Genomic DNA, 72,089 nt, shown 5'->3' with positions numbered 1-72,089 from the left:
TCTTCATTAACAGATAAGAACACAGCTTAATCACCGAGCTCCCGCAACAATCTCAAGATAACTGCTGAGTGCTGAACCCTCACAGCTGGAAGCACGATGCACATAGCAATTCTCGAAAGTGGAGCATATCTTGAATTCTACATAAGTCACAACGGGTTTCTATTTCCCTGGGGACAAAAGGTCCATCTGGCCCCATACAGCCAATTTTTATCATCTTTGCTTATTCTATTTCTGGTGGCAAACCAAAGCCACAGGGAGCATTTTCTTCAGGCTACCTGGCCTCTAAAAGATTGATTTTTGCGGAGAACTGGTTCCCGGTGCTAGGCCTCTCCTTTGTTTGGCTCACGGTTCTTTTATCCAACTAGTGGGGGCATATGGCACACCCCCTCTGAAGTCAGCCAGCAAAATACACTCCCTGCCACACTACCCTAGCCCCAGAGTATCCTGGCTTCTTGAAGGACAGGGGTGGATCAGAGAAGTCCAAGACCAGTCCACAGAAGTCCTCTGGTAACCACCCAGGGCCCCCCAGTAGGTCCATTCCACCAACTGTTCTTCAGGGGGGTTGAGAGGCCAGTCCCATATAGTTTAGGTCCTCCAAAAGCTTGTTGAGCCATACAGAAACAACAAGTGGCCAATTCAAATTGAATGTGTAATCAAATAAGCATGTATTTGTACCCGGTTTCATAGCAAAACCCTGTGCAGTGTTATAGGGTTATTTCCATTTGAATTGGTAAATTGTGACTTCTTTTATATGGTCTCTGAGCACATCTGATGAATTCAATACAAAGTATACACACATATACGTGTTGATTTTCTTTGTCTTCTGTTCTTTATAGTTCTTATGTTCAACTGTATCACATATTAGCCTTGGACATACCCAACACGTTTTTCGTCTCACTGTAGGGAGAAATATCCAGTGACTTACTCAGGGCTAAAAGAAGTATAAAAGACAAAAACACTCTAGCTTAATGCGTGGTACTATAATCTAGGTGTTATCACACCACAGAGACATCAGTAGCGAATATGCCAAGTATTTAGTCAACGCTAAAATGAATTTGTGCAGTGGAAACCCATGTGCATAGTTATACTTTCACAATGCTTAAATTCAAACATAACTTCCAATTTGCTTGGAATCATAAACGTGACAATGTGTGATAATAAAGTCTGCATCATTAGCCTTTAATAGAAGTAAGCGCTACGTGTCAATTAATCATGTTACAAGTATGGCATACTGAGATTATGTATAAGAGTATTATATACAAAGGGTCACCTCAAGAGATGTACCAAAAGTGTTATCAACACGGTGCCATCTTAATTGTATTCTTAGCATGAGGGGTATGCCAGGTACCAAGATGGCAGCTCATCCATGAAGCTCCAGAGCCGCCGCACAATAAACGTAGCCATGCTCCGGTTCTATGGCACTTTACCATTCACAAGGTAGTCCTGCGGTCACTAGAGAAGCCAGGGAACACTCCAGGTCCCACCGCCGTGAAGATCTCAGCACTTATGTTGGTGCGCTGCCTCTTGCCGGTGGCGGCGGGACGTGGGCCTCGCAGGCCCTGTGATGACAGGGGTCTCGGGTGAGCCTGAGGGCGGTGGGAGATGGAGGTGTGGTGGCTGGGGAGGAGACTCTCCCATCACCTCACCTGACTTCACATGGACGGTCTGTGGTTTGTGATTCTTTCTCCTTCCCCCACGAGCCTTACCTGTACTTCTCTGCACTGCACTGGGGGGCTGCACTGAAATCAGCCTGATTAAGACATAGCTCACGCATGGTGCTGAGTCCCTAACCTAGGAGACCACTGGACACAGCGAATGTTGAACAGTCCCTCCTGATGCCTTATCAGCGATTAGATCACGGTAATTGGACAGGACCCATGTGAGGGACCAAGGCGGTCCGGGGGTGCCGCAGTAACTGCACCACAAATGAGTCCCTGTCCTGAATAGGAGTCAACGGTTTGGCCTGTTTTTGTGTGGTCTGCATCTGGTTTGTCCCTGCGCCTGGCGATGTAGAGAGCGGTACAAAAGGGGGTGGTGATGGATGGAGCATCTGAACAAATCAAACACTCACACCCAGTCAACAGATCTGGGTTTAATCCATCACCGTTCTTTAGCCCAATCTGCCTCCCCAGTTCAGACAAAAATGTAGAGAGGCGCTCCCTTGCTGAGAGGTTCAAGCTTCACTACTGGTATGTACAGTATACATATGGTTCAAATGATTACTCCGTATTTGCGATAATGCAATAATATTGAATCATGGTCTTAACCAGGGGTAGAGGGGCTAGTAGTCAAACTTTCGTCATAGCCGCCTCTGGTACCGTGACCTACTTTGTTCCCTGTAGACCGCATACTGAAGCACGTATACTGTGCATGCGTATTAATTTTGTCCTTATTATAGGATCCGTTAGGAGTGCTACACACTAAGCTGGACCCCATGGAGTCCTGATGAAGAGCTATTAGAGGAACAGCTCGAAACCTGTTGACACAAACGCATTACTGGGATAACCATACTCAATTAAGGTCAGGTCTTTTCCCTTGAACAACCCCTGATTTGAATCATACCATCTAGGGTCAGAAATAAAAGAGTGACCCACTATTTAGGTATTTTAAAGTTTTCAGTTCCACTCCACATCATTGCACTACACATAGTCTATAAAAAGTGCTCCTACGTAGTCCGCAAGTCGAAGTAAGCCTCAATCCATAGCGGATTGAGAGGAGACCCAACCCTGGAGGGTGACGGGTCTCTAGAAAAAAAGTATTTTTTCTAGACAAGTGATCGCAATAAACTCCTATTGGATCCTATATTCCCCTGAGAGCAGGTTTTCTTCTAGAGATTTGATTTTTGTCCACCTAATATAGACATACCTGATTTTTTTCTAACATTTCTGCACACATTTCCAGTTTCCAAATCGACTCTATAGTGATGGGAGTCACTTTAACCTAGTATTCCAACCCACCTTGGACACCACGGGACCAGACCATATTGCCAAACTACATTCCACAAAAGCACTCCAGGCTATGCTACAGGCCCACTTACTGACTGACGCTTGGCACCATCGGCACTCCACTGACAGAGGTTTCTCTTTTTATTCAGTGCCACATGGTACATGATCCCGTATAGACCACTGCTACTTATCCCCAGATCTTCTCCTCCATACACTCTCTGTGGACTACTTGCTCGAATCTTGTCGGATCACTCACCTGTGCTCTTGTCCCTCACCCCTCACAGCCCCCAACAGTTCCGACCATGGCATTTCCCGGCAGAAACTCTAAAGAAGCTTATTCTATAGAAGCTATAATTGAATATTTCCAGTCGAATGTGAGCTATGTGCCCTGCTTCACCACTGTGTGGGAAGCTTTTATAGTTTGTATGTGGGGGATATGCATGGCCAAAGAGGTTGGTGAGCTTAGCTCCATTCGCTGTGACATTGCTGTGACTGGGAAAGCACTCCAGGAGCTCTATGTGCAGTGCCTGGTGGGCACCCAACCCACCTCTCTCCATCAAAGGGCAACCCTCCTTGCTGAATTTCAGGAACTTGCCACCCGCAAAGTCAATTACTTGGGCAAGTACACATGCGCTAGAATTTATGAGGAGGGAAAGCATCCTGGTTGGACACAGGCTGGGCTCCTCCGCCCTTGCCATCACTCTTTCTTTACTAGATGGACTACATGACAACACTACTCTCACCCAGAACTCTGACATCTCTTTTACCTTCCTCTCCTATTATTCTTGATTACACACCAACCGTTCCCAGCTGGCTGATTCGGCCCTCGCTGCCTATCTGGCTGTGTTGGCATTGGTATGGATAGAGGAGGGCCACCACCATTTTCCAGCTGCACCTATAACTGCATATGAGGTGACACTAGCTATAGACTATCTCGATTGATCCCATGCCCCGGGCATGGATGGTCTTACTGGCACATTTTACAAAACATGCTAAACATAGTTTGTTCCCCATCTTCTTGAAGTATATGCAGAAACCCTGGATTCCAGGGCACTGCCTCCCACAATGTGCAAGGCCATCATCTCCCTGCTTCTCAAAGTGGGCAAACCACCCGACAGGTGCACATCCTTTCGGCCCTTATCTCTACCTAATCAGGACTTTAAAGTCCTAGCTAAAATAATTGCAACCCGCATTTCTCTTTTTGTAGACCTACAGCCTGATTCATCATAGTGCCGTTTTGCGAGTTTGAAATAGCGAATCATAAGGAATCGCTATTTCAGACTCGCAAAACGGCATTCATGTAGGAATCGCAAAAACAAAAGCGATTCCTACATATTCCTTATTTGCGATTAGCAAATTGCTAATCGCAAATAAGGAATAACTCACCATTCATTCCTATGGGCCAAAAGGCCCATAGGAATGAATGGGGAGTATTCCTTATTTGCGATTAGCAATTTGCTAATTGCAAATAAGATTGCGATTTAAAGGGTGCCAGGGGTGTCTAAAGGACACCCTTTAGCACCCCTTAACAGTAAATACGAACAGGTGTTGCGCACACACATGTCCAAAGGACATGTGCGTGTGAAACATGCAACTTAGAAAAATGCTTTTAAAAGCATTTTTCTAAGTTTTGGCTATTTACCACGAGGTTTGACCTCGCGGTAAATAGAGGGCCGAAATTGCGAATTCGCAATTTTAAAATGGATGATGAATTGCATTTAAGGAATCTCAAATTGAGATTCCTTAAATGTAATTCATCACAAAATAGCGAAATCGCTATTACCGATTTTTGCATTTGGGATGATGAATCCCAAATGCAAAAATAGAGCTTGCAAAGGGCCAGATTCTCAGAATCTGGCCCTTTGCCAGCCCATTTTGCCTTCATGAATCAGGCTGCAGATTATATCCCCTCTTCAAACTGGTTTCGTTCCGAACTGGTCAACATCTATCAATCTCTTTTTTTTTTTTTTTGTCCTCATCTTCGCCCTTGGTGACCAAGTAACAGTGTATGGAGAGGGACATACTGTCACAGATTAAACTGGTAGGGTCACTGACCGATATTAATGCGTCACCCCTCAGTATAGTCTCCATACTCCAAAATCACACCACTAAGACAGCCAGAGGGGTAGTTTGCTGCAGTCAAATACCCATCATTGATGCCAATATCGTCCTTTTGGGTATACCAAAACTGAAGGTTACCAAGCAGCTTAATCATTGGACCATGGGGGAAAAAAAAAACCATGGCCGCATTAATCAATTATAACCAGATCAACAAAAACCAAAAGTTTCTCCTATCTGGATTACCCGATCTTGTTAAGTCCACTTTGGAAGTTTGCAGCACTGAGGTACGCCAGTCGAGCAGGGTGGGAGATTGCGGGTCTTTCCATTTTCTGCAAATTTCTCTTCTGGCCAGCAAGATACCATAGAAAAGTAAATTCTTAGCTGAACCCCGAAACTGCGGAGCTAGTCCAAATATTACAAGAGCCGGGCTTAGCGTGACTTCTGAGCCCAATGCAGCCGTAAGTACTAAACATACCGCATTCCAAAAGGGCAGCAGCAGGGGGCACTCAAAGAACATGTGCAGGTCAGAAGCCGCAATCAACCCGCACTTAGGACATGCCACTGGTGCATTATTTGAGAATTTTAAAAGTCTCTGTGGCGAATAGTAGGCCCTATGTAGGGTAAAAAGATGGTTCCCACGCAACCAGGAAGGTTTCACAATGTCCCATAAGATCTTAAAAGACTCAAACCACAAATTCTCCATATTGCACTCAGTAATGGAGGATGCCCATAATGACTCTGGGAGCTGGGACTCACCCTCGACCTCCTCCAAAAGTAAGTTGTACCAAATTGAAACCTCCTTTCTGGTTGATGGCCTGTCCAATAAGAGGGATACTATATTACTGTCACCCCCTATCAGGAATCTGCCCTTAGCAGAGATCTGTGAGTGAGCCCAGCTTGTAATTTGAAGGTATTTAAACCTAGAAAGTTCCGTCCCTATTTTAGATAGCAAGGCGTCCCACGGAAGTAGGTAGTCTTCCACAAATAAGTCCCTGCAAACCTCCATGTCGACGTCTCTCAATGGAATTGCAAGACTGTCGAGGAGCCAGCCCGGGGTACCAGGAGAATTCCACAGTGGTGACCTACATGTGAAATAATCAATTTTTATAGAGCGCCTAAGTTTCGCCCATGTTTTAGCAAACATCCCTCAGCACCTTCAGTTTCACTTTTTTAAAGAATTTGGGGTCACCAAATTTGAACAGAAAACCCTGCTCGGCTACCCTTTCACCTCTAAGTAGTGCTGCAAACATACAACCACATCCAGAATTTGTGGGTGACTTTAACAGCATCCTTGCATGAGAGAATTGAAAGGCCCACGCATATAACTGTAGATCTGGACCACCAACCCCCCTTTCTCTCTGCAACGCCTACATTTTTTCCAAGATATTCTGGGAGTATAATCATTCCAAATAAAAGAACTTATATCGCTCTGAAGTTTGGCTAACCGGGAGGGCTAAAAAAAAAGGGGAATAATATTAAACAAAAAAGATATTTTTGGGAGTACAGACATTTTTATTAGGTTTGCTCTTCCCAAAAGAGATAGGGGAAGCGAAGACCAAGATCGCATCAATCTACGGCATTCTTTGGCCACATTCGAAAAATTTGCCGGTACACTTTTATTTATGTCCTTATAGATATTAAGGCCTAGATAACGGAGAGTAAAACTCAACTGAGCCCCTGCCACCGGCTCAGGGTCATTCCAGACCATAATACCTGTCTTTGTGGCATTGATTTCATAGCCGGACACTTTGCCAAAGTAATGGGCTAGAGCAATCACCCCTGGAAAAGCCGAGTGGAGTTTAGAGGAAAAAACGAGGACATCATCCGCGTACAGGGCTACCCTCTTCTCCCATCCCTCATAAATAAAGGGCTTGATGTTGCGATCATCCCGCAGCCGTTGAGCAAAAGGCTCAATATATAGATCAAATAAGAGGGGGGAGAGAGGGCAGCCCTGGCGTGTACCCCGTGAGATGTTAAATGGTTTTGTCAATCCCCCGTTTACAAGCAGGGAGGCAGATGGATTCTGATATAAAAGCCTCAGAGCACGCCAAAATATTTCCCCGATGTTAAATTTCTGCAAGTCCTCCGAAAGGTATCAATCTCCTTACAGTGTTTGCGATACTTAACCAAATTGAGCCAACCCTCAACGCAGTAGTAATATTACTAGGCATAGAGAAGGTGTTTGATTCTCTAGAAGGGCCTTTTCCTTATGTCACTCTGGGTAAGTTGGCCTTCTCCAATGGATTCTGTGATCTCGTAGTCTCTAGTACACAAACCCTGTGGTTAGGCTTCGGGTGAATGGCAAACTTACAGACCAATTTGTAATATTGTAGGGCACCAGGCAGGGATGTCTGCTTTCACCCCTACTATTTATTATTACTATGGATCCCCTTGTGCATCATCTTCAGGAGCAACATCTGCAGCGGTGACTTTGTTTGCATTGTGGCCCCCTACTGGCCTCGCTTAATGCAGATGATGTTTTGCTCTTTGTTCGAGAGCCCAGCAACAACCTTCCCCCACTCCTCCGGGAGGTAGTGTGGTTTGGCGTTTTTTCCAGACAGGTTATTAACTGGTCCAATTCTGAGATATTCCCATTGACCAATTCTAACCTTTCCTTACAGATAGACATTCCCATGCGCTGGTGTGATGATCCCCCTCACTATCTCAGCGTCTTTTTGCATCGTGCTGACTCCAAAGTCATACATCTAAATTATGGCCCGCTATTGACCGGTTATCATCCCAAATAGACCGATGGATCAATCTTTCACTATCAATAGCTGGCTGACCTGCTATTATTAAAATGGTTGTATTGCCTCACTTCTTATATCTTTTTCTCAATATTCCTATCCGCTCACGGCTAAATTCTTTACCGTACTGCAGAGCATGCTCACCAAGATTAATTTAGGCTGCCGTACAGGCACGTATTAGCTGGCAGACATTGATAACGCCTTTTCAGCGTGGAGGATTTGAGGTCCCGGACTTTTACTGGTATTTCATAATCACACAGGCACAAAAAGCTTACTTCTAGTATCATCCTGATGCTAGGCTGCAGAACCTAAAACCTGAATTTTCGCAGGTTCGCCCTGGGTCTCTTTCGACAGTATTTCAGTGTGGGCTCCCGGGGACGTCCTAGGAAATACCAACGCTGCATACCACGTCCTGGGCTGGAGACAAATTGAGTGGATACGTGCATGCTGAATACCTTTATTCTACGTACTTACCACTATGCAGCAACCCATAGATTAACCGAAGTATGGAAACCTTGACTAAGCAGACACTATCTTAGCGTGGACTACACACTATAGGGGATTTTTTTGGGATACTGAATAGCGATCTGTATTGAATCTTACAGAGAGGCACACTGTGTCCCCAATCAATAGGTTCCTTTTCCATAGAACAGAGGTTTTCATGCAAGCTGGGCTGGGCTCCTTGACTACAGTACCAAGGGATTTCCCCCCACTCTCTTTTGTCATTACATTGGCTAACAGCTCCCATCTAGTTTCCCATCTGTTCCAATTAGCTCAGACACTCTCACCCCCTGTGGGAGGAAGGGCTCGTGCGGCATGGGAGAGGGATTTAGGGTGCCGCTCGTAGACGCGTGCAAGTGGAGAAAGGACTTGGACCTCTTTTGTGCCTTGGGACCTCTTTTGTGCCTTGGGAAGCAGAGACAGCAGCGGGGACACCGTCAACAGCACCGGCAGCCAGCGGGACTGCGAGTCCCAGGTTCCTAAGCGGCAGAGTAACCGCCGCACCTGGAGACTCTTCCCGGCTGGGCACGCCCACCCGCCCTGACCTGCTCAAAACCAATCACACAAACGCGCATCGCGGGATGCGAATCGCAGGACACGCATCGCGGGACGTGCGCGGGCGGCCGCCAGGCTAAGCCCGGGCAAAGGCCGGGCCGTTTTAGGCCGTTAGAGGCCGGCAGAGACCGGACCGGGCCACCCCTCTGACGCCCTGCCCTTTCACCACTCTTCTCTCTTTGCCCTGGTTTGTGTGCCGTAGGCGCCTTACATACATGGCTACCAGAGAATCTAGAAGTAAGGCTGCCCAACAGATCTCAGGCACTATGGAAAAATTCCTCACGAAGACCAATGCTGTGGTCACCAAAGGACTTACCATGTTAGAAAGCCAACCAGAAGAGGGTATAGATAACTTGTTCCTGGCTTCACCAGGTTCGTCAATCAATGATAGCACACCACTACTGCTTGATGCCACCCACCTATCACTTATGGACAGTATTGATCAGACTATCGAATCAGTCCTACAACAACTGAGGACACCATCAACCTCTCATAGGGATAGAGACCCATTACGCCTCTCTGGAGTTGTAGAACACTCCCCGGAAGCTGATTGTGTAGAGATAGAAACGCAGGAGGGCGGATCAGACGTAGTTTCATCTGAACACAAGAGCAGCAGGGGGGACCATCCGTCCAAAAGGAAGAGGTCAAGGAAGCCAAAAGACGCCAAAAGGGCTAAAGTTGATTCAATACTGCCCGCTCAAAATGACAACATAGACATTGTGGCCTCTCCTGGGCTTCCACTCACGAGGAATAGAACAGAACCTTCAAGTTCCCCACTAGTTCCATCCTTACCGGTGTGTACCGGGCCATTTATTTTTGGTGGGGTCCCTTTCATTACTACAGATTCGCTCACTAGCTCATTTATGGATATTCTAAAAAATCTTTTGAATCCTCTGTCTGTAAAATTAGACTCTATAGAGGCCAGATTGACCGCCATAGAAAAACTCTGTACGGCCAATAGCGCTGATTCTGGGTCGGGCACAAATTCTCAAAGGGCCCCAAGGGATAGTGTTAGAACCAGTCATCTGTCCCTAGTAACAACTACTCAGCCCCCAAACCCCCTCCCCGCAGTTCAGCCGAGGGAAGCTTCTAGGAATTCCACTGCTCCCGTCCCCCAACCTGGTCCTTCAGTGCCCCAAATAGGGAGGCCTCCGGTACCTGCACCTAGAAGGTCAAAACTACTAGCTCCGTCACAACAACTTAGACAGGAGAGACCACCCGGTGGGCAACCTGGCTGTCCTATTAGCCCCAACACCAGGCGTAGAACAGTCAATCTGCCCCCTGAGGCAGTAGTTTATACCGCGATTCTGGTGGGAGTACCGGAGCTTACCGGCGGCGTAACGGAATCGCAGCATTCCTTACGCAACAAGGTACTAAATTGGCTAAATATCCATAGGCCTCTCCCACCCAATCTAAAAGGAGATGTCCTTATGGTCAGAAGGGTCCAATGGATTGGGTCTACTCCCAAAAAATGTGTGGGGATTTGCATAATTGTTAGTTTTAAAAGTCCGCAGGTTTCCCCATATATTTGTAATTGGCTCGGTAGTGCTGGTAATACATCTATTGAAGTAATGGCCCTTTCATACTTTTATCCAAATGCACACAATTCTGCCATGAGGAGGGATGAGGGTTGGACTAGAGTTGGCTTTGCAGTGGATGGCTCACGATATAGGCCTAGGCACAATGCACTCCCTAATTATGGTAACTTCTTTCACCCAAACAGAAACTCTTGCCTTGATCAAGTTGACTGACCACAAAAGGGCCCTATCCAACAGCCCCTCCAAAAAACTCGTACTGGGGAGGTAGGCAGGGGGGTGATGAGACCAGCCCCCAACACTAACACCTGGCTGCAGGACTCCCCGAATAAAAATACGCCATCACTTGGAAGCCACAAGGGACAAGCAGTCAACTCTTTAAAGAGACCGACGGGTACAAATCTGTCCCCGGCAGTTGTGTGTCTCCCGCCCTTGACATTGGTACCTCTAAATGCTCCGGATATCCCCGACCCTCCCATAGCCTTTCAATCCACTACATCTGATGGGGTAGGAACATCACGCACCCCACCTTTGAGGGTCCTCTCTTGGAATGTGGCGGAGATTGTAAATAAGGTGAACACAACTGACTGGGATCTCCTGTTAAATGGCAGTGATGTCTGCCTTTTCCAGGAGACATGGGCGAGGGAACCCCTGAGTAGAACGGGAATGTGAAATTTTCGAAATTCCGGCTAAGTGGAGTGGTATAGGAAGGCCCTCGGGCGGCCTGGCGGTATGGGTAGCAACCCACATTGGGTGTCAGGCGGTAAGTATGGCTACGCTTTCGCAGGACATCCAGTGTGTGCTGCTCAGATGTCCTGGCTCAATAACCTGGGCAATCATCAATGTATATTCACGGCCCGTTGCCGCGGCAAAGGAGTCATCCACCTTAGACGACCTATCATCCTTTTTGGGGCAACTGCCAGGCGATTACAAGATAGTGTTAGGTGGGGACTTTAACTGCCACTTCGAACCCCTAGCAGATTTAAAGGAGGGCGCCCTCACTACTGAGGACGATTTCTGGGGAGTTGCACTATCCTCATCTCCACACCCCAAAACCTGGTCCCCTCTGGCAGTACAGATCATGTCCCTTACCCTGAATTTTGCATTGAGGGCTTGCAACGGGCGTACCCTGTCCGATACCCCCTCAGTGTGTACTTTTAACTAGAAAGGGCATGAGTCTAGGTTAGATTACATTCTCATAGACATCAGCATGTGGCCCAAAGTTCAGGATTTTAAGGTGTTACCCAGAATAGATAGCGACCACAATGCGCTCCTGCTGGAGGTACAACATCCTGCACCTGTAGATGGGCCTTTCACTTCCACCTCTGGCGATGACCCTGGGAACTTGGTCCTCACTACAAATAGGCGTCGCGTTAAATGGGGGAAGTTGCTCAATGCGGAAGGTGCCATGAATAAGTTATATGAAATAGCAGTCCCCAAGTTTAAAGAAGTGGAAGATCTTATAGACCAACCGAGACCCATAGATTACAACAAGAAACTAGCGCAAATCCACGTGGAACTTGTGAGTGGTCTTGCAGATGTTTTCTATCCTGAGGTACCGTCGCGTAGGAAAAAGACTCATATCCCGACTTGGTATAATTCTTCCTGTAGGAAGATTAAGTCTGAGTTAATTGCCACTATAAAAGATGGGTTTAATAGGGGCAAGGTTGCAGAATTCAGAAGGGAGTATAAAGTGGCGATGAAAAAAGCTAGGGCAGAGTGGGATTGGAATCGCTGGCATGATCTGTCTGATGCCCTAGATGCCAAAGATTCAAGGAAATTTTGGGCTCTGGTGAACAATGGGTCAGGGGAACTTAAATCAGCAGTGGAGCCCAATATTGCCGCCTCTGTCTGGGAGGCCCATTTTGGGACACTCTATCAAGATTCTATCTTAGTCTCTGATGGTGTGGTGTCCGAGGACCCTGTTTTCTCGGAAGTGGGCCTAGAACTTACCCTTGGTGAGGTGATGACTGCAATGGAGAGACTAGCGTTGGGGAAGGCCCCTGGTTTAGATAAATTACCGGGGGATCTCTTCAGGCACCACCCTGAGATCTGGGGCCCGTACCTCCTTATCCTTTTCAACGCCATCTTAGGAGGTATGGCGATCCCCTGTACTTGGCTGGGGACAGAGATTGTCCCTATATATAAAAAGGGCTCTCCTCTGCTCCCAGCCAACTACAGGCCGATCAGCCTTATAGATGTCCCCCAAAAGCTATTCGCTCATCTCATCCTGAACCACCTGTTGGATTGGATGGAGGCCAATGATATTCTGAGTCCCCTCCAGGCTGGCTTCAGGAAAAATACGTCCACCATGGACCAGATTTTCCGCCTCGTCCTGCTCTACTGGAAGACGGTAAGGATAGAGGGGGGGAAGGCTTTACATGGTGTTCGTAGACCTGAAGTCAGCCTTTGACCTAGTCCCACGTAAGAAACTATGGGAGGTCCTGGAAAAGCTTGGGGTACCTACTCAGATATTAAATATTATAATCAGGCTCCACGACAACACATATGCACAGGTCAGGTGTGGGAGGGACGGAAGACTGTCATCCAGGTTCCCTGTTCGTAGAGGGGTGAGGCAGGGTTGTGTCCTGGCACCGACCCTGTTTTGCCTCTTTGTTAACAATGTTATATCTCACCTAGAAAGGGTTAAGGACAATGATGCCCCATGCCTGGCAGGAAGGAGGGTTCCGGCAATTATGTTTGCCGATGATACCCTCCTCCTATCCAAATCCCCAATGGGAATTCAGAGGATTCTGGACGCATTTGGTCTTTTCTGTAGCCAACACGGTCTTGAGATCAATACAGAAAAGACCAAATTCATGATATTTAATCCTCCAAAAAAAGCCAGACCCAATCCCACCCTGGGCACTGCCAGCATTGAGAGGGTAACTACCTTTTTGTATCTGGGAGTAACGTTGCAGAAAAACTTATCCTGGGTCCCCCAGATAATGAGATCACGCCTTAAACTGTCCCAACTATCGGGTGCAATATTGAAGATAGTAAACACCTCAACCTATAAGCCCATTAGCCCAGCACTTGAACTGTACCAAACGTAAGCCAAGGCAGCTGCGACATATGGGAGCGAATTATGTGGGCACAAAGCTGGCCAAGAATTAGCAAGAGTGGAGAACAACTTTGTCAGACTTCTCTTGGCTCTCCCGCGAGGCACACCGCTCTTGCCGCTGAGATTAGACTTGGGCCTTCCCTCTATTACTGAGGAGTTAGAGTCAAAGCCGGTGAGGTTCTGGCATAGGATATGGTCCACTAATGAACTCCAGCATTACAGGCAGGACCTTATTCATGTCATGAACCTGAATCAAAATGACAAAATTCCCTGGCTTGCTTTTATAAAAAAAGGAACTGCACCTCATGAACTTATCAGAACTCTGGGAGGATCCCGAACAGAGCTGCCGAAGGGTTCCACGAAAAAAACTGGTCCAAATGTACAAAGAAAAAAGACTCTCTATCCTGCTGAATGAGCCAAACAGCGGCACCCTCACAAATCGGTTTCTGGAATTTAAAAACTCTTATGTCTTTGAAAGTTTCTTGGACCTTATTTTTCCCATCCTTGCAAGGAAATTATATGTACAATGGAGGCTAGGTACTCTGCCCACCAGAACATTCACCCACAAGTGGCACAATGGTGGTGATACGATGTGCCCAAGCTGTAATACTTACAAGGAAGATGAGCTCCACATTATGTTTGTCTGCCCTGCCTACAGCAAACCCAGAAAGTACTGGCTAGGGCCCCTTTGCAGAAATTTGGGGTTCAGTGACTGTACCCATGCATTTAGAATAATGAAAACCAGCACTCTGGTCCATATTGTATTTGCAGTAGCTAAATATCTAATGGCAATTTGGCAGACTAGGAAAAAAAAAACTCTTTAATGTGTGGTCATTGACATGGCTTGTTTTTAACCTCCTTTTTCCTTGTATAGGGGGGAAATCAATTGTAAGACTGTAGGAAATGTGTTTTTATTTCTCTTAAACCGATGTTTTATTAATTGCTGTACTGTATCTTTTATTGTCTATATGACCGAAAAAAAGAATTAAAGAAAGATTTAGGTCAACATTTAGCTGATTTCTAATAACTACAGACACAAAACTTCTCAACTTTAAATATCTACTTAGGGCTTACTTCACACAACACTCCTTGTCATGATGGACCTTTCTAGATCCCACAACTTCCACGGATGTGCAACTGAAAACACAGATTTTATACATGTAGCATGGAACTGCCCGCAGGTCCAGGCGTATTGGGAAAAGTTTTCATGTATCTTACATAAATGACTGAAACCAACTTAGCCCATTCCCCATTGCTGGCACTATTGGGATACATCCAACATCTGGATGCTGGAATACAATGGTTCACTGCTATTGCCCTACTTCTCACAAAGAGGCAGGTGTCTAGGAACTTGGGCACCGCCATGGCCCCAGCAATTAAGCCCTGGATGAGAGACTTAATTTACTGTGATGCGACCAGTGCTACCTATGCAAAAGTGCTGACCCTCTCCTCCAGGCCTAACAATATATGGCAACCCTTTTGCTCCTCCCTATTGCTCCATCCCGAGGTGACAGACTGAGGATGTCCTGCCCCGGTTGCCCTAGGGACCTCTTGAGCAACGATGGGGAGGGATTATGGAGATTGCGACATGATGGCATGTAGGCCTTTCTCTTCTCCTATAGATACACACCACTGTATGGTTGTATGGTTGATTCTGTTGCCCTGAGTTGTTTTTCTTCATTGGTATTTTGTTATATGCTGCTTTTTTGATCTTTCGTAATTACTGTCCAGTATGTTTCCAACTATGTATTTGTATGGCAGCTAAGTCATTGAAAAAATGCTGTAAAAACAATTTACATTTGTTTGGGGAATTGTATTTTGAGCATACAGTGAAACGTAATGTGTAATTACGATACCTAAATCTTCATTAAACAATACATAATAAAACGGATAATAACAGTGTGTCAATAAAGTTATATTGATAGGAATTTGTTTGCCATCCAGACCAGAATGGAACATTATATAGAAAACACCTACCTCCCTATCGGTTGTAATTCCATCCCAAAGGTGGTAGTATTCGCAACGTGGGTCAGATATTATCTATTTTGGATCCCCAATAATTCTTGAGAAACCTAATTCAAAAACGTATACTTCTTTTAGCTATGAGAAAGTTGCAGGATATTTCTCCCTACAGTGCAATGAAAACTGTGTTGGCTACGTCCAAGGCTAAGAAGTAATACAGTTGAACATAAGAACAAACAAGCAGTTGCAATGCAATAGGTCTTGCATGTGTTTTAGAGTTAGAGCTATTGACTTTGTAATGTAATGTAATGTGCACTTTTATAGCGCTACTACCACTCCAAGGAGTATCTTGGCGCTTAACGCCACCCCAAGTGGAATAGGTTGAAGGGAATGGAGGCGAACTTAGCCACGATATACTTTACACCAGTGCTCTACAAGCGGCGTCAGTAAGGGAAAACATCCAAGTTTTAAGTGCCTTTCTAAAGTGGCTCTCATTGGACATCAATCGGAGCTGCGGCGGGAGTTTATTCCAGGCCTTAGCACCCAGGAAAAAAAGAGATTTACCACCTTTGGTCGCCAGCTTAAATCTAGGTGTTACCAACAAGTTCTGATTTGCAGACCTCAGGCAGCGCATGGGCTGATAACGTTTGAAGCCACTGGACAAGTATCTAGGCCCTTGCTGTTGGAGAGCTCTGAATGTAATCAGAAGAATCTTAAACAGGATCCGTTTACAGATCGGTAATCAATGGAGCGCCTTAAGCCCTGCCGAGGCAGATGACTTGCGAGGCCAGCGTAACACCAAATGGGCAGTTGCATGCTGGACCATCTGCAGCCTGTGGAGAACGGACTTATTTGCTCCCGCATACAGGCCGTTGCAGTAGTCCAGTCTGGATGTTATCAGAGCAACTGCCACCGTTTTTCTTGCTGACAAAGGGAAGTAGATCAAAAAACTTCCTCAGGATCTAATAATATAGAAACAAGTGCTAGCCACGGCCACCGCTTGTTGTTTGAAAGACAGCTGGTCATCAAATTTAATGCCCAAATTTCGAGCAGAAGAGATAGTATTTGGAGGAGCTTCAGCATCGTCAGGCCACCAGTCTTTCGGGGAAAATAGATTTTGAGAGCCGAACGGCCGAATTTCCGTCTTACCGGAATTACATTTGAGGTGATTGTTATTTATCCACTCAAATGTGGCTGTTAGGCAATTTTTCAGGTTTTCCTCGGCCCCAGGCAGTTCCCTATCCAGGACCAGAATAAGCTGTGTGTCATCAGCATACGATATTGTGCTAATCTGATAGGAAGCTATTAGCTCAATCAGGGGCACCATGTACAGATTAAAGAGTACAGGGATCAAACTAGAGCCCTGGGGGACCCCTGAGCTGATGACTTTAGCTTCAGATTGAAACTGGCCCAGTACAGTGACTTGGCGCCTATTGTTGAGAAAATTTCTGAACCACGCCAATGCCACTCCTCCTATTCCTGCGTTAACTAAACGGTCCACTAAGATGGTGTGTGAGACCGTATCGAAGGCCGCCGATAGATCAAGTAAAATCAAGACGGCCTTCTTTCCCTGATCCACAGCCATTCGTAGGGACTCTGCCGTAAACAGCAGGGCTGATTCGGTGGAATGTTTCGAGCGGAACCCTGATTGGTTAGGGTGCAGGATGTCATTCTGCCGTGGCCAAAGATGAATTGATGAAGCTGTTAATAGTGGGATTAACCATCTCCACTAAAGCCTGCAAAACCGAAGGTGGGCATGGGTCGAAAGGGGATCCAGATTTACTTGCTAAAATGGCTTTGTCAGTATCCTCTAAAGAAATAGGGGCAAATGAATCCAAGCAGGAGGAGCTAGTTAATGTCCTACCCACCTCCGTCTTTTCCAAATTCCTAGAGATGGAAGACACAGGAGGAAAAACCTTCACAATATCCAAGATCTTATTTTCAAAATATTTAGCGATGGCATTACAAAGAAATTGGGACGGGGGAATTTCCTGCGAAAGGGCTAAAGGGCTAATGAAATGGTTTACTATCTTGAAAATTTCCTTTTGGCCATTTCCAGGGATAGATATCACTTGCAGGTAGTGGGCTTTTTTAGCTAGCCTAATTGCTACATGATATCGTCTTCTGGCAAATTTATAGGCATCACGGGCGACAGCCTCGTAGTTTCTATGCCACCTTCGCTCCAATGCTCTCACTTAACCTAACTCCATTTTTAGAGCTAGCGAAAACCATGGGGCACTCTTTTTACTTTTTGAGCCGCCTGCATTTTTCCTGCGTGTTGGAACTAAAAGAGTCCCAACTGTAGTTACCCAGTCGCAGAATTGCTGATTGTCCGTGGAAGTATGACCCGTTAGGGTGGGCTTGCTTTCTTTTAACTTCTCTACCAAATCTAACCTTGTGGGTAAATTCCTCCACTCTGGTTTGCTTACGGCATCTGTTTTATTCCTACTGTTTACAGGAGCCTTATGTTTCAAAGAGAGGTCAAATGGAATTAGATTATGATTGGACCATATTTGAGGGCAAGGAGATTTAACTATTAGTCTATCTGAGTTAGAACAGATGCAGTCTAAGACATGCCCTGCTGTATGTGTGGGTTCCAAGGTAAGAAGGGTAAGGCCCAGGACATTAATAATGTCCAGAAAGCAACTTACTCCCGGCTCTTTAGGAGAGTCTAAGTGGAGATCCAAGTCCCCTAAGACTGTAAAATGGGCAAACCTAAGCGCCAGGTCACTCAATACCTCTTGTAATGGAAATATTTTTTACTCATGTGAGAGGGCGTGAGTGCGAAATTGAGAGAAAGCAAGTAAGAGATGGAGTTATTTGCGTTGTGTATATAAGTGAGCAGTTGAGTCTAGAGAGAGAGAGGGAATGAGTTAGAGAGTGAACGAGAGTTAGAGAAAGGTAGAGTTAGAGAGAGAGTGTTTAGAGGTCCTTGTTAAAGTTGGAGAGATAATTGTGTGGTAGAGAGAAGAGAGAGAAATGCATGCTGTGATTCTAGGCAAATCATTTAATCTCCCTGTGCCTACCAAAAAATGAATATGACCTTCAGATTACAAGACCCACAGCTAAAATCCACGTTCACTTCACCTCTTTCCTCCGTAATTCACATTCCACCTTATGACAATAACACACAAATACCGTTAAAACAATACTTTGTATCTGCAAGATTAAATTGCTACAGGATGTAGTGGTACATCTACAAAACTGAAATGCCTTTTCCACCTTCATAAGACAACAACCTCGAAACCCACGCTCTCTGAGGGAACAACATATAAAAGAAAACAGACCTCCTGACGACGCCACACAGCCTGCCACCAGAATATCGATCCAGAGCAGATCCCTTGCAACAGTCAGCATGATAAGAGAGAAGGTGGGTCCGAAGGAAATGAAAGTGTAACCAAAGAGCATGGAGGCCCCATCTTGCTGGACACTTACGGAAGCCCGACCGGGCCAGCTGCCTCCAATGAACCACTCTGATACAAATACCACTGACACTGGGCGTAGATAGATGCCATGGAAAAAAGGCACAAAAGCACAACGAACCAGCATCTAATGCAACCACCTTCTTATTATGACTCCAACGTTAACATTAAAAGGTGGTCGCACAGTGGGACACTTCCAAATGCCTGTGTATAGATCTCACTGCAGCTAGCGACCTACTGCATGGTGCTACTGGGAGGTGATGCTGGGGTCACATGCCAGTACCTAGTTAAGCCACCCAGGCCATACAGGCGTCCAGCATAAACCTCGTCAGACGGAGCTATCCCTCCTCCGGTTGTGTAGGCATTCACAGTGCTGGGCAAGATCTGCGTTTAGCACTGGCAGTCCCCAAGCTTTGGCGGTACTTGTTACGGGGTGTCCTCCTTTAAACAGCTGTCACCCGCAGCCGATGCCCTCCGAGCTTCCTCTGGCATTCCTATCGGTGCAGGAGCATAGTCTATGCCCCACATGACAGGACCAGGTCAGGGAACCTCTTGGCCCTAGCAGCGAAGAGAGAGGTTAAAGACCTAAAGGAGTGACTTTGTCCCATACTCGAATCATCTAAATAAATAAACAAACGTGCGCGCCTTGTTCGGCAGCAGGGGGAGGGGAGAGACGAGGGGGCCTGCATGATTCACTTGCGGGAGCGTGCGGCTGGCACCGTGATAATTGATAACATATGGCGCTGTGCACTCCCACAAGTGAATCGCCACATGTGCACGTGTTTCCATTGAAGGCAATGGAACGTGTGCACGTTTTTGGCTGAAAAGCCAAAGCGACGGCTAAAGGTCTTTTGGCCTATGCAGCGCATGCGCGCTACCTAGGCGAAACCTAAAAAGAATAAAAGACAAAGAAAATCCTCAATTATATACACCTTGTATTGAATTCATTGGCGTGTGCTGGGGGACCATATGTCATGTTATGTTAGGGGCTATTCTACAGCGCACAACTAACCCGGGGGCATCTCAGCGCTTGCTTAGCAAAAAGAGAGGAAGGGAAGTGGAGCAGGTAATGCAGAGAGGTTAAAACAAAAAGGCTTTTAGGAGTTTCTTAAAGACCAAGTAGGAGGTGCATTTACATAAGGCCTATACAAGCTGGTTCCATCACTTGGGGGCAACATATGAAAAGGCTCTGCCTCCGATGCGGGTGAGACGGATATGGGGGATCTTCAGTAAGGCTAATGAGTTGGACCTAAGATTACGGCCTGAGACCTGTTTAAAAGCTTCTTTTGTAACTAACATGGACCTTTTCCATTCACCGCATTAAATGTGAGGCAACAGATTTTGAAGAAGGACTTTTTTTTCACTGGAAGCCAGTGCAGCTCTCTGAGCAGAGGAAGTGAAGGAGAGCCGGGAGGACGATTTAATATCATCCTTGCCCCTATATTTTGAATCACTTGTAGCTTGGCTAACAGTGTCTCACCTGCTTCCGCCAAAAGAGCATTTCGGTAGTCGAGGTGACTCATGACCATTGCCTGAACCACGGTTCTGTGGTGTGCCAACGGCAAGTTAGGTAGTACCTTACGCAGAAGACGAAGGCTATAATAACAGGACCCAATAGTAGTTGAAATGTGGTCCTTCATCGTGAGAGTTTGATCTAATTTCAGTCCCAAGCTTTTTACTGACGGGGTTGGGGTTTGAGCCACACCCAGCCGAGGAGGCCACCAGACAGCCGTCCAAATGTTAGATGCTTTACCCAGGAGCATAAGCTTGTTTTTCCTGGGTTTAGCTGGAGGTATGTGTTATGGTTACTGTCTTTTTAATGGAACACTGTGTACTCTACATCATTGATGGAATGTTTGCATTCTTAATACTGTGTGAGTTGCTGTGGCTTGCTGCTGATGGATGTACCCATAAACCTGCTCTTCCAATGTATCCTGTTTAAGAGCTTTTATCACTGGCGACGAGGGTCAAGGCTTGATTGGGGACAAGCATTTACAACCATCAACTCCCCTACAATTGGAATTTTGCTTTGGACTTGGTTTGGACAAATTTGGATTTTGAACCAACTACTGTACTTGTATACTGTACAGATACTAAAATCTATTTGGATTTATTGCAGCACCATACTCCACAGATACTGCTGACTATTTGAATTTGGACTGCAGCACCTTCATTTTTAGATTTCTGAACTCTATTTTGCTTGGATTGATTGTTTATTGTGACAAACCTGGATTTCACAATATTAAAAATCGCTAACTGTTTTCCTGCCATCTACTACATGACTGTGGATTACTCTTGGAGGTACTGATGTGCTGTTTACTATTTGCGCAGATATTTCGAAAAACAGGTAACTTTGTGTTAATTTGATTCACCTGTTCATCTGTGACCGTTGCCTCTCTGCACATTGTTTTCCTTTGAAACGACCCGCGTGTGACATCGTGTGTAGCCCGAGCCGCGTGTGGCACCGCGTGTAGTCTTGACACGTGCTAGCTCCTTCGGCATGTTCTCCAGTTGTCTTGGCTTCCTCTGACTGCACTATGCGACGCTGGAGAACCCTGAACTTTGACGCACGCAACGCACGTAACGTAACGTGCAGCATCATCACAGCGGCCATTATGGTTTGGTTTATCTTTACCATAGCAACTCATCACGCCGATGTGCACAGCAGCGCATTTTGGTTGTCAACTTAACTTATCACGCCGATGCGCACGGCAGCGCATTTTAGGATTACCACATGACTAATCTTGCCAATGCGCAGGGCAGCGCATTTTAGGATTTGGATTACAACTTCTGACTGATCACGTCGATGTGCACAACAGCACATTGTTTCTTTTTCACGATTTTGTCTGGGAAGTGAGTTATATTTCTTTTATTACAAATAGACTCATAATTTGAATTTGGTTTTATCTTTGTTCTTATTATTAATTCCTTTACTATAACAATATGGCTACTACATCCAGCATGTCACAACCCCCACCATTTCTTTCTGAGGAAGGAGAACCCATACTTCCTTGGAAGAGATGGCAAAATATTTTTGATTCTTATTTGGTGGCAATTGGAGGAGAAAAGTTTTCAGCCGCTAGGAAGCAGGCAATTTTATTGCATAATTTAGGAGTTGAAGGTAGGCACACTTAAGATAGTACGGATACCATACCAGTGGGTGGAGCTGATGGTGAACCTTCAAATATTTTTGAAATGTCTATGTCTTTGTTAGAAAGTTATTTTGGTCCAAGAATTATTGTTTTTTTAGAACGCCATAGATTCTTCACTCGCGTACAAGGTCCTGTTCAACGAGTAGGTACTTATGTAGCTGTTCTAAAAACTCTTGCACGCACGTGTGATTTTGGAGATCTATCAGAATCACTTGTGAGAGATCAACTTGTGAGATGCACGAACAGCACAAAAGTACAAGAAAAACTGTTATCAAAGAATCCTACTCTGAAAGAGGCTATGGCTATTGTAGAAGGCATGGAGAATACTTCTACTTGGGTTAAAGAGATAAGAAAAAATAAAAGAGGAAGCAAATCGAACTTCATTGGACATTAAAAAGAAAAGTCAAGGTGTAGTACATAGACTAGAAGAAGATGATTTTTTAGAAGAATGTCCTGATGCTATTGCCAAAGTTTCGGTTAACGCAAGAAACAAATTGCCTCCAAAAAACTTGTTAACACAGAAGGGTTCTCAAGAAAGTTGTCCTTCCTTTAGTAAAGAGACTTCCTTACCTAAAGAACGAGATTTTCGGCAACAACGCTCATATTCTAGTCAGAGAATGCGTTGTGTCAGATGTGGTAGTTTTTCTCATACTTCTAATTTTCCGAATTGTTTTGCAAGAGATAGTATTTGTAACAATTGTGGAGGTAAAGGTCACTATGCTCGTGATTGTAAGTCTAACAAAAAGAAAGAATCTAATGAAAATGTATCTGACATTGTACGCACTGTGGTTGTATCAAATGTAAAAGATATTGGAGAAAATGTTGATTCTGAACGTATTACTATGCCTTCCTGTGATATAGGTATTTACAAGTATGTATTTAAACTTATGGCGGACTCAGGATCTCCTTTTACTTTGATAGGGAACAAAATTTGGGATGAGGTTATCTGTATAGAAAATGTTCCACTTTTGCCTCCAGACATTGCTCCTTTAAGTTATGGTCGATTGAAAATAGATATTTTGGGGTATACAGTAGCTAAGATCTCTTTCAGAGGTAAAGAAATTACTGGCAAAGTTTATGTGGCTGTGAGAGGAGACAATCTTCTCGGATGGAATCATCAACATGATTTTGGTATAATTCTAAATCCTTGTGCTAAAAATCCTCATGATCAAGTCATGCTTATGGAAGACTTAATTTCTTCTACTCTTCCTGATGGAGTTAGCAGTGTATCTGAATCTGACAAAAAAATTTCAGAGTTTCCTAAAGTGTTCTCGGATACACTAGGATGTTTAAAGGGATTTGAACACAGGATTATTCTTAAAAATTCAGCAAAACCATGTGTACATAGAGTTCGAAAAGTTCCGAATATGATGGTTGAGCCTTTGAAACTGGAGATTGAGAAACTTTTGAAATTGGGAGTAATAGAATAAATAGAATCTTCAGAGTGGTTAAGTCCAATAGTTTTAGCACCCAAGGATGGTGGTAAAGCGGTAAGAATGTGTGTGGATTTGCGTGGACTAAATGAATGTATTTGGGTCGATCGACAGCCTTTACCGAATATATCTGAATCAATCAGTATCTTGAAAGGAGCAAACATGTTTAGTGTTTTAGATCTTTCTTCTGCGTACCACCAAATTGTTTTACATCAGGAGTCCAGACACTTAACATCTTTTTTTACACCCCTTGGTGCTTATCAGTTCTTAAGAATGCCCTTTGGGTTGGCCTCGACTGCTGCTTGCTTTCATAGGGTGATGAAGATGGTTCTTGGAGATCTACGGAATGTGATGTTCTTCCAGGACGATATTTTGATTTATGGTGTGGATGCAAGGGAGCATGATGCTGTGTTAAGATCGGTGTTAGACAGATTATCTGATAGGGGTCTCACAGTTAAGAAAGAGAAATGCAGAATTGGTTTGGACTCAGTTACTTACCTTGGGCATGTAATTTTCTGGAAAAGGGATACAACCGAAGTTAGAATTGGCTGAGAGTATTGTTAAGGCACCGGCTCCAGAAGATAAAGACCAGGCTAAGTCCTTTTTGGGCATGGCATAATTTTATTCCAAATTTGTTAAAGGTTTTGCAAGCATTGTTGGCCTATAAGATCTCTTTTGAAAAAGTGTGTACGGTTCACTTGGTCTAGTGACTGTCAGGAAGCATTCCATTTGATAAAGACTGAGATTGGCAAGATGCCCACTTTGGGTCATTTTGATTCTAAATTAAAAACCATTGTCACTACTGATGCCAGCCTTAAAGGTCTTGGCGCAGTACTTTCTCAGATTGTAAATGGGGAGGAAGTTGTGGTGGCTTTTGCTTCAAGAGCTTTGAAGGATGCAGAATTGAATTACTCTTGCATTGAGAGAGAAGCGTTGGCTGTATGTTGGTCACTACATCATTTTAAATTCTTTTTATGGGGCATTCCATTTGTTGTGAGGTCTGATCATCGCCATATTTTCATTTCATCAACAAGAGTTTAATTTTATTGTACAGTATTTTTCTGGCCAAAATAACAAGCCTGCGGACTGCTTATCTAGGGTATACAACGTTTACAACGCGAGCGTTACAACGAAGTACCATTACCATGCGGTTAGAACAATGGAAGTTGTTACAACGAATTGCGCTGGGTGGCGCTCAAGGATAGTAAATCATTTAATTTACTATCCCAACACCTTCCCTACTATCCACGGGGACTGGTGTTGGAATAGTAAATTATATTTTTTAAATTAGCCCCCCCCCAACGCAAGTCGTTGTAACGACTTGCGTTGTTACAACCGGGTTGTAATGGTACGCGTTGTAAAAGTGTGCGTGGTAGTGACGTACATCCGCTTATCTAGATTACCGATTGAAAGGGATGGTTTTTCTGGTAGCTTAGAATGTGTAAATTAGGTACTGGAATCTTCTTTGTCTAAGGATGAATGGTTAAGTTGTGTTGTGAATGATGTTGTTTTTCATTCTTTGAGGGATGTCATCAGAAATAGTTGGCCTAGATATGATCAACTGGATAACAAATTAAAGCCATATTGGACAGTTAGAAATGATTTGACGTTTTGTCAGGGAAACTTATTGAGAGGGGACAGACTGGTGCCTCCAAGTGATTTGCAAGAGAAAGTTGTCAATTTGGCTCATGAGGACCATCTTGGGAGGAATCTCACTAAGGCTCGCATCAGAGAGAGATAATGGTGGCCTGGTATGGATCGCATGGTGGAAGTTGTTGTAAAGGATTGTCATTTGTGTGCTGCGAATGACAAATCACACACCACTAGTCAATCTCCTCTTTCTCTAGTAGATATTCCTGTTACAGTTTGGACAAAAGTGGGGTTGGACATAGCGGGTCCTTTTGAGGTCATGCCCTCACATTAGACGTGTGTGGTATTGCTTGTGGATTACACTTCAAAGTGGGTGATTTCGAAATGCATGGGTATGGTGAATTCTAGGGCCATAATTGAATTTCTTAAGGATGTATTTGTGTCAGAGGGGGTGCCTAAGTTTATGGTCACTGACAATGGGGTTCCATTTACCTCCAATGAGATGGATTGTTTTCTTAAAGATCTTGGGATTGTTCACCAGAAGACAGCTCTTTATTCGCCTCAAGCGAATGGACTTACTGAGCGAATGAATAGGGTTGTAAAGAGTTGTGCACAAAGGGCCTTGCAGTCTAGGGTCTCTTTCAGTAGTGTGTTGAGGGAGACCTGGTGGGGACATCACACAGTTCCCAATGCTATCATGCAAAAGTCTCTTTTTGAAGCATTGAGGGGAGAATGGCTAATGACTGTGTGAGTTGCTGTGGCTTGCTGCTGATGGTTGTACCAATAAACCTGCTCTTCCAATTTATCCTGTTTAAGAGCTTTTATCAGTAACTTTCGTCATCCGCTTTGAGATGGCAAGCATTCCTGCTGAAAAGCGTAATTTCTCATCTGCGGAGTTAGAACCAATGGGGAACATCAGCTGAGTATCATCAGCATATGAGATTTTTCAAACCCATACGGTTCCACAATTTTGTTCAGAGGAGCCATATACACATTAAAAAGCGTAGTGCTAAGACACAAGCCCTGAGGCACACCCTTGTCTAGCAAGAATTTTTGGGACAGGTGAGGACCTAACATTATGGTTTGCCATCTGGGTGACAGAAAATCAGTAAGCCATTTTAAGGCTAGATCCCGAATACCACAATCATGTAATCTCTCCACAAGCAGTCGGTGGAAGAATGTATCGAATGCAGTGGAGAGATCCAGGAGGATCAATATCGTTGATCCTCCTGCATCCAAGGTCTGTCTCATGGAATTGGTGACAGCCAGAATGGCAGTCTCCATACTAATTCCCGGACGAAAGCCAGATTGTTAAGGGTCTAGGATTTTATTAGATTCTGAATAAGAACTTAGCTGTTTATTTATTAAAGTTTCCAATAGCTTACCAAGCAGAGGCAGCAAGGATATGGGTCTATATTTACTGAGGACGTGGGGGTCAGCTTTAGGTTTCTTGAGAATCAGCCTGACATGAGCTTCTTTCCAGGCAGAGGGCACTGAGCCGGATAGAACTGAGCAGTTAAAAAATGTTTGAATTTCCGGTGCACACACGGGGGAAAGCAGGGCCATGATTTTTGGAGAGCATGGGTCACCTGGTGAGCCAGATTTGGCGGCTGACAATAATCTGTCAATCTCCTCCAGTGGAAATATATCAAACTGGTCCAGATGACAGGCAGATGACATTGCCGATTCCTCAGGATCAGTGATAAATGTTGTCTTGTTGGCCTTGACTACATATTAGGGAGGAGGGTGGTTCACTCTACCTCTGCAGCACCTCTACATACACTTCTCATAAATTACTTAATATTTTGTGGACCTCCCCTTAGGGAGCCATTTCCCTATAAACTCACCGCCTGACCTTTTCAGTATAAATTGTGACTTCTATATGGCCAAAAACATTTTAAGGAGCCTAAACTACTGAAATTAGGCTGTTTACATAATGCCCTGAAGTTGTTTATTTAAAGGAAATGTGTTGGCTGCGAGGGTTGCAAATTGGAATTATAAAAAGAAGATCGTTGTACTATATCAAGACTGTTTCCTTTTGTACAATGAATCTGATTGATCAGATGATTTTGTACTGTAAATAGAGTGCTGTCTGATTTACTCTTTAAGGTGTGATATTACTATCAATGTTGTTCATGAAGTGTTTCCCCAACTCATTCCCAGTGGATAGAATGATCTAAAAGCATCATAGCTCTCCTGCCTCGGGATATAATGGTTGTAAAAAGCCCTGTCTATTGTTATGGGCCGTGGCCTGCAGCTCCATTGCGTAACGCAGGAAGAGGGCCTTTAATAACTGTTCTAGCACTCAGCAGCAAGCTACATAATATTTACATTGTAGTATTATTTCATCACATACCTTTCTACGGTAAGCTAACACAATGGCATGTCATGCCTGGCCGCAAATAGCTTATTAGTTCCTCGTGCATAGTTGACAAATGCAATTTTGCAAGGAACTTTTCTCTTGAAGACAACAGTCACTTTATTGTCTTCACATCTGCTTGAGCTAAAATTCCTCTCCTTGGTCGAAGAGGCTCGACACTTTTCTGAGCAGCATTCAATATGGCAGCTCGTCAGATTGTGAGAGGAGGAAATACAAACTCAGCAGAGAAAAATGTCCAGGCAATTGGGTGTACTGGCTGAAAATCAGCTACTGACATTTTGTTAATAACCACTTTGGTCCTCGGGGTATTCAGCGATGGTACACAAAATGCCTCACAGTGACCTTGAAGCGGTGGGTCATGCTGCGAGCATCTTCGAATCCATACCATAGTCTGTAAATATGCAGCAATCGCATAGCAACCCGGTCCCTCTTCTGTTTAAGCTTTCGTGGGGAATATCTGACTTGCACATTATGTGTTATTATTACATGTGATAGCTGGCATCGTTTCAGCAGAATAAAAAACAGCTCTGCAACTCGTATTGGAATCGGGAGGGTTATACCAGCTAAGCCTGACTGCTGTGTTATTTTTTTACGTAAATATGTTTTCCTTCGAAGTTGGCAGTGAATGTAAAACAGCAACCAAAACGCGGAAAAAATACATTTAGTAACTGTTATGTAGCCAAGTCTACCACGTCGGTGCCGGTCTAAAGTATATATACTAGAAATAAGTAAATGTCATTTTTATTAAGATACATACATTTTGACTGTGTGTGTTTTGTGAGTATTGTGCGAACGTGTGTAGAGGTATCTGTGCCAATGTACATGTGTGCATACGTGCACAAGTACACCCTTGCGCACGTGCACACAGCACAATGTTGGAAGAACACAGATATTAAACTGCAGAATTGACTTCACTTGCAACTGCGTGGAAAACCTTATCAATTTTTTCACAACTGGACACAGAATATCTCTATTAATCTTCATCGCCCAAAGGTTTTATAGCGAGATCCGATGCAGAAAAGGAGAAAAGGTAGTGTTTCCAAGATGGAAGCAGATGATAAAATCTATAAATCATTTCCAAAGAGTTATGATAATGGATTATTGATTAATAGTGGATAAGACTAAAAACGTATGATGTGCCTGGGAGTCATAAATGCAGCAAATTCCTTTCACGCCCAAAATAATTGCATTCTAGCAAATCTGTATACTGAAACAAGTGGGGTCTAGACAGTATTCTTGAATTCGATCTGCTCGACTGACGGAATGTGTTCGCGTAGCCATGCTTGCTTAGCTGAAGTGACAACCTTGGTGTAATCAAGCCTAGAAAGAGCTTGTTTCTTTCTTAGCTTATTATGGCTTTAACGATGGTTGAGCATCGGTAATAAAATCGATGATAATGTTCTAAGCAATTTACCACTGGATTAATATATTTAGGGCAAGTGCGAGCAGGAATCATTAGCGAGCAGCATGTTAAGACTTAACCTGTTTTACTTCATATTACGTTTAGAATCACTATTGTAAGCTTCTACAACTTGTGGGTGGGTGCAAATGGGTATGGACTGTTTTGTATTCAGAGAAATATACAATTTGTTTTTGAATCTGCATAAGATGATACATCAGAAATCTAGTAGACTAAAATAAAGTGGTGTTAGCCTTTGTGTGCTGCTAGGAGCCTTGCAGTTCTGGGCAGACTCAATACAGACAGTACCTAACTTGCTGGGAGGTGTTAAGGTGTGGTTATCAACGATTATGACTTAATCAGATGAACAGAGTGAGATTGTATCCTGAGGAATAAAGATGTACAATCCAGAGCTCCATGTGTGGTGTATTTATTTGCATGGTCCCGGGGTGGGAAGGACTCTACAACTAGCAACGAGTGCCAGATCTGTGCCCCAAAGAAAATTAGAGTTCTCATCCTGGAAGTTTGCAATGCTCCTGAACATACCTTGTGTGTAACATGTGCGTCTACTTTGATTAAAAGCAGTTCAAAATTAGTGTTGGCGTTATCAAAGCCCCGATCCAGCCCATTTACGGCTCTTGAAAAAGTTGAAGTTCCTGCAAAGGAGCACAGTCGGAAGCTTTCTAGAAACCCAATGGTATGGCCAAGAGAAGAGGTACTGCACCCCACCCTAACACAGAGTCATCATCCATACAAAACAAATGCTAAAGGCAATGACAACCAATTGTGAAAGTACGAACACACTTACTAGCACAAGCAAGGGAAGAGCTACACAAACTCAAATTGGCCGTGACGACCAAGACCGATTCATCTGGCAATGGGTGCAAAGCGGCAAGTGCAATCCAGTGCATCAAAAAGGCCTTTAGAATAGTGACATAGTTTAATGGCTGCCGAAAGAAACGCAAAGTGCGGTGCAGCATCAGTGGCAAAACAAAACTAGAGGGGGCCCCCCTGCAAAGTACATGGTCTGGGCCCCCCCATTCTCCGTGCCAGTCAAAAGCTCTCAAGCCAGCATCCCACCATACTGCCCATGAAAAACATAAAAATGTGCCTCCCTATGTCTTTGGTTGACCCTCTCTGAAAACCAGAACATGTGCTAAAATTGTCGAAATCTATTGGGACAGCTGGTGAAAAACCTGGACTGTCCAGGCGAATCCAGGACACCTAGCACCTAGTCATCCTAGCCCCTCCCGAGGTTGGTGGCTTGTGCTCTTCTCTAGTAGTGAGTGCTAGCTGCGAGGTGGTGCTCCTAGTGAGACACTGCAGCAGAGGCAGGAGCCAATAAAAAGTACCAAGAGGAAGGATGCAGCCATGGACTATCATTTAGAAGTCGCCAGGGATCGCACCTGAGACACCTTGCTACCAATGGCAATCTCCTTGTGACCCATGGGACTCCCCTTGCGACCCATGGCAGGTAGATCAAAATGAAGAGCAGAAGGCAAACAGGATGCAGATTAGAACTGTTTACTTTCAGAAACTTTCCGTTCTTGTGTCAGCCACTTTCTGTTTTGTGAAATAAATATATTCTTCCTGGCAATGTGTGCTCTGAAAAACTTTCCTTGGTTGTCTTGATTGCAAAGATTAATACAATATACAATCCTTAAAATGTAAAGCATTATTTCTCTATTCTGGCCAGATAGATAGATTCCAAATGACAATGCTTTTTAAAAGGAATAGATGGCCCTGAATAGGGTGCCCCTGGTGACAGGACATATCTGGTAAACTTACTGTACATTAATACCATCCTAAGGGCCTGATGAAGAGGAGATTGTATATCTTTCTGATATTAAGAACAGAGCCAAACTTTGCAATTATAACACCTTTTTAAAAATAAATTATGTGACACCCCACCAAGTCAGCTATGCCAGGTTTGACAAACTCCAGACAGTCCTGACATTCGAGTCAATAGATGTTGCATTTTTGGATTTGTTATTCATTTACCTAAACAGAGTCGGCACAATCTAGTGCAGTTACAAAATTAATTAGGAATATAATCAAAATGGCACAATATATCAGAGCTAGTGAAGAAATACATCAAACACCCTTCTTTGTATTGACGTAGCCTAAATAAATAAAAGCAGACCGGAGCCTAAATAACTAAAAGCAGACCAGCTGTGTGCCTGCGTTTTACAAACAAATGACTAAATCTCTATACATTTAACAGGTTGGCTTTGCGTTTTGTGCTCTGTAAAAAAAGAGAATGCATATACTTCTTTCAGAGAAACGTGATAGGCTTGACTCAAATAGAGCTAGGGTGACCAACCATCTGTAAATTTCACGGACCGTCCGTAATTTGGATCTCACGTCCATTGTCTGTGACTATCCCTTTTACGGACACCTTTTGTCCGTAGTTTTGGGCATTGGTGAACATCACTGTTCCCCTGCCAGAAGCTTCACCTCCCTGATGGGGCCACCACGCACTCATCCTATGAGTGCAAGGTAAGTCCCATCCACCCATTGTCATTCTGTATGGTGCTGATTGCCACATGCAGAATAACAATGGGACAGTCTGTACTCTCGCATTCAGTCAGGTGGAAGAAATGCACAAAACGCCCATGCTGCTTCACGAGAATCATGTTGACAAAAAGAAGGCAGTGAAACAAGTTTTATAAAAAGGGCTATGGGTCTTTCACTGTCTCGTCATTTTAAAACGGACGCATTTTCAGTGTTATATTCAACAAAGCCATGGCTGCTGCTCTTTTATTTTATGCAACTGACAACCATTGACAAAGTCAATAGTTCTGGCTTGTAGGTGTAAAACTACTTTTTTTGTTATATATCTGGATGTGATGAAAGAAGCAGCAAATTACCAGTCGCCCGCCACACTATCCTAAGTACAGATTTTTAGCTTAGTTTTTTTAAGCCATGCCCTTAGTTACATCGAACACCCCCTTTGGAGAGACTTTTTTCACCTCACTTAAAGCCCTGAAAACAACACCATGTCATGTCACAGTGGCACTGTGCTTCATGCATGACTCATGACTTCCACTTTTTTGGATTGCCTAGGTACAGGGGTATAGTGAGCCCTCCCCCGTTCCACCCCTTGCTTTAGGAACTACAGCAGGGGTGATGTCTGCAACTCTGCAGACAACGGCTCAGCTCATAATTAATGTGAAAAAGTGAGTAAGTGCAGGGATGGGTGGATGGCTGGATGGATTAGTGAAAGGGTGAAAGGATGAATGAAAAGGTGAATGAATGGAAAATGGGAGAAAGGATGTACGGATAAATGAGTGGACGAATGGATGCGAGAAGGTAAATATCTGGATGTATGGGTGGAAGGGTAGATGGACGAGTAAATGGTTGGATGAGTGAATGGATGAGTGAAAGGGTGGCTGAATGGCCAGTGAATGGGTGGATGGATGAGTGAACTAATGGGAGGTTTGATGAATTGATAAGTGAAAGGATGGATGAGTGAAAGGGTGGATGTAAGGCTGGATGAGTGAGTGCATGGGAGGGTACAAGGACAAACGGTTGATAGATGAGTGAAGGAGTAAAAGGGTGGCTGGATGAGAGAGGATTGATGTATGAGTGATGAAGTGAAAGGGTGGATGGATGAGATAATGGATAGATAGATGGATGAGTGAAAGGATGGATGAGTAATAGGGTCAATTAATGGATTCATGAGTAGATGGATGGGTGGATGGAAGGATGGATGACTAAGTGAAAAGTGAAAGGGAATGGAGAGAGAATGGGAGGATATATGGATGACAAAGGGTGAATGGGTGGAAGGATGAGTGACTGGGTTAATGAATGAGTAAGTGAAAGTATGTCTGGTTGGGTGAAAGGTTAAATGGCTAGATGGATGAGTGAATGGATGGATGAGTGGATGGATGAGTGTACGAATGGATGGGGTGAAATGATGAATGGAGGGGTGGATGAGTGAAATGGTGGATGGTGGGATAGATGAGTGGAATGATGGATGGATGGAAGGATAGATGTTGGATAGGTTTGCAAATGGATGGGCACACAGATGGAAGGATAGAATGATGGTGAAAGATTGAATGATGGATAAAAGAATGATTACACCTTGTAACCCCCATTATCTTAAGTAACATTTCATATACATTGACTTTCACATTTACATGAGTCATTGTCTCTATATAATATGTGTGTGATATAACGCACCCAACACCCTGTCCTACTTACTTGGGATGAGTAGCACTATAAAATAAATTAAAAACACATGAGAGAGGGTCTTTGTAGAGATTAGGGGCACCATGTGAGGTTGGTTGTAAGACCGGACTTGCTGGACCGGGTATCATGCGTTTCCCAGGAAGGCTGAAAAGGTGGGGTGGGGGCGGTTTTGTTACCACAAAAAGAGCTGCACATTTGCTCAAAGCTGCGCATTCTGAAAAATCATGAAGTGCACAATTGTCTCAACATAACATAAACGTATTTTCACTTGTACTTAAGACGTTGCCTATTTACTTACTGATATACTTTTGCACAACCTCCTCTGATGTGTCTGTAAAACATACCTTTTGTCATGAATTTCGACTTTTGTCCTGAATTTTGACCCTTTGCCCTAAATTTTTACTCTCACTGTCCAGAATTTGCACCCATGCCAGTTGGTCACCCTAACTAGAGCCGATTAAGTGGGTTGCGAAGTGCTATAAAAGACTTCACGTACAAGAATGGAGATACAGCAGAAGAATGTGTAGGGACCGGCCTAATAAGAAATGATGCAGCCAGAATGATGTGGAGCTTTCTTGACCCCATTGGCAAGGGCTTTACGTGGGATGTAAAAATGCGGGGGTCTCTGAAATGGGGGAGGTCTATGTAATTAAGAGTGTGACTTAAAGAAGTAAACTAAATTTCCTTGATTCTGATAGTGTGCCAACCAATCAATATTTTGTTTCCTCTTTGAGCTTTCTGTACCTGTATCCAGATATATAGCACAACTGAAAACCTAAGCTGATCATTAGCTCTTCAAGATAAATAAGTAACAGCAATTACTTTGCTATAAACAATTACTATTGAATTTTTTTACTCTGAAATTTTTGGACCTGTCGAAGCTGTAGTGATATTCAAAGTATTTTAATCGCTCATACACACAAGCTTCAGGATATAAACACTGTATTTTATTTTGCCTTATCAGCTTTTAGTCTGCTGTGTATCTCCAGCGCAAACATTACACAAAATGGCAACTGGAATAGTGACCAATTGCTCTGTGCGCTCTACAGAGAGGCCAGCGATTGCATGGCTGTCTTCTGAACAACTTTTTCGACCCAGTAACAGGAAGGTCGCAGGTTTATTAAACCGTGTGGATGATGGGGAGGAGGAAGCGGCTGGGTGCCCCTGCAGCTGGTGCCTGGGTGGCTTTTGTTGATTGGCCGTTCCATTTTTCCTCAAAGGCACTTCCTGGTTACTGATAAGGCCCTGCATAGGGTGACGAAATGATTGTTCACATGGGGGAAACATGGCGCCCGCTAGTTGAGCGGCGACGCGCGTCCTAGTTCTGCGTTCTCCCCCTTTTCGGCCACCGGAGGAGTTCATGGTGCTAATGAAGGGCTAATGGGCTGAGCCTACCTTCGTCTGTGCAGTGGTGTGGCGGGGGCTTGTTGGATGTGTCCCGGGGCCGGGCGGTGCCCTCCGTGTCTTCCCAGTCCTTCGCTCCGGCCGCGCTGGGAGAGAGCCGCCCTGGAGTTGAGACGCGGTCGCAGAGCGGCGGCTCGCGGTCTTCTCCGGGGAAGCTCAGGTGGCGTCAGAACAAGTGGCATCGGAGCTTTCGTCCTATGGGAGGGAGCAGGAAGCACGAAGGCTGAGGTCAGTAAGATCTCTGATTACTCTGTATGCCCTGCTGACAAACAAGGGGATAACGAAGCTGATGCCGGTAAGAACGATATTTCTTCATTGTTAGAGAGCCCCTGCGCACTCATTTCTGATCAAGTATTGGAGACTGGTGACTCTAAAAATATAACAAAGCCAACTACACGCAAAAGAGGGGGTAAAAGGAAAGGGAAGTACGAAAAGAGCACACAAAAGAAGTTGCTGGATGGTCATATATGCAGTTCAGCAGGTGATAAAGGAGCTCTAGATAGTCCTAAAGGCACACCAGCATCTGCTTTGAAAAGGAGACAGCAGCAGGAAGAGTCTCGGGTGGGGCACGACACTGCCTTTCAGAGCTATCAAGTGAAGGGGAGGAGTGTTAGGGGGTTAGAAGCAAAGGCTCTGCTAAGGCCTCCTCGAAGGCTACCTCTGTTAGGGTCACCCCCTCGTTACTCTCCTTCTTCAGGGTCCAACCCCAGATTTTTAACGTTACCAATCAAGAGTTATCTCCTGAGTTGGGTTGCTCTCCTGTCCCTGGGAAAAATCTTGTTTGCTCTCCCTCTACCCCATGCATGATGGCTAATCCCATTAATCCAATTATGGCGGTATCTACCACATCTACCACATCTAAACCTTTTACGCCCCCTATGACACTACCATCGGCATCATCTGCAATCCCTATAAGCAAGGTAACTATCTCAGAGGACTTAACCGCATCCAACTTGTTTATTAAAGTTCCTTCTGAGGTTGTTTCGTTTGGTGGCCCGTGATAAGGGAGGAGGGGAAGATACAGGTGGTAATTCGATAGAGGCCCTCTTCATGTCACTAAAAAACGATATAAAACAGGGCTTCGCAGTCTCTGAAGATAATCAGTCTGAAATTAGGGCAGTATGTGACGCCCTGGAGAAGAAAATAGCCTTATTGAATTCAAGGACTGAGACTTTGGAGGGCTCTGTTGAAGCTAACCTAGGGTCTGCAGAGGTCAAAATTCAAGCACTACTCAGAGACGGGGATGTCCTGCGAGAGAGAGTTGAGTCACTGGAGAACAACTCACGCAGGAATAATCTATGCCTCCTAAAGATCCCGGAGGGGAAAGAGGGGAGTGACCTAAAGACCTATATAGTGGCATTGCATAAGGGCTCTCTGAAACTCGTGGAATCAGTGGGATTCCTAGAAAAAGATAATCAGAGGATTAATAGGGATCCATTCCGACTGAATCCTAGCGGGGCTAAACCGAGGAAGATCCTCATAAATTTCCGCACTTACACTGTAAAGGAGAAGATTCTGAATTTGGCACTAAAGGCTAAAACATTAAAGGGACCAGACTTTTCATTTGAGGTGCGGTCAGACCGCCCTCAAACTCAGACCCAAACGCCACCTCCGATCAGCCAACCACGCCCTCGCCGCCGTCCCCCGCATCCGAAGAGCGACTACAGGAGGAAGGTCCTTCTCCTACCTGGCCGCCAAGACCTGGAACTCCCTCCCGTCCGACCTACGCCTGACCCAAGACCACCTCTCCTTCAGGAAGAAGCTGAAGACCTGGCTGTTCGAGCAGTAGCGGCACCCCCCCCCCCCAAGCGCCTTGAGACCCTACGGGTATGTAGCGCGCTCTACAAGTGTCACTGATTGATTGATTGATTGATTGATCTAAAGTGACCTTAGAGCGCCAGTGGGAATTAGGCCAGAGAATGGATGAGTTTAGGTCATTAGGGGCCACAGTGCAGATGAGATTCCATGTTTTTCTCAAGATTATGCACAACAACAAAATGTATATTATTAGAACTCCGTATGAGGCTGATGAGTTACTGGAATCTCTAAGTAGTGCAACTCGGGAAAAAGAATGAATTGAATTTAGAGTACTAGGGGAGTAGTCCAATTTAGGCCTTTTTTCTTTTTTCTTTCTCGTCCCCCCCTTTAGTTCTAGTTTATATATGAGCCTTAACCACTCCAACCATTAATTTAATATTTTTAAAAAAAGAAGTGAATAAAAAATGGCAGAAACAAAAGGAGAAAAAAAAGAAAAAAATATATTAAATATATATAGAAAAAAAAGAAAGGCTTGAACATGTTTTGATAGAGTGGGTGGTGGGCTGGAATTTCTTTTGGTAGGATTTAGTATAGTTTTAACTTCTATTTAGCACTAGATAACACTAGACAGTATACTTTAAGAGTTGGGGAAGGGGGGACTAGCAGAAGCAGTGGGATTCAAACTTGGCCATTCACCATGTCATAGTAATAAGGGATGGGTTTCCCAAAGGGTGGGAGGGGGACTGGTGATATAAGATTAAAATTTCCTCATTTGTTGACACCCTATTATTATTTTATTTGTCTTAACTTCCAATGTAACATAATCCTGCGAGCTCAGTTGTCAGCTCAGCTGCTTCCTCGTTTAGAATCAGACTGGGGCTGTGCCTGTGGTATGGCATTAAAGGTGGCGATGAAAGATCCATCATGACACTGATACAGTTTCTGTCCTGGAATGTCAATGGCCTGCACACGAAGAACAGAAGAGCTAGAATCTTACAATATTTAGGAGACTCTCCGGCGCAGGTCATTGCCATCCAGGAATCACACCTTCTCAAGATAGAGGCAACAGAAATACTAAAAAAACAGAAATGGGTTGATGCCTTCGTTTGTACAGATCAATCAGCAAACATTAGAGGGGTGATGGTTTTATTAAAAAAACAAGCCAAGGCGCAAGTACTGGAATACAGGGAGGATTCTAGAGGCAGATGGCTCATATTAAAAACGCTACTAGGGGATATTCTTATCACTTTGGTGGACTATTACGGGCCCAATCATGATGACCCCTCCTGTTTGGATACCATTCGTAACCATCTAATTGACTTCCCTGATCCTATTATTTGGGTTGGAGATTTTAATATTGTTCTAAATCCTGGGTTAGATAAATCTCCAAAGTCACGAGCTGCAGTTCATTCTAAATTACGGCAGACTCTAATGACTATAATGAGGCAGATCGGCCTTTTAGATATTTGGAGGGAGCGTGCAGGCGATCAACCGAGGGTTTCGTTTATCAACTTAAAATACCATCACAAATCTAGAATTGATTATGCACTGTTTAGTTACACCCTAAGGGATTTGGTCAAACACATCAAATACCTGGCATCCCACTTGTCGGATCACTCTGCATTAGCTTTCAGTTTATCTCTCACACATCAACAACAGTCTAGATCATGGTCTTTTGACCAACCTATTCTATTAGTGGAGGATGAGATACATTTTCTCAAACTTGAGACTATTCAGTTTCTTGAGAGGAATCTAGATACATCTAGCATCTCAGTTGTGTGGGATACTTTGAAAGCATTTTGGAGAGGCTGCATTACTAATAGAGCTTATTTTAGGAAAAAGAAATTTAGGAACGCTATCAAGGGTTTGGAAGAAGATATGAACAGAGTACAACTAAAACTGAGCACTCAATCAGGAATTGACCCGAAAGCAGACTTGGAGGAACTGGATTCACTTAAAAAACAACTGGAGAGTAATCTCCAGGAGAGAATTGCTCGCAGATGGGAAGTGCGTAAAATTTCCCACTTTGAATTCGGCGAAAGCGCTGGTAAGCTACTCGCTTGGAAAGTAAAATCTGATCAGGTACGAAACCATATTAACCAGATCATGGTGGAAGGTGAGTCATCACCTCGGTCATCTAATTCAGACATAGGGATGGCCTTTTGCGGGTTTTTCCAAATAATCAATACTAATGATACAATTGAAGATCCTGAGAAAAGGAAAAAAATGGCTTGATAAGATCTGCCTATCAAGTCTCACGACCGAACAGCAAGCTGGTTTGGACCGGGAAATTACCGAAGATGAAGTTAGAAAGGTGATCAACCTCTCTAAAACAGGAAAGGCGAAAGGGCCAGATGGCCTTCCAGGAGAGTTATATCGTCTACTCAAAGTGTATATTATCCCAGTGTTGGTAAAGCTTTTTAACATCATACTCTTGAAGGGAGAAGACACTTCTGGGTCTTGGAGTGAAGCCACAGTCGTCTTATATTAAAACCTGGAAAACTCCCAATTGACTGTGGCTCTTACGCCCAAACTCACTCCTAAATAGCGACTATAAACTCTTTGCCGCCATCCTGTCAAAAAGGTTGGGGGGAGTTCTGGATAACATTATTCACTTAGACCAAAAAGGCTTTAATAAAGGGCGTCAATTAGCAGACCTTACTTTCGATCTAGTAGGTGCTATTGATATCGCGTCTACCTTTACCCTTCCTTTGGCTGTACTAACATTAGATGCGACTAAAGCCTTTGATAGGGTTAATTGGGCATACCTCTCTGAGGTGTTGAAGAAGTTTAATTTAGGAAGTGGTTTCTGCCGTGTTATAGAACTGCTGTATAGGGCCCAACGGCTAGATTACTTGTTAATGGGACATTGATAGACCCCCTTATGATCACTAGGGGTACGCAACAGGGCTGCCCCCTTTCCCCTCTCCTGTTTAACCTCTATATAGAACCATTCGCACAGGTACTTAGAGAAGACCACAACATTGTTCCGTTTGAATTTGGAGAGTGGGAGAGTAGAGTGTCCCTGTATGCAGATGATATCTTGAACTTTACAGCTGACCTTGATACAGCTTTTTCTACGGTCATCACACATGCAGAAGAGTTTGGCACAATATTGGAATATGAAATCAATGTGAATAAGACCGAGATAACGGCGTGGAATATGGAAAACACACACCACCACATTGTTACCACTATGCGATACCTAGGTATTATAATAACTCAGGAAGTGGAGAAGATCTCGGAATTCAATCTTACCCGCATTTTTAAAGAGTGCCAAAAACAGCTGAAATCTTGGGTGCACCTTCCCTTATCAATCTTGGGAAGGATCAATCTAGTTCAAAATGTCTATCCTCCCCAAGCTAACTTTTCTCTTTAATTCTATCCCGCTAGCGTTTGACACGAAGCAAATAGCGAAATGTCAAAGAGAATTAAATTCATTTATTTGGAAGCATAGAGCTAACAGGTTAGCTTGGAAGAAGCTCAGGCGGAAGAGGGAGAAAGGAGGACTGGCAATGTCCGATATGCAATATTACGCGAGGGCATTCCAGCTATCTCACTCACGAATGTTGCTGAAAATGCCTACCAGCACAACAGTTGGAGAGTTGTTTCGGGCTATGCTAAGGGGATCAGACTTGTCGGAAGTTGGTTTTATGTTTAAGTTTGGAGACCCAATGGTTTTTTTTAAAGTTAGATTGAAAGTTCTTCAGTCAATAGCCAGAAGTTGGTCAACAATAAGAAGGAAAGTAGCGCTGGGCTATTTTTCAAAAAGGGCACCATTATGGGATTCCCTGGTCACTCCTGCATGCCTTCAGGATAATCTGAGTATACCTCTGAGAGATTCAGGGTTTTTCACGTGGGGAGACTTGTTGGAAGGGGGTCATTTTGCCTTCTTGGGAAGACCTTCGTGAGGCAGTGGGGCCAGGTCTCTCTTAGTTTAAATATTTTCAAATGAATAGCTGGGTCCAGTCACAGGCTAACCGTAATGTACTATTAGGGAGGGAGAGTAATCTATAAGAGCAGCTTGCCTGGAGGGAGAAGGGAGGTCTCAATGTGGTACTGGGCTATTGCGGAAGAAGCAGATGGCGAATTTAAACTTGCCGATGATTTATGGGGAGAGCAGATGAATATACAATGTGATTCGATGTGGATGGATTCATTTAACACTCTGTATAGAATAGTCAAACCTGCTTGGCTTAGGCGCAATCACATCTTTACAGCCCCTAGAGGGTACCTCTCCCCGCTCAAGCTATCGAAATTTCAGCCCGGCAAAGTATGTAATAAATGAGGATTGCCAGAAGCATCGGATGTACACATGTTTAAGGATTGTCCCCTCATACGCGATTTCTGGGACAAAGTTATAAAATCTATGGAATCTATCTCGATGGTCCCTTTGGCTATTAGTCTACTGTTAATCATCTTCGGCCTTGATGACAACATTGTGGGCCCTGCAAGATCCTTACTTTTCTATACAATACTTTTGGCAAGAAGGCAAATATGCAAGTATTGGGTAGAGTCAACAGCGCTGACCCACTCATAATGGCTAACCTTGCTGTATGAAGTGTCTAAGGTTGACTTGGCCAGACCCTGTAATATGAATAAACTGGCATTTTGGGATCTACTGAAGATGTGGAGGTAGGAATCCGGGTTTTTTTTTTCCTCCCCGGGTCCTATGATTATGCCTTTGATGCTCTTCGGACTACCAAAAAGGGCCTCCCAGTCACTTGGTCCGGCAGGTTATGTAAAAACCTAGGTGGAGCAAAAATCTCTTCCCCATGATCCTCCTTCAAGTAACTAAATGTCTTTTGATGACTGCAGTAAACAACGAGATCAGCAGGATACTGAATGAAAGATCGAGGATATTTTCTTCTTTTCCTTCCAGTGGGGTTAAGGCTAATGAGGAACAAACAAAAAAAAAAGGCCCTGAATGGGGTGCATGGTTAGCACCTCTCTCGCCCGAGAGTGAGGGTGGAGCTATGCCTGGAGCGCACAGTGTGTCTCCGGCTCGCTGTAGGAAGGGGACATGCCATAAATTTGAACCACAGTTGGTGGCCGGGAGGTGAAGTCACAGGTAGGGTTACATGGGTAGAACACGTGGGTACATGCAGGTAGGTGCACGGATGCTACACAGGGATGCATGCAGGTAGGGTGGGACATGTGGATGTATGCAAGTAGGTGCACGGCTGGGACACATGGGTGCATCCAGGTAGGGTTTCATGGGTTGGACACGTGGATATATGAAGGTAGGGGTTCGTGGGTGGGATCACGTGTGTGCATGCAGGTTTGTGCAAGGCTGGGGCACGTGTGTGTATGATTTGAATTAGTTGTGCCTCTGGTTTTGCAGACAGTACCAAAAAGCCAGGGTCGGGAGGACTTGCTAGGTATTGGAGATAAAAGGGGGCATGCCTACTTTACACTCAAACATTTCTTTCTTCTGTCATCTGCTTATCCTCTCATCTACTGCCAACTCCGCCTCGCCCTCGAGTGCTCTGAAGCAGCTCAGCTGGTTTGAAGCGCACACCCACGCTTGCAAAGCAGCAAGGGTTACCTGGGGGGCTGCAGAACGGTAGAGGGGGTCCTCGGGCAGAGGAGCAGGCGTGGGCAACGCAGGGCCCAGAGCAGCAGCAACAATGGCCCCGCCATGGCTCAGGGCTGAATCCTGCCGGTGGGCCTCCTTGATTTGGTGTGGGCAGGGTCCGATGCCTGACAGTTTGTGCTTGCACCAGGGGAGGGCTCTAATGTGCAGGGTCCGAGACCTGCCAGGCTGTGCTGGCACCAGGGGGAGGGTGGGCTCAGGGTGTGCAAGGAGGCGGGGGCGATGGGCATGCTTTGTCAAGTGCAGTCTGCAGAAAGAACAGCCCTGTTTACCAGTGAAGCTGCATGATTTAAAGGGTCAGCTTTGCGCCTGCATGGGGGACTGTAGTGTTGAACTTCTGAAAGCCTCAACAAAGCTGAGACTGTGGATCCCAGCCGTGCGGATAAACAACTCCACTTAACCCTTTACTGCCGTAGTGGCGCCGTCTGAAATGGAAATGAATGTATTTACTAACGGAGGACTGTCTGCCAACCTTATTCAGAAGGCACTCTTACACACAGTTTCCCAAGCAGCCGTGCCGAACCGAGTACTAGAAAGGAATCGGAAAAGAAAATACTTACATGTACATTGCTCTTGCATGCCCCATACACATATTTTAGTGTTCTATTTTACAAGAAGCATTTTTATCAAGGCCACTGGAATTATGTGTATCCCGTGCAATTATCGATTTATCATCCTTGTCACATAAACTACCATCTGCTGAATAATTAGCTGATTACGGCAAAAAATGTACTAGCTCATGTAAGTCAAAAGTTAAAAAAGCACCATATTTGTTATCGCATTCTGCGTTAAAATTGCAAAATAATACTTCAGCAGAATGCCAGGCATCGTGCAGAATAACTTGTCCTGTCTCGTCGCAGAACGGAGTGAACCCTTCTGCATAACCAGTCTTCCACTTCAACATAACTCTAGCGGCCCTGACTATTAAGTGTAACAATCAATGCGATCATTTTTTTTCAATTTGTGTCGTTTTCATCCCACATTATATGCTTCCATGTTTACAAGACTACCGCAAAGTATCCGATAGATGCCAGGAATGAGCTACAGTGAAACTGCACCTAACTCCAGCCTCAAAGTGGGTCTCCCTCCTCCCGCCTCCACCCCACGCAGAACGATCACCTGGGTTAACACGCCTACTAACAGAGATTCCTCTAAATACACATAGCAGGGTTGTAACTCGGAGGGCCCCACCCACATCCTTTTTCCGGGCCTGGCTCATTGCTCTGAATGAAGAGAAACAATGTAAAATGCTACTTTGTTTCTCTTCAGACCTGGGTCAGTGCAAGAGCTCAGAGCAGACTGCACACGCAGCTGCTTTAGAGAGTGAGACACACAGCTCTCTGCCAAAGAGCTGAGGGGGCCCCCTTCACCTACTGAAGTCTGCCCCCCCCCCTCCCCACACTGCGGTGGCTGTGGGAGTGTTTGTTACACCCCTGTGCAGCAGCCTTTCTGAAACCACCCCTGCCATTTGACACCCTCAAGAAACAGAATATTTGTGTCAGATGGATTGCATAGATCGAGACATTCGATGATTTTATAGAGGCCCTAGAAGAGGTAGATGACAAGAAAATAATAAGGTACCCAAAGAACCTAGCTGGTGATGGAGAAAAAGAAGTGCTGTAGTAAATTTCAGAAGCTGACAAAGTATCAGAAAAGTTGGAATCCAAATTCAATCTGATCACAAACGTCGTCTATGAAAGATACTTTTTCAATCAAGCACAACAGAAAGTTGGTGAAACAATGGATGAGTTTGCTGAAAGTTAGTATGCTTATCAAACACTGCAACCTTAGTGAATTTAATGGTGAAGAAGCCATCCATCTCTGAGTTATCGATGGCTGTCTTTCAGACTCCTTCAGAACATGCATATTGAGAGAGATGCTCAGCTTAGAGAAAGTAATAATGGCCACCAGGACCCAAGAAAGAGCTGACCGACAAGCCACTTGTAGCATCATACCTAGCCTGTGTACTTGCCAATGACTAAGCCACACACAGAGGGTAGTTATACATGTCTTTATTCTTCAGCCTGTAAGCAAAAACTCAACATTCTAAACCTGCATTCACTTCATTATCCTCTAAAGCTTATGCCACAGGCTCACAGAGTCTACCAAGACCCAAAAGAGTCCCATCATTCTTTATTTACACAACCGTGCATCTCCCCCTTGGTTAAATAAAATGTTATAACTTTTTACAATAAATCAAATAATGAATAAATGAATGCATAAATAATTACAAATACATATGTACTTATAACTCTTATAGAGTCATTGTGGTGCTTAAATCACATGCCCTGATTGGATTATCGGAAACCAGATGCTGGCAGTCGAAGTGACAGTTATCTGCATAGGTGAGGTGGTTACAACAGAAGTTGCAGAATCATTAACTGTCTGTCTGGACCCAGTCTCTACGGTGACATCAATGTTTATTGAGTGATGAGCCTCTCTTCTTAAGTGAGAAGAATATCTTGTAAGGGATGTCCCAGAATGATGGACAGTCACCATGTGTCTTTCGGTGGCTGTGACAGTAAAGAAGCATCAGATTTATGTTTTCTGTATTTTCAAACTCGGACTCAATCTCCTCTCTTGAAAGTGATATCTTTCTCATGGCGCTGCTTGTCAAAATAGATTTTCAATTTCTGGTTGTGACCAGAATCTCCCCTGCAAAGTTTTTTCTCAGTTTTTGATCTGAGGTCCAATGAGGTAAACTGGTCTCCATGGCTCTTCCAAATATTAAGGTTGCAAGGCTTTTCCGTAAAGTTGGCAAGCTTGAAGAGCGGTTTTCCCAACAACCTTGAGGTCAAGCTTCTCGAATGCAGCACACTGCACTGCTTTCTCTAGAGTACTCATGAATCGATATACCAGACCATTGGCCTTGGGCCAAAGAGAAGTACTTTTCTGATGCTTTATGTTGAAATACCTGAGAAAGTCTCTGAATGCTCAATTATTGAAGGACCTGCCATTGTGATATTTCAAGATCACAGAGACACCCCATGTTACAAAGAAGCCATCTCATGTTGTTTCAATAACCTTTTCATGAGTGATGGATGAACGATCTTCTTCCAGTGGAAAGTGGGAGTGTTCATAAACTATGACCATTAGATGAAGTCTATTCTCAATAGAACCAATGAAATTAGGAGCAATTCTCTACCAAGCATGGTTAGGCAATTCTGACATGTTTAACAGGTGCTGAGTAATGTGTGATGTGAGGCAGTGCAAATGTGACAGGCCTTTATGTTGTGTTCACTTTATGCATATTGCTGCTAGTGCTGGGCTCGTGTTCATCTGTTCCTTGCCCCGAACTGAGCGTTCTCTAAGAAGACCGTGGGACAGAGACCGTGGGACAGAGGCAGTTTGATTCCCGGCATTGCTGGTCGGGATTTTCCTACTCGCAATAAAGCCTGAGTTTATTACTACTTCTGATTGATGCTTCTTCGTTTGTACAACATTTTGTGGCGACTGGGAGACCCACGTTATCAAGAGCAGACGGACGGACGACACGGAAGACAACGAGGAAACCCAACAGTGTATGGAGCGAGAGATTCACAGTACAGAATCTACTCGCAACGCCAGGGTTTAAGGACAACAAGGCATATGGTGAGAGTATTCATAAAATAAGGTACGGGCGAGAGGTACTGCCAGATTTACCTTACCGAGGCAAGGTGTAGGAGCTCCGAGCCCTGTCCTGAAGCGTGGGAGAGCAGAATTAACTTCCCACAGTCGTTAAGTCCGGTTGTGATCACACAGAAACAAATTAAATCTTTGCGTTTCTGTGTGGATTTAAGGAGTTTGAATAAAGCAGTAATAATGGACAATTTCCTGCTTCCCAAAATAAATGAGATTGTTTTAGGTTTGGGGGTGGAAAAGTGTTTTCAAAGCTTGACTTACGAAGCGCATACCATCAGATAAGGCTTCATCCAAACTCGAAGGAATACACTTCATTCATCACTCCTGAGGGCACGTTTCAATTTAAGAGACTTCCTTTTGGATTGTGTTCTGCGGCCAGTGCCTGTCAGAGAATTATCACGGATATACTCAAAGACATTGAAAGTGTGGTCTTCTTCCAAGATGGCATTTTGATTTATGGCCTAGATTCAAATGATCATAATTTTGGATAGAGTTTTAACATGCCTTTCTAAGGCTGGACTAACGTTGCGCAAAGAAAAATTTGTGTTTGCAGTTAAAGAGGTAGACTATTTAGGATATCATGTTAGTGGGAGTGGTATTCAACCCACACATAATCTAGTTAGTGCCATATGTAATGTATCAGAACCAGATGATAAAGACAAGTTGAGATCATTTATGGGCATGGTGGAATACTATGCGAAATTTGTGAGAAATTTTGCAGAAAAAGCTGAACCTTTGAGGAATATTTTAAGAAAGGGAAAAGTGTTTGTTTGGGGAACTAAACAGAAAAATGCTTTTAACTTGATCAAGGAAAACATTCTAAATGCAAATATCCTTTCCAGTTTTGTACAATCTTTATCTACTGTCTTGACTGTGGATGCAAAATCGTGGGCATTGGGGCAATTTTAACGCAGAAAAATGCTGGACAGGTAAACATGGTTGCTTTTGCATCTCGGTCTTTGACTGAGAGTGAGAGGAATTACTCTGTCATCGAGCGAGAGGCATTTGCTACTAGGTATTTTAGAGATTATTTGTGGGGTATCTCATTTACACTCAAGACTGACCACAAATCTTTGTTAAAAGTGTTGGCTCCAGGGGGTATCAAAAGTTGTTCAGAGAGACTAGCCAGATTAGCTTTTAGTGTACAGGACTTTATGTGCAATGTTGAATATGTGCCAGGTTGGTGCATAGTGTTGCGGATTGCTTGTCAAGGTTGCCAGACACGAAGGCAAAACCGAGAGAGTTAGTAACTGAGAATGTGGTTGCATACCTGGAAGATTTAACAGGAGATCTTCCTAGGTCAATATCCAAGGAGGAGTGGATGGAGGCCATGAAAAAGATCAAATCATGGAGAATTTAATTAGGATGTGTAAAGAGGGTGTGTCCAGACAAAGTACAGTGCCATCTTGTCTTAGAGCTTATGTCCAACTGCAAGATGAAATCTCGATGCAAGGAGATTATATTTTAGTGAGAGGTGAGAAATACATATCACCTGAATCTCTTAGACCTCGTATCATTGCCTTAGCTCATGAAGGTCATTTGGGCAAACTGCTCACTGCTAGACGTCTCAAAGAGAACTTTTGGTGGCCGGGCATAGATTTCCCGGTTAAATCGTGGGTGGAGCATTGTGAACTTTGCAGGGAGTCAGAGAAAAGATTACAAGTAGGTGCAAGTACTCACTCATGTGGACGAGTAATATCTGAGGAAGGTCGAAAAAAATTTGCATTGATTTTATAGGTCCATTTCATGAGCTACAGGATAGTGAAAAGTTTGCAATGGTGTTGGTGGATTCAACTTAAAAGTGGGTAGAAGTTGCATTCATGAAAAGCATTAATACACAATCTACTATTAAAGTACTTACTGAGATTTTCAGACGAGTAGGGATTCCTGCTATGATTTTATCTGAAAATGGGACACAACTAACATCCAGGGAGATGGAAAGTTATTTGGATCATGTGAGTTTGAAACATTTGCGTACTTCAATTTACAACCCACAAAGCAATGGCCTTTGCGAGAGGGTGAATAGATTAGTCAAGGGTACTATGCAACTTGCTTTGGCTTCTAACCGTTCTGTTAAAAAAGAAATAAAGGAAATGCTTTGGGCATACTGAACCACAATACATCAGAACAAGACTAAGACACCATTTGAACTTATGAGAGGAAGATCAGCTGGTACAACGTTGGTCCCAACATGGTTGTAGAAGGCAGATATAGAGATAGATTACAATATAAATAGTCATCACAATTTAAGTAGCTATGGCAAAACAAACATATCTGAAGGTGACTTGGTTAAAGTGAAACCCGGTGGAAACCATAGAATGTTTAACAAATTCAGGGGGCCTTTTCAGGTTAAGTCAGTAACTGGCAACTATGTTAGGTTACAAAATGGTAAAACATGGAATCTCCGAAGGGTGGCACTATATCAAAAGAAAGATAAACACTTAAATTGTAATTTGTCACAACCAGACCTTCTAAAGGTTGCTGACAGTAAGGAGAGTAGACCTATTCGTAAAAGGAATTCACCTGTATATTTGAAAGATTTTGTTTAAATGTTTAGGAAAGGAGTGGATAGTAATCATTGTTGGATTATATGCATTTAGACATATTTTATGTTTATATTGTGATTTTAATGTTAAAGGAACACATATTTTATGTTTAGTTTTGTTATTTTAATGTTAAAGGAAAGGAGATGTGTTATGTTCACTTTATGCATATTGCTGCTCGTGCTGGGCTCGTGTTCATCTGTTCCTTGCCCCGAGCTGAGCGTTCTCTAACAAGACCGTTGGAGAGAGGCAGTTTGATTCCCGGCGTTGCTGGTCAGGTTTTTTCCAACATTGTAACTCACAATAAAACCTGAGTTTATTACTACTTCTGATTGTTATGTTATGTTATGTTATTGGATTTTGTATAGCGCGCAGATGCCGCAGCCAAGAGGCGTCCCAGCGCTTTTGGAGATAAAAGACACAACACAACAACGATGACCAAAACACAGAGCTATACCGCGGAGAATAAATGGGTTTTTAATTGTTTCCTGAACTGAAACAAGTCGTGGATGGAACGAAGTGAAGCAGGCAAAGAGTTCCAAAGTGTAGCCGCCATCACCGAGAAAGAGCGTCCACCCATTCTGAACCTTTTAAAACGAGGAACAATAGCCAAGTTAGACCCTGCAGACCGAAGAGCTCTTGCGGGGACGTAGTGGAGGATGGTCTGGGTGAGAATGGGAGGGGAGGCCAAATTGAGAATTTTAAAAGTAAGGCACAAAGCCTTGAACTTAATTCTTTGGCCTACTGGGAGCCAGTGAAGGTCACGGATAGTGCTGCGGGCTGAAACAAATTTGGGGAGGCCGACCAGCATCCTAGCCGCCGAATTTTGTACACGATTGATGTTTCTTCATTTGTACAACACTTTAAGTCTCTTTCAACCATTTCATCGAGATGAGTAACTAGACCCTGTCTCAAACAGTTTTCTTCCAACAGCTTCTTGCAAGTGAAATGCAATTTGTCTGTGCCTTTGGGCAACTGGACGAACATCCTCTTTTATATGTAACTGTACGTATATAGTCTTGGACATTTCGAACCCATGAAATAATGGAAATTGACTTGCTATTTCATGATGAGCATTCATATTGTATTTCACTGATATTAGTCCCATATCAGCAGTGATGTTGAAACTGAGCAGACAGGCCCTTGAAACCGTACCCTGAAGTACATGAATAGGCATGTGCACCACTGTTTTGTTGGGTTTCATCATAGCTACTTATGAACCTTGACTTTTTGAAGATGTCAACATAGCCCATGTATATATGTTAGTGTTTGATTGCGTAAGTTGTGGTAATGGAGACAATACATGATATTTCGTCTCAGGCATAATGTTGATAGATGCACCGCTATCAATAGTAAAATATATCAAACACCAATTTAACTTCAGGGTAATCTTCAGACAATATTTGCTGGTCTTTTGTGCTTTTTAATATCAAATTTTCTTCCATCTGTGTTTTTCTTCTCACATTCAACTAGCCCCACATGTGCATGTCTTTCTGAAGTAAACATTGACATCACACTTGCTGATTTTATTTTAATCTGTTTCAATGATTTTGTCTATGAAATCCTCAAAAGCCTCTACCCAAGCAGTCCATCTTTTGCCAATAATGTGCTTTTTGGCCATATCAAACGATGATGTTGGTTTTAAGAAAGTGGCAGCAGTGAAACCACTGGTGGACAACAGTAGTCTCGTCTTCTTGCTGAACTTGCTCATGCAAACCATCTTTAGAGCCTAATGATGTGCTGGCTTCAGGGTCAACCTTAACAGTTGGATGAGCTTTGGCCGGCTGCTTTTGTTGGTTGGCTGTATTGTTCTGGGACCACTCCACAGCAGGCGGTGGTCTGATGAATTTCTTTAGTTGTTTTGTTAAGTAGACATATCTTTTAATATTTGAATGAGTTGATAAGCAGGTAACATTATGATATTAAATTGGCTTTGCGCTTAAATATCTCTTTGCAACCACCTGGTTGAGCTCTGCTTCATAGCACATCAGATTACAGTTTCACTTGCGCTTGATTGTCACAATATGCTGTTTTTCAAGAACTGGTGCCATTATACACAAACTGCCCCGGTGGCGCAATGGGCGTTTGTGCCCGCTTTGCGCACCCCCAGGGCACTTTGGTATTACAGAAGGGGCCACAGATGCTTGTACAGCCCCTTCTGTAAGACCGATATAGCTGGCACACATAAAGCAACAGCGCTAACTTCAGGGGGTTTACCTAATTTTCATGTGGGCATGCCCCATACAAACGAGGGAATCCCTTTGCCTCTGCGCCCACACAGTATTACAGATGCGGGTGCAGAGGCAAAGAAGCTCTCAGGAGGCACACTGACCATGTGTCAGCTAAAAGGTAGCACACAGTCAGTGCACCCCTATTAGAGCAGCCCCTCTGGAAAAGGGTACGGGGGTCCTATGGACCCCCAGACATCCCCTTTTAGGCGGATGCAGTCACTGCCTTCACCAGCCTGCAAAGGGATCTCTAATCCCCTTTAAAAGTGGAGGCGGGTTGCTCCCTGCACTGTGAAAACACGAAGCAGCTTCAAAGTAGCCACTCCATTTTTCACATGAATGCACTGCTTCCAGGGCAGCACAAGTTTGCGGCTGCCCTCAAGGTAGCTCATTCATCATGATATGGTGCTTTTCCTTCATTGCGCTGGGCGCCTTTTAAAAGATGTGCCCAGGACAATGAAGGAAAATGCGCTGCATATATAATGCTGCCCTTGGCGGCATCCCCCTTCAGCATTATCACTCCGTATGACACATAGCATTAAATTGCATAGTAGCATGGTACCTCTGATGGTGGCCTTTTCATTCAATTCTCGGCCACCGATGTGTAGATTTTCAATGATGCTCTCTTTGTTCTCAAACGCTGTGCACAGCTTGGCATTAAGCTGAGATTCTACAGATGCCAGCATCAATTCTGCACTTCGATTGCAGCACACATGGCATGCATAAGCAGTTTTTTGGACCACAGCAAACTTTCTGGGAGAGTGCTGTCAATCTACAGGTTACTTATCCCCTACTTATCACCAGTTGTAGCATCCTACCCAGCCCGGGTATTTACCAATGACTATGCCACACATGGAAAGTGGTAATACACATCCTTTTTATTCATACTTATAAGCAAGAACACACAGATCTAAACCTGCATTCACTTTACTACCCTCCAATACTTACATCACAGGTCTAAGGAGTCCATCAGGAACCATAAGACTTCTGTCATTCTTTTTTACACAACACTACACCACATACATCTAAGCTGGAACTGCAAAGAGTGAATCAGCTTTGGCCAGGAAGAGTAAGAACAAATACTGAGTAGACTCATGTAAGTCATCATCTACCAAGAAGAAAAGGTTGTGCTTCCAATGTGGACTTTCATATCCACATGAAGACAAATGTCCAGCCATCGAACAAAGGCGCAACGGCTGCGGTAAGCAGAACCACTTCATAACAGTTTGCAAAGCCAAAAAGAAAATAACTACATACCAGCGAGAAGATAAAATTGATTCCGTGAAAGATCCAGAAGCCTTCTAGCCACAACCACAAAACTAAAAAGTGACATCAATTACGACAAGTTGAAAACACATTAAGTTGCTTGTTGTCAAGTTCATCCTACAGAGGCTTGTCAATATCATCCTAGACCGCCAGTGAGGAAGATGGATGTGCACTGATGGCATTGACCAAAGAACGACAAGCACATGTAGATCTGGCTGCTTTCAAGGAAAACCCACCAGTGACAAAAGCAAACCACCGAAGAAATCAACACTGCCCTGTGATTACGATAAAGGTCAACCGTTGCCCCATAACCATAATTCTAGCCAGTGGTGCATTGTGTGCCATTTCTGAACTAGGCGTGGGCAGTAACAAAGTTTTGTCTACTCTATGCTCCACTTGAAGCACGGAGTTCAGCAAAAACTCCACCTACCACTGCGTGGCAAAGTTTTGTCAGCACCTACTCCTAAAAAGCTGTTGGTTTTGACAGCACTGCAACTTTAAGAGACCTTAAAAATGCTTCTGGGCGCGGCGGGTTGTGTGAATGAATAAGCTGAAGTCCAGTAGGAATTGTGCACTCCTGTATGGCACGAGATTCTTGTGGGATTTGTCAAGATTTATAGAAAGCCGCCATATGCAGAAAAGTGTTGCGCTGTAAGCATGTAGCAATCCCATTGGGCACATGTATGTCTGCCTGAGAGGTGTCTGTGGCAATTCCTTGTTCTCGGGGTGGAGTCGCAGGAAGTCATGGCCCTCTGTCTCTGAATCATTCCCCTGGCACAGCCGCTCTCCAGCCCTTCCTTCCCTGAGCACCACCATGTGGACCCCTGTTAGACACAGGACAGGAACCCAGAAGTTGCACTGCATGATCGACTCAGGTAAACCAAGACACAGACGTTTCATTAATTGTAATATATTTGCAATGACTGGAGCTAAGATGTTTTATGCATGTGTCACATTCATAAGGGATGCCACTAAATATATTAATATTCAAACCTCATTCTGAGTTTTTCACTTTCACAGCAATGAAAACAGTGACGTCTCTAGGTGAACTCAAGATAAAGATAAGGTATTCTGACCCCCAATGACCTATTCCCTGTACTCATATAATACCCACCCCTCCCCTTTTCTGCACCTTTAATGCTCGCTTTCATATTGAAACTGCAAATAAACGAATGGCATGCTCGTCCTCGAAGGAGCGTCCTTCTTTTCCCCTGCTATGCTGTAGCTGACGTCCACAGGTATTTTCTTTTTTAAAAGCATGGGTGTAGAATATTAACTCACCAGTGAACTCCGGTTTGTTATATAAACCCTCAAACACACACAACTTTGTTTAGCATGCATCTTCCTCCATACCAAGTTGTAGACATAGTTGCATGCTTGTTTGGATACTTCATCCTCATCCTCTAGGGTAAGGCATAAATACATGTACTGGATGTCTAACTCAGTCCTGGTAGTCTGCGGACATGTTATTATAACTACCTGTCCCGGCGTATCTGCACAGCTAGCGTTTGATTGTATAATATCAAATGTACTGGTTCTTTAATAAGAAAAAATAATGGCCTGTGACATCATGATCATCCTGCATCCCCCTCGACTGTCAAACACCATTGATTATGTAATGTCACATTGCAGACGTGGTTTCTATCCGTATCCACGATATTCAGAAGGTTTGATTGCATAATGTCATAATGCATCATCCCTCACATGACCATAACTTTTACAATGTTTGTGTGGTTTCACAATGCACCACAGCCCCTTGAGGCACCTTTGCTCAAGTGTTTGTGAATATATGATGTCATAGTAAACAGTATCTACCCTCCCGTCTTCTACACTCTTGGTTTGTGTGATGTAATAATACACCATGCCTCCCATGTTTACGTCTTTAGAATGTTTGATTGTGTGATGTCACAATGCAAAACAGTACCTCAAGGCATATTTGTTCCAGTGTTTGTGACAATATGATGTGATATTGCCATTTATTTACATTGCTAGACTGCATGATGTCATAATGCACCGTCCCTTCCATGACCGCATCTTTCATCATTTTTGAATTGTGATGTCACAATGCACTACAGCACCTTCAGGCACTTTTGCTTGAGTGTTTGTGAACATATGGCCGTGCAATGTCATAGTGAACGTTTTTTTTCACACAGATGTCCATTGTTCATGACATAGCTGCTGTTGTGTGCAAATACAGAGTGTTGGAAAACAAGGCATTATTTGTGAGAACTGCACAAACAATATGTCTACATTTGTCCTTCATTGGGAACCAAACAAAACAAAACCAAACACCAAACTGGAATTTGTAGGCACTAGGAAAGTGAAACTACCCCATATGGTCTCTCTCTTCATAGGAGAGTAATGAATTTGTAGACCCTAGGGAAGTGAAACTACCCCATGTGGTCTCTGTCTTCATAGGAGAGTAATAAGTGTTCCTACAGTGAAACTGTAAAGCACACTGACTTTCCCTTAAATTTGTCCCCCCACATTATAAGGCCGATTTCATGTCACCACCCAACTCTGCACAATTCCTGCCACGCCATTCTATCTGTACCTGTTCCTGGGCTGAGCATGACAGGAATCTCCCCCACTCAGCCCTTACACAGGTGCACACACATGTGCACATGTGTCCACATGCAAGCAGTCCAGTGCCCCTTACCCTAGCTGCGGCGCAGCAGCCTTCTCTCACAAGGCAGACATCAGTGAAATGCACATGCAGTCTATTTCATCACGAGTTCACTGTGGGTGAGTCCCAGCTTATGAGGCTACCCCACAGTGAAAGGTTAAAAATCAGGTGTTCAAAAAGTAAAAAATTTGGGCGGCTCAGAAGTTCAGAACCACCTTCTCACAAATACCACACCCAGTTGATTCTTAGGGGGAAGAATTAGCCACTATACATGGGTATTCTTCCCCTAGTCAGCGATAACCAGTGACAAGGGGTTCTGAACAGACCACCCTACTCATCAGTTATCCGCTCAAACCATCTACTTCTCCCAGCCATGAAACCTTCTCACATTACAGGGATACCAAACTACCCTAGGAACCCTCCTGGCTTTAGGTTTGATACCTCTAGGTCACTCACAGTCTACATGGAAGGAGCCTAACCAGGCCTACTCTTGCCCTTGGTCACGCAACACTATGCCTACCTCCTCTTTGGTCAAAGGTACAGTGCCTCAGCCCTGAAGCGGTGACCTAGGATAGGTCTAAACCCCATCCCCTGGGGTCACTAGCTGGTCTCCGTTCTGGAGATTATTCCACGCAATACCCTCTTTCTCTTGGTCCTTGCACCCTAAAGATGCAACCTATCTGGCACCTAACGCTCAGTCTGCTGCTGGGGTCATTCAGCTATCACCACCCTTTCGGGAATACTGTCTTCCCTAAAGAAGGCACTCGTGCTTCTCCCTTACAGAGAAGAACCTTTGGACCCTGACCTGGTTCCCTAATAGGACATCAGACCGGCTTCACCACCCACTGGCCGTGCCAGCGACAAACAATGTCTGTGCCTCATCAGACATCCTGCTGTACATTCCCCCCTCTGGTAGCTCCCCACAGAAACTACCCCAGGAACCTATACCCTTTTCTTGCTCTCCACTGCATGAACAAGGCCTATGCACCTTTGCCTCCGAGAGACGTACTTTCGTCCCAGAGTACCCTTAGAGAGCCTGTGAGCCCCTGAGTCAGCTACACACAGGCTCACCTTTCAGAGCCCTCCTTGGTCTCCCTGCAGTCCCTTGGGAGATTATCCAGGGACCCTGAAGATCCCTGCTTGGCCTGCACCACCACCCTCTGAAGCACAGGGTCCCCTCACTTAAGATAGGGTGGTACTACCACCATCAGCCAGGGACCCTCCTGATTCCGGCTTGGCCTGCACCATCTTCCCCTGAAGCAAAGGGTCCCTTTACTTAAGATGGGCCCCACCTGTCTTCAAGGTGGTACTACCATAATCAGCCAGGGACCCTCAAGATCCTGGCTTGACCTGCACCAACCTCCTAGGAAGCACAGGGTCCATTAAAATAATACCTCCTACCCAACACTCAGCTCCTCTAATGCCCCTTCCGGCGCCACATATCACAAACCGGTTTGGCGGTTGCTATACGCGGACTGGCGGAGACTCAACGACTCGGCGGGTGTACCGTACTATGGTTGAACTGGTTACAGGCACAACACATGTGGCGCCGGAAGGGGCGTGAGAGGAGCTGAGTGTTGGGTAGGAGATATTATTTGACCCATCTAAAAAGGACATATTGAAGGGGAAATTATAGGCCTGTTACTACAATTCACTGTGTTTTCTGATATTGAGGGACACTAGTGAGATCCATTTCTTTTGCCCTGTGATTTGGATATTTGCAGCGTTTAGAATCACCTTTTACCTTCCAGATTTACTTCCGGATTTGGGGTTTGTGAAGACGACGGTATTCTGAACTTTTGGGCCCGCGCACTAATTACACGCAGCTTTAGGATTCATGTCTCGACCTGCCTGATTTACTTCCGGAAAGTAGGTTCTTGTAGACGACGATCTCACAATATTTTGAGCCGGGGTGATTTATTGGACTTTGGTATCTGACCCTTCCACGTAATCTACTGTAGGAGGCTACACAAATTGTTTTTCTGGACATGACCGGCCCAACTTGGATGCCTATGCCTTGAAAAAGTCTTAGTAAAATACGAAACACGTGTTGGCTATCGTGTGCTGGGAACATTTTAAAGAGACATTTTACACAGCGTGAATAAAGACTGCTAAACAGCTAGAACAATATTTTATCTAGATACCTGATTCTGATTAATGATGTTGTGCCTTGTCTTGTCCAGTTTTGAGTATAGGGATATTGTAGAAATCAATGAAGATTGGTAGACAGCTCTTAAAGATGTAGTTTATTCTTCAAGTTACAGCTCAGTAAATTCCAATGTAAGTCCTACTATAAGCCTCACCAGGAGCAGCCTCCTGGCTGCTCAGCCCATCTTCTCCAACAGCTCCACCTTCAAGTACAAACATCCATAACATTCCAAATGACATCATTTAGCTAGAGCATCAGGCAGAGAACCAGTGCCAGGGAGATGCATTACATAAGAAGCAGATTACTACAAGTCCCATGAATTGTGAACTTTACGGTTTATGACTTATATGTGACTTAAAGGAGTGCTGCTAAAGTCTCAATTTTGGTATATTCATATCTCATATTGACCCTACAGTATATCCACTTAAATCACAGTGGCTAACAGTTGGGGTGTTCAACTAACGCAGGAAAGCCTAGCAACATAATCCCAACTCACTTATTTCACATATCACATGTGACTTACAGTCCCCAAAAGAAACAATGTTATGTAAATGCTCCACTTGTGAATAAATACCTTTCCACCCCTAGGGTGTGTCACCTCGATGACAATCCATGTTTAGCTTCGCATACTTCAGTGTAGTCCTAAGCATCAGCAGCAGAACACAAGTTCCAGTGCTAAGTAACCTCTAACAAACATGAATAGCCATTGGGGGGGGTTCTTCCCTTTCAGTCTCCAGTGACTGAGGGTGGGGACATTTCACTTTGGTACTGGGGGAGTCTGTGTTGGTCCTGCAGCTCCCCATACACATTTGCCAACAAATGATGGTGGCCCCATCTTCCTGGGGCCACCACACGCAAAGAACAAGCCGCTTTTTCTCTCTGGCCTATCTGAGCCATGCAGGGCATTATGGGGCCCTTCTTCCAGCACGTGCATATTGTAGTAGCGTCTCTCCCAATGCTCTGCGGAGAACCGTGCTGCCTTGTTGGCAGCTCCTCAATGCGTCTCCACTTCTTTGGGGACCTGGTCCCACCTGGGCAACCAGTATCCAGGTGAGGTTGGAGAGCAGTTCGAAGAACCCACCCCCCGGCTACTCTCGACGGCTCCCCAATTGGCCAGCACCCTCATGTGCTGCAGGGGGAGTCGGCTTTTCAATCTGGTCCGCTGGCTCATGCCGGCAGACATGGATGATGCCGCCGGTATGGCGGGCCATGAGGGAGTGCGACGGCACTCTTTCCTCCTCCTTCTTTTAGCTGCAGGGGAGTCTCTTTGCGCAGACCAGGGCCCAGTGTTGGGGGTCCCGGACCTCAGGGAATTCTTCACAGGGAGCACGATGGTGCTCCATGGCTTCCTGGACCCCCGAGCGTGTTCACGGGGAGCGCAACAGCACTCCCCAACTTCTTTCTTCATGGGGTGCAACGGCGCTGCCTGAGGGGACTGGATTTGAGGGTCCCGGGCCCCTTGCATCATTTCTAGGGGGGGCATGATGGTGCTCCTCTTCCTCCATTTTTCTTAAGTCCAAGGTGGGCTCCTGGCATCCCCCGGGGCACTTCCACAGGGGGTGCGATGACACTCCCCGACTTTACTTCTCTGGGGTCCAGGATGGAGATCATGGGTCTCATAAGCACCTTTACAGGGCGCAATGGCGCTCCCCGTCATCTCCTTCTTCTGGGGGCTGCCCCCAGGACCTGACCCACCCCAGGGGCACATCCAAGACCAGTGGCGGAGCCCCACGCGATTCGTTGTTGGTCTGCTGAAGGGTCAAAGGCCACCTAACTTCTGGGGGCATATCTCGCCCCCCCCTTGCTGACGATTTTCACCGTCTTGGTCTCTTCTCGCTCTTGCTGGCCAGCCCTTGCCATCTGGAGCAGTTTTTTACCATCCTCCTGGCCTCCAAGAGTGAGATTCGGCAAGGAGCTCTCTTCTCTGGCTCTGTTTGCCAGCCTTTCACCTGGCTCTTCCTCTGGGCCTCTCTTCTCCTTGCACAGAGGCCTAGGCTTCTCCTCACTGGCCATGGACTCCCCAAAGACGCAGTCCAGAGTCCTGGGACAGGCAGGGGTTCCTCCTTCCAACTGCCCATGGCACCAGGCTCCAGCACCAGTGTTCCTCAGCAACATCACACCCCAGAAAGAGCTCCTCTTCCAGTGCAAGACTTTTAAAAGAACTGATAAGGGGCTAGCATGAAGGCACTTCTGCCCTATCCTGCAGTGACACATCACCTATTTGCCCATGCTCCCTCCCTCCTCCAGGGGTCTCATGCCACATGGTCTCTGACAAGCCCTCTTCCCCCATTGCTGACTTCAAGGCCTGGGCCTGGAGCAGGCCTGCGGCCTGGGACCAGCTGACAGCTGCTTATGGATAACCTGCAGCTTCACCCCCATCTGGAGAGAAGACCTTCACCGTTGGGAATGCTTGCAGTGAAGGGATAGGCCTTTGGTGCTACAGCTTGGGGAGGAAGGTAATTAATCCAGCCTGGCTGAGTCACACCTTGCCAGGCCCTGGTTATGAGCTGTGTCAGAGGAATATGAAATTTGTGCATGACCCATAAGCAGTACAGATATGGCTTTGGACTCAGCAGAACACTTCTTTTTACACAACTTACAGTGTACTTTGCTCCGTGTCTGGAATTTGCAGGCCCTAGGGAAGTCGAATTACCCCATGTGGTCTCTGTCTTCATAGGAGAGTAATGGAGTGTACAGTGAAACAGTAAAACACACTGACTTTCCCTTACATGTGTCCCCCCACATTATAACGCCTATTCCATGTCACAACCCAAATCTGCACAATTCCTGGCACACCATTCTATCTGTACCTACTCCTGGGCTGCGACCGACAGGAATCTCCATGTGCAGCCCATACATGGGTGCACACACGTGTGTACATGTTTTCGCATTTTACCAGTCCAGTGCCCTTTACCCTGGCTGCAGCATAGCAGCCTTCCCTCACAAGGCAGACACCTGTGAAATCACATGCAGGCTATTTCATCATGAGTTCATTGTGGGTGAGTCCCAGCTTATGAGGCTCCCCCACAGTAAAAGCTCAAAACTCAGGTGTTCAAAAAGTAAAACATTCGGGCGGCTCATATGTTCAAAACCACCTTCTCACACCAAGGTGCACTCAAGCCACTTTTTATATTGGTGCTCACTGCTCAGGACACCCCCCATTATGTAATTGATTGATAGGTCTCAATTCTGGATTGTTGGTACAGTCCAGAGATTCACTTGTAGACAAATGTAAAACTTTAAATGTAAGCATGTAGTATTAATTTCTCACCCAGTAACAGGCTGCAGCCCGAAGCAGCCTGCATATGTGAATGCCACTTAGTATCATTCTGTCCTTGGCTTGGCGTGTGACAAGAGGCTGGGACACTCTGCTTCTTAACATGTTTATTTACTTCTGCCAGGATCTAATTTTCTCAAAAACTCAGGATTGCATTCCCAGCTAGATTGAAACACACCAGGCATTTCTCCTGACAGTGAAAGAGGGTTGCTGATGGGCGCTCGTCATGGTGCTAACATACAGTAATCATCTAATTATGGCATCTGGGCTGAGTCTTTGTGGTTCAGATATGTATAATATATTAATTAATGGTGGGTGGTACTCCGCAGAATCTCACAGAGTTTTTATCTAACTCTGCATAATTCCTCTTAGTAAACTCCCCAAGTTCCACCCATCCATAGTCTTAACCCATCAAAAATGAAAGTGTATATGTAGGATGCTTTTAAACCATTGCAGAGTTAATGGTCATTCACAGCGACTTTAACACATAAAGCAGTGTCAGAACAAGCGCCAGTTCATGTTGTTCAAGGAGCTTCAGCCAGTGCTTACCTACTCAGCTTTGCCACCGCTGCTGACATTGGACAGATATCTATCAATTGCAACCTCCACACTCAGTCTGAAGTTGAGAGTAAGTTCCTGTCAATATTTCACGGCCTGGGCAGGCTTAAGACAATAAAGGTCTGACTTTACATCAATGAGGATGTTCACCCTGTTGTCCAGAGGCACCACAGAGTCATTTTAAACTTGCAAGAAGCCATTGAGAAAGGACTAGAAATGTTGTTGAAGCATGACATCATTGGTCCACTGGTCCTACACCATGGACAGGAGGGGTACAGTGTGCATCTGAGTTGGATATGAGCCAGGTGAACAAAGGAATTGAGAAAGAAAGACACCCTGGTCACACAGTGCTGACATGATTATGCACTGAACGTGCCCTAAGTTTTATCCCTTCTTTCCCTGAACAAGGGATCTCATCAACTGGAGTTGGAAGAGAATTGCAGGCACATCCCTACTTTTTTGACTCATGTTGGCTTGTTCAGATACAAAAGGTTGAGCATGAGCTTGAGAACTATTTCAGCAGGCTATTAAGTTAAGGCATAACACTCAGTTCCATTCCCGGTGTGTGCGTAAATTGGCAACTCCAAGTTCCAAAGAGAAGGTGGAGTTACAGTTAAACTCTGCATGTGCAACGGAGAAGAGTTTTTTTTGGTTCTCCATGCTCGAAATTTAATTTTGCATGCCCTGGAGCGACTTGCCAGGACCTTGCAATCGCCCACAATATTTTCCGGGCCATTTGTAGACAGCCTGAGATTTGCTAGCCGGCCCCATGCTTCTACAAGATTTTGCTGTCGCCAACATGTCATTCAGGCATGCCTGTGACTTATGGCAGATGTTTTCTGCTGTATGTGATCCCAAATGCTCAAGAACTATTGCAGCTGCAATCCGGGGAAGATTCTCTCCTCAAGAAGCATCAAAATCTTATCAAACTGTTTGGAGTTAAAAACGTCATGAATTGTCATTTTTCTTTTTGTAAACTTTTTTTTAGAGTTGGAAGGAAGTGCCCCAGTGTCTTCAACTTCCAGTTCCTGTCTAGCAGGCTCATCCCAGTGCTTTGCCCATCTCCTGGTCACTTTTCATTTGGATTTGGAGCTGGAAGCATCACTCTTTCTGCCTGCTGTATACCCCATTGGATTTTAGGATTTTTTGTATATGAGATTTCACAAGTAAGTTGAGAAACAGGTGTTGTTTATTTGATTTAGGCCATGCACCTGGAGTTATTTTTTATTTCTGATGGATTTTTAAAATTTATTCTAGTGGTTGGCCTGTTGTTTCAGTAGGGGGCTAGTAATTTCTTTGCAGTTATTTTTTTTATTTTTGAAAGAAAAATGTTTCACAGTTTGCTGCATTTCCTGTGATAACGGCCTTCGAATACCATGGTTTGCATATATCAAATCAGAATTCTAGAAATTCGGTAGGGAGCAAGCTTTTACAAAGAGAGATCTATGCCTCATCTATGCCCCATTTTTAACAAAAAGGAACTAGCCTCAGCTTTTTAGCATGTAAAAATTGTCTTAATAGTGTAGTAGAGAAACCACTGATAACTGTATGTTTGTCACAGAGTATCTCCGTGCTACCACCCATTTAGTTAGAACTGCTTGTGGGAGATGGGACGGCTCCCTGCTATTTAGGTTTCATGCTGATATGGTTAAATATTTGTTGTGTTTTCCTTCTGGGTACCAACCGAATCTTGCTGCTATTCCTTGATCATGTTATAATAAATAGCCAAACCATGATACATTTTTTACTGTTCTGTACATTTTATCAATTGTGTACAAGGTTATTTCTGCTTCTGCCTTTGAAAAGGTGATACTGTGATATCAGGCAGATTGGAGTAATGTTCTAATCAATCTTAATACTGTCTGATACTGAAACATGTTTATATGTAGCCTCATTTTTGAGACATGCTGTGAGGGCACATGGCACTTTATTATTATAATAACCTGCTGCTATCTTGTGTTTTTAATCCTTGTTTTCAATTTATGGTCCTATGTATAGACATGTTTTATCTGGTTTATAATAGTACGTCAATGCACTTGTGTTGATATAATGGTGACTGTTTTATATGTATATACTTTTATGGAAGGGTAAACCTTCCGAATAATGATATTGAATTGAATTGAATTGATACTACATTTTCTTCATGTTTTTTAATACATTTGCAATATTGATTTAATTCACTATGTGGCCTAGTCTGGAAAATGGCTTCTAGCCAGTAGGCCCAGGGCTAGTCATGGATGCATGAAACAACTGTTTCTGTGGTGTCAGTTGAAGTTGAATCCGCATTTAGGCCTTGGATGGAGTCGGATTGAATATAAAAAGTGATTTTTTTGTGGTCTTTCAGTTACTTTTTTCCTGCAAACAGTGTATAGGACTAGGTGGGTTAGTTTATTGCTAATTCTGGTTTTCTGCATTGCTGAATTAATGCTTTGTTCTCAGTTTTACCATGCCTCTGACCAGTGTTTGTGTGTGTGTGTGCCATTGGCCACCACTTGTCTTTGTTCCAGATGCCATGTGGCCACTGGCCAGGGGCCATATTGCATAGTCTGTGGACAGTCCATAGGCCTGCATGTGCTCTTTGTTTAACATGTTTCCTGCCTCTTGTTGTGAGTCACCATATGTCCACCCAGTGAGCTTTTGCCATAGACCTGCATGTCTTCTTTGTTGTGGCCATGCCTTCTTGCTGGTTGTTATGACATGAGGCTGGTGGCCATTTTCTGTAGGCAGCCAGAGTCCTTTTGTCATAGGCCTGCATGTGCTCTTTGTTCTAGGCCTCCTGCTTCTTGTTGAGGTCATGTGGATGAGGCAATTTTATGTAGGCAGCCAGTGTGCTTTTGACATAGACCTGCATGTCTTCTTTGTTGTGGCCATTACTTCTTGCTGGTTGTTGTTGTGACTGAATCTATAACAAAATCTCAAATACAAAAATATCGACATGCAAAATTATTGCAACAAAAATATCGATGGCAAAAATATCGGGATCCTATACCTAACAAGGTAAGTACAAAAATATCACAAAAAAAATATAGAATGTCAAAAATATTGTTTTTTGTAAAATATTGTTTTATTTTATTAAAATAAAAATGTAATATTAACAAAATAATACTTATAAATGTAATTAATATATTTAAAAATATATTATAATTAATAAATAATGTAATGCAAATTAATAATAATAACGATATAATACATAGTATATTTTTGATTAACACTAACTCTAAATTAATTATTTTATTTAACTTATAAATAAATAAAAATATAATAAATTACTAATACATTTATATAAATAAAATAATAATATAAATAACAATTAATAACAACATAAAACGAATAAAAAAATAATCATTTAGATAGTGTATGACTAAAAATTACTATTCCCACTCCAGAGAGTGAAACAGTAGGGAAAGTGTTGGATAGCGTAGGGGTAACAATTACTATTCCCACTCCAGAGAGTGCAACAGTAGGGAAAGTGTTGGATAGCGTAGGGGTAAAAATTACTATTCCCACTCCAGAGAGTGCAACAGTAGGGAAAGTGTTGGATAGCGTAGGGGTAACAATTACTATTCCCACTCCAGAGAGTGCAACAGTAGGGAAAGTGTTGGATAGCGTAGGGGTAACAATTACTATTCCCACTCCAGAGAGTGCAACAGTAGGGAAAGTGTTAGATAGCCTAGGGGTAACAATTACTATTACCACTCCAGAGAGTGCAACAGTAGGGAAAGTGTTGGATAGCGTAGGGGTAGAAATTACTATTCCCACTCCAGAGAGTGCAACAGTAGGGAAAGTCTTGGATAGCGTAGGGGTAACAAATACTGTTCCCACTCCAGAGAGTGCAACAGTAGGGAAAGTGCTGGATAGCGTAGGGGTAACAATTGCTATTCCCACTCCAGAGAGTGCAACAGTAGGGAAAGTGTTGGATAGCGTAGGGGTAAAAATTACTATTCCAACTCCAGAGAGTGCAACAGTAGGGAAAGTGTTGGATAGCGTAGGGGTTAAAATGATATACTTATAAATAAATGCTTTTTTTAATAATAAAAATATGAACTATCAAGTCAAGTCAAAATATGCTTTATTTGAGGTTTCACTCATAAAATCAGATCATTTAACAATTTAAAAAATACAAATAAATTTGCAGTTAATTTTGTTAAAGACTGAAACTTCCATTTACACTTGTTGACTAAAGCATTCATTTTATAGTTATTTGACTTGGGTTACAGTTCCAATTTTTAGGAATTAGAAAACAGTGCAAAATTAGCAATATGTTAAAATTAGTACAAAAGTTAAAATTTACCAGTTTAAAACAATTTTATGTGTATAAGCATATGCATAGATTACAGATGAATTAATTGGACAGAGAATAGGCAAATGACTAGCAGTCTCTGTCTGATCGACCATGCCCATCCAAGATACTTGGCAGTAGCTATTAGTAACCATGTCAAACTGTTAGTGCATATAATACGCAAAGCAACAGTGCTGTTTGTAGTTCCCAAGTTCTTGCACATCGGTGGTAACCAAATGCGCCGTGGATCAGAATAGGCTGTGCAAGAAAATAGAAAATGACCAATTGTTTCTTTGGCGATACCACAAGCAGTGCAACTGTCGCTAGCTCCACCATCCCATTTTGCTGTCAAAACTCTAAGGGGGAGTGCACCTGCTCTCAGTTGGAAAAGAAGCTTTCTGTCACCGGGCCTTGGTATGATGTCCCGATAGGGTTCTAGGCAGGGATAAATTTCATTTCTAAAAATGTTCCGGCCATAGATCCTATATTCGAACTACCCCATCCCCTGGAGGTTACCTTCTCCCAGTAAATTTCTTTTAAAACTCTTTTGGTCGGAAAAGGAGTTCCCACTGGGTCTTCCCAAAGTGATCCCAGACTGAGCTCAGTCAAAATTGCACTGAGTGATTTGAGCCACTCAATTTTATGAAATACGTCTGCCCTGATAATGTCTCGAAACCCTTCGGCATAATGGGAAAGCTCTGGAGTCTTCCAGAGCCTTCACCAATACAGAATTGGTCGAAGCCTGACCAAGTCTGTGACAGCTTTTCTGCCCAGGTCATACCTCAGAGGCAGCAAGGGAGTGCTTTTGGGTATGCCAGTTATTGCCCGGAAGAACTTATTTTCCGAGGTTTGAAGTTCAGCTATCTTCTCAAAACTCCATAGCTCTGCGCCATAGAGTGCTGAGCCGAGAGCCTTTGCTTCATATATCTGGAGAGTTGGCTTCACAGGTTTAGTCAGGGATTTTATGTGTTCTGAACTAATAGCACCCGACAGTTGCCTGTTCCTCAATGTAGCAAGATCTATGTGCTGTCTCCATCTGTTCTTGCTCGATATATGGATCCCTAAATATGTGAAAGCATTCACAATCTCTAGGGGCCGGCCATTCATAATAATTTTAGATTTAAAACTACGGTGGGGGTTGAAAACCATAAGTTTTGTTTTGGCCACATTGACCTCCAGGCCATGCTCCTCACAGAATGAATCAAAGATGGACAAGGCGTTCTGGAGTCCGCTAGGAGTCTTTGATAGAATGAGCGTGTCATCTGCGAACATTAAAATAGGCATTTTATGCCAGATAATGAAGGAGCATCTACCTTCGCAGACAACATACCGGTTACAACACCATTGATAAATAATGTGAAGAGGGTCGGTGCCATTGAGCAACCTTGCCGGACGCCCCGCTCAACAGGGAAATCCTCAGTCCCCCCCATTGAATTCTAGCAAAATTTGTTTCGTGGAGCCTCATTATTAAAGACAATAATTCTGGAGGAACACCCATAGTCTTAAGGACTAACCACAGCTTAGACCGTGGCACTAGGTCAAAGGCAGCCCGCAAATCGACAAAGGCTGCGTACAAGCTACCTCCGCCCAGTACCACGGTCCTCCATTGCAACAAGGTGAAGCGGAAGACCTGGTCCACCGTGCTTGTGGACCTACGGAATCCAGCTTGGAAAGGTGACAGAGCGTTGTTCTCCTCTGCCCAGTCAAGGAGCCTGTTCACAATCACACGGCCCATTACCTTTTGGATGGTGTCGATAAGGCTTATCAGCCTGTAATTGCCAGGCTGTGATCGGTCACCCTTTTTGAACACTGGCATAATTACCGCACCCTGCCAGGAAGTTGGTACCTCTGCACCCTGATAAGGAGGTGGATGTACTTACACCAGCCTTCTTTATCGTTGATAAAGACATCCGCTGGAACTCCATCTAGTCCAGGAGCACGCCCGCTGGACACAGAGCTCAAGGCCGCCATTATTTCTTTTGAGCTAAAGAATTTATAATTGAAGTGGATTAAGCCCATACCCGCCACTGAAGTGACCCGTTTAGGCTCAGCATACTGCGTTTTAAAGTATTTTACCCACTCCTCTTCTGGAACATTGTTACCTGGGGACTCGGGTTGCCCCTCACTACCCCACTTAACAATGCTCCAGAATAACCTAGAATCATTCCTATCGCAGGCTACTTTTAGCTCAGACCAATGTTGTTCATCCCAGGCTTTCTTTGCCTTCGCTATACTAGCCTTATACTACTTTCTAGCAGATTTGATAGTAGTTGACTGTCTACCTTTTATGGTAGCTCCTAGAGCAAGTCGTGCTTCCCTGCAATGGGCATTAAACCATTTTGCTTGTTTGGGGGCTCTTGCTCTAGTAGCTTTTGTGGGCTTCAGAAAGTGGTTTTAAACCATTTACAATACCTATACATAATTATTGAAAATATGATTAGCAAAATATATTTAACCAAAAAAAATATTAAAAAATACCATTTTATAATATTTAATTACCAATTAATAATTAACAATGATATAATTAGCAAATCAATTAATTTAAAAAACATTACTTTATTACATTTAAATTACTTTCCACCATATTCCCCTATAAACCCACAACACTCAACAGAACACATTTATCAATCAATGATTTCATTAAAATTAATTACCAATTAATTAAAATTATTTAGCAATTAATTAAAATTAATTTATAATTCCTACTAATTAATAATTAATTCAACATAATGAAATTACTTCCCACCCTATTCCCCTATAAACCCACGACCCGCTACAGAACATATTTATCAATTAATTAAAATGAATTACCAATTAATTAAATTTAATTACCAATTATTTAAAATTAATTAATAATAACTACTAATTAATAATTACATTTACATAATTAAATTACTTCCCACCCTATTCCCCTATAAACCCATAACCCGCTACAGAACATATTTATGAATTAATCAATGAATTAAAAGTAATAAAAAATAATTACCAATTAATTAAAATTAATTAATTATTCTTACTAATTAATAATTAATTTAACATAATTAAATTACTTCCCACCCTATTCCCCTATAAACCCACAACCCGCTACAGTACTAAAATACAAAATGTTATTAAATTACATGAAAGAAATTAAAAAATAATAATAAATACAATATAATATACACAAAAATTATTAAAAATCGATATTAGTAACATCGAAATTATTTACATCGATATTACTGACACCGATATTTAAAACTTCGATATTACTAATATCGATATTAAGAGTGTCGATATTACTTACCTTCGATATTATGTCCCTTCGATATTTAAACTTCGATATAATTGTATATCGATATTTAAATATCGATATTTTGTCTGTGCACCGTTGTGACTATGTGGCTGGCAGCCATTTGTGTAGGCAGCCAGTGTGCTTTTGCTATAGGCCTGTGTGCGTTCCTTGTTCTAGGCCTCCTGCTTCTTGTTGTGACGATGTGGGTGGTAGCCATTTTGTGTAGGCAGCCATTGGGCTTTTGCCATAGGCATGCATGTTTACTTAGTTGCGGGCACACCTGCTTGCTGATTGTTGTTGTGTGACCATGTGGCTGGTGGCCATTTTGTGTAGGCTGTCTGTCTGCTTTCGTTCTTTGTTCTAGCCCTTGTGCTTCTTATTGTGACCATGTGGATGGCAGTTAATTTGTGTAGGCAGTCAGTGTGCTTTTTCCATAGGCCTGCATGCATTATTTGTTATAGGCCTCCTGCTTCTTGTTGTGACTATTTGGCCGGCAACCATTTTTGTGTAGTAAGCCAGTGTGCTTTTGGCCATAGGCCTGTATGTGTTCTTTGCATTCTAGGCCTCCTGCTTCTTGTTGTGAGTCTGTGACCATGTGGCTGGTGGCCATTTTGTGTATCCAGAAAGGGTGCTTTTGCCATAAGCCGGCATGTTTTCTTTCTTGTGGGCATTCCTTCTTGCTGGTTGTTGTGGTTGGGACCATGTGGCTGGCGGCCATTTTGTGTATCCAGCCAGTGTGCTTTTGCTATAGGCCTGCATACGTTCTTTGTACTAGGCCTCCTTCTTCTTGTTGTGACTATGTGGCTGGTGGCCATTTTGTGTCACCAGTACCACTAGTCAGCCATAGGCCTGAATGTGTTCTCTTGTTGTGATCATGTGGTCAGGGCCGGGCCATTTTTTGTGTAAGCTAGGCAGCCAATATTGCTTTCCCTATAGGCCTGCATATCTTCTCTTTGTTCCCAATGCCGTCCCGCTCAGTGTTGTTGTTGATGACAATGTGGCACTGGCTGGCAGCCATTTTGTGCGTCCAACCAAATTCGGTCCTTTGCCATAGGCTACATGGATGGTTGAGCAATGAGATAGCAGTTTAATAACTTGTTATTATATCTTTGAGGATAACTTCACTTATGTTTAATTTTTTTCAATTAAAATGCTTTCCTTTTTTATTAATTCATAAATTATAGCTTTTATTTTTTCAAAAGTTTTAAAAGCTTTTTGTATAATGTTTTAAATTATATTTTGGGGGGATTCATAGTAACCACTTTTCCACCACATCTGTCATCTATCAAGTCAACCCCATGTCTGCTAAGGGTGCACAACAGCATTCATTGTCTAGGGATTATTCCTTCCATTGTAATTTGACAGCTGCACCTCTCTGAGTGCCACATCACACATGAGTGATGTCACACATCACACATAAAGCAAACAGTTTCATCTGTATATTGTTGTTGTTTTTGTTCTCTCGTATCCTTCCTGAGTGTATAGTCAGTCACCATGAAAGTTTATGTTGGTCTGGTATAGAAATACAGTATTGTTCATTATTTATAATAGGGAGTAACAAGTGACCACACTAAATGATATTTTGTTTGTTTGTACTACTAATTAAACAGCAACAATACCATGTTTCACTGTCCTTCTTGCTTCTTTTCTTTTAGGTGCACAAGAGACAACATCACCTACAGTACTGCTTGAAAGAAGGCCTGTACATGGAGTGATGCGTGAGTGACTCACACATCACAGACATCTCTTAAACTTGTGAAGCTAATTGTCACTGTGTAGTATCCTGCATTTGGTAATGTTATGTATTTTACACCTCCTGCTCTGCCAGTGTTTGTGCTGTAGGCCCAATAGAATGTTGGGGTCATGATGTTCGTCGGAATGTTGGGACACTGAGAGCTGAAGTGACAGTTGGACATGGGCTGAGAAGCTGACAGGCTGCTCCTGGCGGGGCTCCTAGGTACAAGTCAACTATTTGATGTTCTGAACTTTACTACTTGTTATCTTCATGAAATAAACATCTTGAATTACAATCTCCAGTATTGACCTTCGTCACTACATTTTATGGCGACAAGGATGGTGACTAACCTACAGCTACAAGCATATCTCAGGTACTTGACGTACAAGTGGACCTGGAGATGGCAAAATCTACTGAGACTACAGCAGCAACTACAACAAAAAGTACACAAGGAGGTATCCATAGGAAAAGAACAACTGCAAGCAAGAAACATGAGTGTTTGACACATTTTGAACTCATGAAAGAAGAAACAAGTCTCTCTCAAGAAACCAAAGAAGACAACAAGAAACAAGTAAGCATGAAGCACTACGCCTTTAAGCCCCACCAGTGTCCTCACCACCGGACAGCCCTAACCCAGGTGTGTTGTGCTCATCTACATTACACATTATGGACTTTGGCTTTACCACCACAATCTGCTGCACTGCTATGCGTTTTTTTAACATTTACAGACTGCTGTTTGTTTTATCGAGATTTTCCAACAGCAGTAAGATGTGGCTGCCGAAGGGAATGCTAACTTTAAGATGGCCCCAAAGAAAGAGACTAAAACTGCTACCAAGAAAGTGGCCAGTTAGAAGAAGAAGGAGCTTACCACTACCACCACCCCCACTAGTAGATCTTTTTTGGAAAACCAAAAACAGTGCCTGCTCCACTGGCCTCTGGGGAGGAAGCTGGGAGAAGCACCCTCAAACCAGTAGTCTACCCCAATCTAGCCACAAGCCCATGCCTGTCACAGAAGCATCCAGTCTAATCTTGTCAACACCGATGTTGCAGGAAACAGGAAACTCAGAGTGGACAACAACAACAGCCACAAGCACCAATAGTGGTAGAAGTAGGAGCTGTTCAAGAGATTGAGCTTCATGCTGAGAAAGTAGAGCAATTTAGTTTGTTCACAGCCTGGTGGGCAGAAAATCTGGATTTTATTAAAGACATGGAGGCTAAGATTATGCAAATCTCCTTTATTGCCACAGCTCAGAAGCAACAATTGAACAGAATATTGAACTTCAAATAACATTCTAACACTCAGCCATTTTCCTTCTTTCACAGTGCTACGAACAAGACAAAACTCAGTAGAACATAATGTAAACTTTGATGTGGAATGATCCAATCCTGTCAAAATATTTTGGAGGCATCTTATTCTGCAAGGGAAAAGACATAATAGATCAATAATTGATATACAACCCATTGGGTGGGCTAATAAGTGGAGGGATAATCTTAGCCTCCGTGTCTTTAATAAAATTGAGATTTTCTTCCCACCAGGCTGTGAAAAATCAACATTTTATGGCATGACACGGGGCTAACATTATGCAAGTTTAAAGTGAACCAAGTACATTGTCAATCATGTTACTGATTGGTCTAAAGTAGAAGTTCTGGGGGTGTGGCCAAGATGGTGACCTGAGCAGGCGCAGGTTCGTGCGGGTCCTCTGACCTGGTCCCCATCAAGCCCCATAATCTGCACCTAACCCCCTGTTCGGCCAAAGTCTCACTCCCACGAGAGGTAGTGGCGACTGCCCAGCCCCCGACATAGAAGTATCGGCGGAGCAGACACCTGAAACAACTTCCGCCGCGTTGCAGAGTCCAAGCCGAGCTGTCACAACATGGCGGCCTGAGACGGGGGTCGTTGGCCCAGGCGGCAACGACGAGAGAGCCGTGGAGACGGGCGGCCCAGCCATTGCATCAACGGCTGGGATTCCGCCCTAGCACCGAGGGGCATGGAGGTGTGAGAGCAGAGAGCCGCGGGGTGAACGGCATCGTGCCCCAAGACACCCGGTGAGCACTCGCTAAAATTGAGGCTCCGGTCCTGGGGCCTACATGGAGCAGCCCCGCCTACCCAGGTCGGGACTCCAACTGCGGACGGCAGCCCGGACCATCAGAGCGCCCTAGCACCGAGGGGCTCGGCAGCGAGTGTAAAGGGAGCGGCGGGGTAGAGGGCCTCAAGTCCCCAGGACACCTAGCGGGCTAACACGGGAATCGAGGCCCCGGTTTTGGGGCCTACATGGTGCAACCACTCCTAGCCTGGTCGGGACCCTCACAGCAGACAGCGACCCGGACCGTTGGACCCCACGGCCCTCCACGAGGCTGCGCCAACAAGGTACGGGGAAGTGCGGGTCCCGGAGGGAGAGAAGGGTTGGGCCCAGACAGCCACAGCAATGGAAGTGCGAGGGTCGGGCCCCGGGAGCCAGGGGGACCCTGTGCAACCCGGTAGAGCGAGAGAGCGCGAGAGACACAGTCGGCCCTTGGGGCCAGCGAGGTGCAATTTGTCCGGATTCGGCTCCCCCCCACGCCGACACCAGAAGCTGCCAGGGGAGCCAGAGGTCCTTAGTCTCGGACACAGCTCTCACCATCGCCACGCGGCCTTGGGCACAAGGGGTCTGGTCACCAACAACACACCGGCACCTGAACTGCGGTCCCTGAAGGACCACTGCATGATGCCTTTGACGACCAGGACCTACCGCAGGGAGTAGCCTGCGAGCCACCGAGCAACCAGATCGCGACCATGCAACCAAGGACCCACGTGCGCGGGACCGGCACAACACAGACACAAGGGCTACCCAACTTCCC

Source organism: Lissotriton vulgaris, chromosome 5 (genome assembly GCF_964263255.1).
Source record: "Lissotriton vulgaris chromosome 5, aLisVul1.2, whole genome shotgun sequence".
Lineage (NCBI taxonomy): Eukaryota > Metazoa > Chordata > Amphibia > Caudata > Salamandridae > Lissotriton > Lissotriton vulgaris.
This window is presented reverse-complemented; position numbering follows the sequence as displayed.